The 72,089-nt window shown below is 39.3% G+C and overlaps 1 long non-coding RNA gene and 1 pseudogene across 4 annotated transcripts; one reads left to right on the top strand and one right to left on the bottom strand.

Annotated features, from left to right (window-relative positions):
* Positions 1–32,203: 32,203 nt before the first annotated feature.
* Positions 32,204–32,836, bottom strand: LOC144282513 (proteasome maturation protein pseudogene; annotated as a pseudogene).
* Positions 32,837–57,150: 24,314 nt separating this feature from the next.
* LOC144312043 (uncharacterized) lies at positions 57,151–71,834 on the top strand. 4 transcript variants are annotated; one of them, XR_013377464.1, is made up of 5 exons: positions 57,151–57,260; positions 58,051–58,254; positions 60,775–60,822; positions 69,162–69,302; positions 71,692–71,834. It is a non-coding gene; the product is annotated as an uncharacterized LOC144312043 (long non-coding RNA). The 4 variants fall into 4 exon arrangements; XR_013377466.1 differs by having other exon boundaries at positions 57,157–57,556; XR_013377467.1 differs by lacking the exon at positions 60,775–60,822.
* The last annotated feature ends 255 nt before the right edge of the window (positions 71,835–72,089 follow it).

Genomic DNA, 72,089 nt, shown 5'->3' with positions numbered 1-72,089 from the left:
CTTAGCTGGCTAAGTGGTGGTTACAGGTGCAGCCTGAGGGAGGAAGTCACAGCTTCCCTTGTTTGGCTAGTGGATGTTCTACATTTCCAATAATCTGTAACCACAACTCTTTCTTGTCATAAAAACAAATCATCACATGAAAAAGAATAAGGTTTTTTTGTTGTTGTTATTAAAATCTCTCCAAGATAAAGGTTGAGCCTAAAAAGTAAAATAAAATTGATGAGATTTAAAAGCAAATACAAAAGCCAATGAGATAAAAGGCTGAAAGTATAAAGATGAAAGATTGAGCTATAAGGCCAAATACAGTGAAAATTGAAAACGAATGAGATTACAGGTTAAAGATTAAAATTAAACACTAGTTCTGTAGGGATAAAAATTACAAATCTGCAAGACTTAAGAGGATCAAAGAATGATCCTAAAAAGGGAAGAAAGCAAAAAGAGGAAAGAGATTACAAAAAGGTGGATGCAGAGTAATATAAAGAGGAAAAAAATAAAGGCAATGTAAAGTGAAGCAGAAAGATACTAGGATCTCCAGAGTTGGACTGGAGTGGGGAGGACTAGTAGCCTCCTCTCAAAAAGAGGCCTGTCTCTTGTGGGAGTCAGGAGAGCATCAGATCAGATGGGACAGAAGCAGGGACCATGGCCCCTCCCCGATAAGCCCCAGAGAACTGGGGGGACCTGGGTGTCCTGGCTGCATGGCACCACTGGGCACAGAAGCCTTCTCAGGAGACCATCTGGAGGAGGAATTAATTATTGCAAATGAGCTTAAGTTTCAAATTATCTGGTTCCAATAATTTTCTCTCCTTTTCCCATCAAATATGGAAAAAAAATAGGAACCAAAACAATTCTTCTGTCAAGTATATAAACTACAGACATACATGTGTCAATGTAAATATGTAAAAATCATACAAAACTTCATTCAAAATTGTATTAAAATTGTATTGAAAAGTGTATATACAGGACGCCTGGGTGGCTCAGCGGTTGAGTGTCTGCCTTCGGCTCATGGCGTGATCCCAGGATCCGGCATCGAGTCCCATGTAGGGTTCCTTGTATGGAGCCTGCTTCTCCCTCTGCCTATGTCTCTGCCTCTCTCTCTCTCTCTCTCCCTCTCTGTCTCTCATGAATAAATAATATCTTTAAAAAAGAAAAGTGTATATAAAATTGCATACACATGAAAATTATATATGTATGTGGTCTTATATATGTATGAAAATTGTATTTGAAAAAAAAAAAGAAAATTGTATTTGTCCATATCCAAGTCAGATCTTCTGAGGACTGGTCAAAAATATGAACACACACACACTACACATGCATTAGCACATGGATTCACATGCACACACCCAGGACATTACATCACCCAGGACTGATCCCAACCGTAATGTGGGCGTTGACCTCACTGTCCAGGGAACTGACCATCGTCCCAGGGAAGACAACTGTCTGCAGACACAGGGCATTCAGGCTCTACCTCCCCCGAGTGGGGAGAGGCCCCAAGGCGGGAAGCTACCAGGAGGAGGCTGGGCAGTAGCTTCAACACAACTGTCATTCTCTTAGTGACTCTGCAGTTGTTCCTGCACCTTGAAAAGAGGCATGAAAGTCATCTTGTCACTAGGTGCAAATCAAGGGGCGCCTGGGTGGCTCAGTCAGTTATGCATATGCCTTTGGTTCAGGTCATGGTCCCAGGGTCCTGCGATGGAGCCCCAAGTCAAGTTACCTGCTGAGTGGGAAGTCTACTTCTTCCTCTCCCTTTGCTGCTCCCCCTGCTTGTGCTCTTTCTGTCAAATAAATAAAATCTTAAAAAAAAAAAAAACTAAGTACAAATCAATTGGAAAAGTGTTTTTTTTTTTTTAATAATAGACACAGTAGAAGAGCAAACAGAATCTGTTTTCCTGTTAATCTTCAGTGTGTCTGAGTTTCAAGGCTGATTTTGAGTCTCACGTTTTACAAACTGTACAGTCTCATACACTATAGGATCACACTTTACTGATGCTCTTTACCTTACTCATCACTAGGCATGCCCTTGGCGACGTAAGAAAGCCCTTTCAGATGAACTGCTTTTTATGAAAGCATTAAAGTAGATCTAAATCGTTAGAGTAAATGAGAGCTTATTTCGGGTCTGAGTAATGGGGTGACTGCAAATGAACCAAAAACAACATTTTTCTTTCTCTCATTCTCTCCCTTTCTTTTTCTTTTTTTTTTTTTTTTCTTCCTTGTTCAAACTATGCAAAACTCAATGCAGTGATCCTCTGGAGCTGACTTAAACTGGTTTGAAGGGACTTTGCAAGTCTTCCCAATTTCACATTCAGTGAAGACAACTTAGTACCTTGAATCAGTCATGATGGAAGAGTTACACCACAGAAATCAGCAGAGGCTAAAAATCAGGGCTCTTTCCCCCATCCTAGAGAGCTGGTTGTTAAACATATACAGGCCTCCACAGCCAATAATGAAAAGGGAGAAATGTTCTGTTAACATTGAAAGCTCTTTCTGTATTAAAATGGTGAAATATATTTGTATGGTGGCTTACAAATGAGAACTATATTTCATGTCATAAGAAAAGACTTGATAAAAAAAATATTTAGTTCTGGGGGACCGGGGTGGTTCAGCTGGTTAAGTGTTTGCCTTTGTCTCAGATCATGATCTCAAGATCCCGGGACGGAGCCCCACATCAGGCTCCCGGCTGAGTGGGGAGTCTGCTTCTCCCTCTCCCTCTGCTCCTCCACCCTGCTTGTGCTGTCTCTCTCTCTCTCCTCCTCTCTCCCTCTCAAATAAATGAATAAATAAAAATCTTTAAAAAAATATTTAGTTCTATTTGACATCTTTGTAAAAACTTTAATTGGATAATATTATTAAGGTTATATTCTATTAATTAGTAAAAGAAATTTTTCTGGTGTTTCAATTATTCTCTCTGAAAATTGCTTTGTTAAAATTTAGCAGGTCATTAACTGGTTGACCATGATTTTCATATTTACATACATGTGAGTGATCTGTGGCAGAATATAAGTAGCAAAATATCAAGTGATAGCTTAGTAACAAATCAGTAGAACATGTAAAGATGCTGGAGTTACATTTAAAGAGCAGCAAAGGCACTGAGAAGACCTGAATTAGGAGTAAAAAGACCTCATCTAAAACAAAAAAAAAATCAAAGCACAAGTCCTGCTAAAAGACATGAAGTATATATATATATACCGAAGACAGGGGTGGATGTCTGGAAGTAAGTGTTCAGTTGACTTTGGGGATATTTGGTGCTCCTTACCTTTGCTTTCACCTGCATTGGTGTTTTAAATAGTGATTCTCATTACAATTAGAAAAATGAGATTATTCTCTTCATTTTTTTAATTAAATGAATTTAATGAAAACAATTCAGGGATTATTCTCTTCATAATTAAGCAAGAGATGGTGTATCTTTGCATAATACATGATGTAAATTCTCTGCTTTTACATTAAAAGGCAGATAAGCCATTAAACATTTTTGGTTTTTAACTGCATATGTTTAGGTAACCGGCTATATCTACCCAAGTGTCTTAGTATTAGCTTCAGTATTATTTCAAATAGGAAAATTTAGTCCTGGTAGGACAAGTTCTGTGTCATAGAGAGAAAATGAAAACCAGGAGCTTAAAGTCTTATCACATTTACCAAGCACAAGGATGTTCAAGTGGTTTTGCAAGAACACTTGTCCCCTGGTCAGCTGGGATGGATGTGGTTAATTTTACCAGCTTGGATAGTGTGCCTCTCTAGTCCTCACCTTCCAAATTAGGCCCTCTGAAAACTATACCTCTCAAAAAGACACCTTCCAGGGTGGAGGTAGCCTGGTCTTAGGGCCAGGAAAGCAGAACAGCTGCAATCTTTATAAACAAGGAAACGGAGGGAAGACTCTCCAAATGTGGCTTAATTTTTTTGACAAAGATACAAAATAATTGAATTGTGAGAATGGCACTTTAAAAGTTTCATAATAAAACTTTAATATTAAAATTTTCTAATTAGTTATGTTTGCATTACCTTGATTTTAATATAACATTAAAAAGTTTGAGGCAACTTTTTATACCTTGTTCATTGTACATGGTTGTTAGAAACTAATCTTTTCAAACAATTTCAGATAACATATCAAAATGTTCATTATATAATATTAAGTGAAAAAGGCAAACTATATTACTAAGTAAAGTGTGACTGTAATTATATGAAGCATGAGCTTAATGTATTATTATATATAAATCAATAAAAAACTATATCAAATATTTCAAAATAAGCTAACATTAGAGTGTGGAATTTTAATGGTTTTTCTTCTGTCTTCTAAGTTTTCTAAAATGAGCATGTGTTATAAGAAAAAAAGTGATTAAAATAAGTTCATATTGTACTCAGTATAAATGCTAACATGTTAGAGAATATACCATTGGACCAAATGTATAATGCAGATCGAAGAGTCAGAATGGGACCTTGTGTCACATTAGTAAATGTCCAGAAATAGACAAAGATAAAGATCTGCCTGGAAAGACCAGGAGAAACAGAGACCCCACAGTACTGTGCTTCCTCTTGGTCTGCACAGGCCTTCAAGAAAAAAATGAGGAATCATTTACTGTGACCGACATTTATGTTGTGCTTTAGTGCTTAGAAATCTCTTTGAGGGGATCCCTGGGTGGCGCAGCGGTTTGGCGCCTGCCTTTGGCCCAGGGCGCGATCCTGGAGTCCCGGAATCGAGTCCCACGTCGGGCTCCCAGTGCATGGAGCCTGCTTCTCTCTCTCTCTCTCTCTGTGACTATCATAAATAAATAAAAAATTTAAAAAAATTAAAATTAAAAAAATTTAAAAAAAAAAAGAAAGAAATCTCTTTGATTTTAACCGCAGTTAATTTAATTCTCAAGAACTTAGTGAGTTTGCTAGGAGTGTCCTCATTGTACAAATGAATGAGCCAGAGTTAAAGCTCTTTCTAACATGCAGCATGGCCAAGACAGTTCCAAGACTCCACAAACTTCACAGAAATGATTTAACAAAAAGATGATTATTTTATGCATTGTCCAGACTGAGAACAGGTTCAAAGGATGTGGGTCTTTTCTGCTTGTTTTGATATGGGTGCTGAGTTTAGGTTAAAAAAAAAAAAAATATATATATATATATACACACACACACACATTTATATATTACCTGTACTTTTCTTCTTTGCAAAAGTGATACAAAGTTATCCAGTGCCAATCCATTTTTGATAATGCAAATAGCACACTATAAGCTCTAGAACATTGTGCATCATGGTTAAAAATCTAAGTTTAAGTGAGAAGCCTGGATATTGCTAGGCTTTTTCTGTTTTTTTATTTTTTTATAATTGCATAAAGGTCCTGGTATGTTAATGGGAAACAGGAAGCCATTACAATAAAAAGAAAGTGAAGAAATCGGGAACCAACTGATCCCATGTTTTTAGTTTTCTCAATCTGCTGGAGTCTTCATTTAAAAGTTTAGTGGAAAAATTAATTTCTCTTTCACAAGTTCCACTCACATTTTGTTGCTAATAAAACCAAGGATGTAAATACTATTAAGTACAAAACAGCCTGCTGCATAATTGTTTCAAAGCAATTACAGATTATATCGAGCCATTCGTGGAGCAGAAACAGTTTTTTCCAAGACACCAGCTCCCTGTACCTTGAAATTTTATTAGTCTAAGAATTTCATGCACCATATGTTAGAATATGAGACTAGCTGCAATTGAACAAACAACTTTCTGATATATAAGTGAATGATAACCTGATTTTAAATGTGTTTATCTAATGAGATAGTAACTGTAATTTACAACACATATAAAAACCCCCACTGTTACTCCTGGTGCACCTTTTGGCTAAAAAGGGTGATGTAGGGAGATATGCTAATGACGATCGTCTTGGTTTTTACCAAGTCAGTAATAAAATTTGCATTTGATATTGTGCACAGTAAACTGGGTTATTAGCCTTGAAAATGAGTCTCATAAAATTTAAATATAGGCTTAAATCATATTAACTGTCCTGTAGGTTTTCTGAGAGGCTTTAAAGCATTGTGTTGCCTCAGTAGTGTAGGGAATGCAGATGTTTGTGTGCCTTTGAGGGGGCCCCCAAAAGGATACAAATGAGAGCTTGAGAGACCCACTAGAAAAGCATCCACTGTTCTGCTTCCAGCTTTGAGAACCTGTTCCAGGTCAAGCACCTGTAGATCAATGAGGCTGAGGAAGGAGGGTCTTTCCAGAAAAGCCTTCTAAAGAGTTTCTTTTAGGCAAGCTGGCCATTCAATCCCTCCCCAAGGACTGCTCGGGCTGTCAATCCAGGACTTTGAAACTCCCGTGGCTTCACAAAGCAGGAAGGTTGACAGCTGTGAAGTGCCGTTTGTTGTTCCCAAGAGACTCTGAAATTGCAGACGAAATGCTGAAGGACCTAGTGGTTTCAATTTCTCCAGTAACTTCCCATTGCAGTGACCTGCTTCTCAGTCCACACTAAATCATAACTATTTACTATTATAAGGAAGAAATACATTTGAGGGTGCAGATGCTTCATTGGTGATCGGGTGGTTGAACTGGGCGTCCTGACCTGTCACCCTGGGCATACAGGGCTAATTGGGCCAACAGGGCCCATCAGCAACCCAGGGACAGTCCTTCACCTCACCCAAGCCTCAGCCCTGCCCATCCTGACTCCTCCTACCCAGCAGAGGTGAGAGGAGTCCCTTACATATATCACTCACCAGGCCAAGTCCGCTCCCAGGAGACATGGGTGGCCTTACACTTCCAACTCCAAGATTTTCATCAGGATACTGCCAACTATCTGAATTTTCTTCCCAAATTCACCATATGTGAATGTATCTCCATTTTCCTTAATCACCATCCACAATCTGAGTTCCTCAGATGTCAATCCCCTCCTGCATAAATCCCCTTCTCTTCTCCTGAACCAACTTCCTTTTCCACTCTTCTGGCCCCAAATCTTCCATTCTCCCTCGGGAGTCACAGGTTCATATTCATCATCAAGTTCTTGACTGGAAAGCTTGTTTCTCCTGTTACCCTCTCACAGAGAAGATGCACATTTCTCTCCATTTAATATGCTGCAGGGATGATGAGAAGTTGTCCATCTTTCTTACTCAGCACTGCCCATCAATCCATGAATCTTCCATCTTGATGGGAAAATCCTTGCTCAAAGGAGCTATTTAGACTACTCTTTCTTACCCAGCCTTTTTGCTAACATCTACTCTTCCTCTCCTTTTCATTAAAGACCTTATTTAGCACCTGGTTCATGCCTTTCTTCTCCACTGCTTTGTTTATGAAGAAGACTCACCCCAAACCTTAACCTCTTAGTATTTTGTCCTTCTAAGCTGTAGTGACTCACACCCTCCATTCACAAACTTCACACTCAACCTTCCTATGGGCACAACATAGACCTTGCACTCTCTCCCAGAGTTTCTCAATCTTTGAATTAGGAATGCCGAAAGTCCACTCTGACCACATCCTTCTAACCTAGTTCCTGGTTTCCACCTCATTAGGACCCCTAGTCATCTACCCCTTCTCATTTCTCCCATCTAACTGCACTTACCGTCTTCACTTTTTTCTTAACAGTCTTTAGTGCCCTATCCTAATCACCTTGAGTGAAATTTCTTTGCCTAGGGCCATTAGTAAACTGCATGTGGCTGACTCCTCACGTATTCCTAACTTACCTACTTAGCAGCATGTGTCTCTGCTTGACCTTCCCCCTTCTCCATATCCCTCTGTCATGGTGCCTGCAGTACCTACTGACTCTAGCTGGTCAGTCTTAGATTTGGGGTTCCACTTTCCCTTCTTTCCCCTGGGTGTTGGTGTTCCCCAAGACTTGGTCCCAGGACATCTCATCTTTTCTGACTCCCTACACTGCCCAAGTGTTCTCACTAACTCCCATAAGCTTTGAGCCAAATCTATATGCTGATATCTTTCAAATATCCCCTCAATTACAATTTTCCAACTTGGGTAAGTTACTTCCCTCTTTGTGCCTCAGTTCTCTCATCTATAAAATGAGGATAGTAGTAATTCCTACTTCTAGGTTTGTTGTGATGAAAAAATGAGTTAACTCAAGTAAGCAATTAAGAACAGTGCTTGCTACTTGATAAACCCTTAGTAAATATTTCTTACCATTGTAATGATTATTATCACTATTATAGGGCAGCTTTTCTTGAATGCTTCATAAAAACCTTAAACCTAGTACACTGAAAAAAAATGGAAATTATCACTATTTGGCTTTTCCCTCTAAGCTTTGCCCTACTTGCTCTCCTAGCTCTGTGAGCATTGATATCATTTACTCAAACCAGAAGGAATTCAATTTCCTTTCCTCTTTAGCCTATATGTCTGATGAGTCACCAAATATTATGAATTATACTTCATTTCAGATCAATTCTCTATCTCCTAAACTAACTGCTAGTTCCCTAAATCAAGTCTTTATCATGCCTGGATCCTGGCAATAGTCTCCTGATCTCTTGACCTGTCCAAGACATTGTCCACACGGCCCATTCCCTGAGTGATCTTCCAAAGTCCCTCTCTCTCATAAGTCCTCTAATGGTCCCCCATTGCCCTCAAGATAGAGTTTAAACTCTTTAGCTTTGTTTATAAAACAATGTGTGCCTACCTTATCCTCCCATATCCACTATAAGCCCAGAATCTCAAAACTCCTTTCACTTTGTACTAGAGGATCAAGAAATATGACCCAAAGACCAAAAACAAACAAATCAACAAAAGGCAAGATTATTAGCCCTTTAGCAAGAACAGTTGCTTAAAGAGTTTAGGACATTGCCTCTTGGCCCACAAACCCAAAATATTAACCATCTGGTCCTTAACAATGCTTGCTCTATGCTCTATTAACTAAATTTCTCTCAATTCTTTGACTATCTATGCTTTAGGACCTTTGTATATACTCCTTTCTCTACCCTCCTTCCCCAGACCTACCTCATTCATGCTTCAAATATTAGTTCACAGCCAGACTTCCAGATTCTATAAATCAAGATTAAGTACCCAGATCCCTAGTTAACTTTATTCCTAAGTATTTTACTTCTTTTTGGTGCTCTTGTAAATGGCATTTGTTTTCCTAATTTCTTTTTCAGAAAGTTTTTTTTAGTATATAGATACACAACTGATTTTTGTATGTTGATTTTCTATCCTAAAACTTTACTTAATCTGTTTATCAGTTCTAGTAGATTTCTTATGGAGTCTTTAGGGTTTTCTACATATAAGGTCATGTCCTCTGCAAACAGGAGCCATTTGATTTATTTCTTTTCTAGTTGGATACCTTTTATTTCTTTTTTTCATGCCAAATTGTTCTGTCTAGGAATTTCAGTGGTATGTTAAATAGGAGTGGTGAGAGTAGGCATCCTTGCCTTGTTCCTGATCGTAAACAAAAAGTTTTCAGATTTTTTAGCACTTTATGTTGTCAGCTGTGAGCTTGTCACATATGGTTTTTATTATGTTAATAAAAATAAAATAAAAATAAAAAGTTATTTTCTCCTATTCCTATTTTGTTAAGTTATTATAATGAAAGGGTGTTGCATTTTATCAAAAATGTTTTTCTGCAGTATGAAAAACAGTACAGCATTGCCTCCAAGAATTGAAAGTAGAACTACCACATGATCCAATAATTTCACCTCTGGGTATTTATCTAAAAAAAAAAAAAAAAGAAAATCAAGATTTTGAAGAGATATTAGCACTTCTACATTCACTGTAGCACTTTTCACAATAGCCAACCTATGGAAACAATCTAAATATCCATCAACAGATGAATAGGTTAGAAAAAAATTAAAAACATGACATATGCAAAATGGAAGAAACCTGAGGATATTGTGCTAAGGGAAATAAACCTGGCATAGAGAGACAAGTGTTACATAACTCTATTTACATGACATGCTTAAAAGCCAAATTCATAGAATCAAAGAGTGGAAGGGTGGTTGTCTGGGGCTTAAGGGAGAGGGATATGGGGAGTTACTAATCAACATACATAAAGCTTCAGTTAAGCAAGATGAATAAGTTCTAGAAATCTGCTGTACCTGTTCTAAATGCTCACCATTAAGGTTTTCCTTTCCCAGGACTTATTACATATAAGAGCTCTTTGTTCATTCCACAGTTCCCAGAGTAGCACAAGGCACAAACAGGTGTTTAGTTAGCCTTTGCTCATTGAATCAATGTAAATAATCGGCTCATAACTTCATCATAATGAAGAACACACTGCTGTAATAGTGTATTTGTCTTCTGCCCCAGAGAATTAATTCCTTGATTGTGTGCTTTATCTCTACAACCCTGGCATCTAATACAGTCGTGGCGCACACTAAATACTAACAAATATTGAAAACCACCAGTTACATGTCTTTAATAACAACAGAGGCACTGCTCAGATAATATTGAATGCTGTGGAATGAAAAGAACTTACCATGGTTGTGCTCATTGAAGTGGATTAGAATTTGCAAGTCATGTCTTCCAGCAGTTCCTTTCTCTTAGCCTTTCTTTCTGCAATTCCAAAGACTACCAGCAGGTGTCAGTGGAGACTTTTCAGATCACTGTAGGTCCCGGTGTGATTGAGAGATCACACCAGACAAGTTATTTTCAACTTTGTTGACAAAATCATAGCCATTTACAGGGCAGTATAAATATTGACCAAATACTAGTTAACTTCGTTTAAATATTATCTGTACTTAAAGCATCTTAGAATAATATAAAGAAAAAGAATAGTTGCACAAAGATTTATGACCTGTCCTCTATAATCAGTTCTTATCAATCAACATGTCCTTTATCTCTGGTTATTTTTCCCAACTATAAGAGACATCTGGTTTTTAGATCCTCTGAGCAGTTCTCTTTCCTAATTCTGTCAAATAACTTTTAGGTCTTTCCTCCTATATGTCAGAATAGAAAAGAAGCAAGATTATGACTGCAGTTTTTCTCCCTTTTATGCATAAATCTAATCAAAACTGTGTAACAGATTCTCCCATTCAGGCTACAGTCTCTATAAGATTGGGATGGAGAAGACAGGAGAAAAAAGAACTCAGGAAGCCTCCCAGGGGACCATAGCAAATGTGTTATTAGAGACTCCTACAATCCCTAAGGACAGCATAGTGTCTCCTTAATCTGAACTCCCTAAGTTTATTCTAAGAAGGAATTGTCTTGTTTAAAATTATTGGCTCTTCTTACTGGGAGTTAATTTTTTGTGGGCCTCTGCCCTGCATAACCAGCAGTCAACTGTAATGAATAAAAGACTGAAGTCAGCCCCTATCAGATATCAACTTTGCATACCTACACCAAGCAAGTACTGCCACTAGCCCCTGTTTGTGTGCTGTGTGCTGTGCGTGTGTGTGTGTGTGTGTGTGTGTGTGTGTGTGTGTATGTAGAGTGGGGGTAGAAAGAAGCAGTTATTCATTTTTGGTGGGTATTTTTTTTTAAGATTTTATTTATTTATTCATCAGAGACACAGAAACATAGGCAGAGGAGAAGCAAGCTCCCTTTGGGGAGCCCAATACAGGACTCGATCCCAGGACCCTGAGATCAGGTCCTGAGCTGAAGGCAGACATTCAACCACTAAGCCACTCAGGCATCCCTCATTTTTTAATTAATACAACATGAAGTATCCTAATTTTATTTTTTTTAAAAGAACAAAAATATGAGTGAAAAACATCAAAATTGTTCATAAGGTATCTTTCTGAGCTTTTGAAACAATGATTGTATATTACTTAATCAGGGAAAATTTTATTTCTATAAGGTAGAAAGAGGAGAATGCTTTCTAAAATTATAACCTAGAGGAAGTTTGCCCAGATGACTCAGTCGGTTAAGCATCTGCCTTTGGTTCAGGTCATGATCTCGGGGTCCTGGGGAGGAGCCCCATGTCCCAACTTAGCTTCTTCCTCTCTCCAGACTCATGTTCTCACTCTTTCGCTAGCTCTCTCTCTCTCAAATAAATAAATAAAATCTTTTTTAAAAATAAAAATAAAATTGTAACCTGGGAATCTGTTTCTATTCTTTCATCAAATTATCCCTACCAGAAAAAAAATGTAAAAATTATTAGGAGAAATCAAATAAAGACTGCAATTGGTCTTAGATAGCAAATGGTCTTACCCCCATCTTCTGCATCAGGGGACTCTACACAGTGGCAGCCAACATATACGAGCATTTATCATGTGCAATTTCCCCAGACACCTTAGTATTGGAGGTGTGCTGGGTGCAGTTTTCCACTCAGTGTAGCATTTTACTTAAGGGTATTTTAAAGAGTCCAATATGTATGTAACAGAAAGCAAACATTTTGTGTCAACATCTTCCTTGGCAGCTGCTCTGAAAAAGGCATTGCTACATATATTTATTTGGTTCTGATCTGACACTAATCGAGTACTATAAACATCAGTGCACTGAGAGGCTTCATTTAGTTAGGCTGCTTGCCAGACCGAGGGTAAAAAATCCATACCAAATACGCCCGTGATTGCCATCTTAAAAACTAGGAAAGCTGTTAAATGCTTTGTCCTGAAGTTACTGGAAGGTCCTTGGCTCCTGTGCCACACCTTTATACACACATTTTTTTTTTCCATTCCCAGAACACACTCTGAGAAAATTGCTCCCTTTGGCACTGATTCTAGTTTCATTAACATATGCTAGGATAGAAGCCTGAGCTTTTGGAGTTTGTGGAATCTTTGCTGGTCAACATAAAAGGAAAGCTCATCTTCATCCACAATTTTTCCCTACTCTTAAAAAAAAAAAAAAAACAACCAACACAATAAAGGAGTTTTCAAAAGGCTATATATCAAAAAATCATAGTCCATTGCTCAATGAAAATGTCCTAACTACCAAATACAGCCATGGTTCCCATTTCAATGTTTTACTTATAGACTGATGACAGTTTGAAGATTTTCAAGCCAAAGCAATGAGTGGTTTTTTTCTACTTCTCTTGCTTCTGTCCTTATTGTATGACCTTTTATTTGGGAACATTGATTGCTTTCTGCCATTTGCTTAATGATTTTGACTTCATCCCTTTGGGCATCAGATTGGAGTCATAAAGGAACAAAAAGTCACATTGTCCTGTTTCTAGTGATATAAACAAAATTGCATGAAAACGAAGGCCAAAAATAAGTATTCAAAAATGCAAATGTATTTTCGGATGCATAATGAATTTCAGAAAAGCTGCTATGTTGCTTTCAATTTGTGTGGACATTAAATTTTGACTCTATAGGAAAAGAGTAGAAATTGAGGTTGACAACATCACACAACTGCTTTATGGTCTTAAATAGCCTCAGTACTTACAGGCTGAGTATCCTTGTTCCCAAAAACAGGCATTAATTAGCATAGGGTGTGTGGCAAATAGAAGGGATCCTTTGACAAAAGAATTAAATTTGGGTATAGAAGAGCCAAACCCCTTAATCATTACAAGACAGTTTCTCCAACTATCAATCTTATTCATCACATGACTCACAGGAGATTTTCTGTTGTTTATTCTGCCAATAATTTGGTGAGTGAAAATTTATTTAAACTATCACCATGTCCAAAGCTTTGGTGCCTGTTACCATATGGATTTGCTTGTTGTCATGTCCTGCTTCTTTTCTCTGAACTTCTAACCTTAAAGTAAAAGAGAGAGGGTGTGTAAAACGTTTCTTTACACATTCCAAATTGCGGTTATTATATGTGCAATGAAAATCACTCATAATGATAAATGATATTTTTGCATGACACCTTGGTCAAAGACATTGTTCCCCTATTTCCCACCATCCTGCCAAGGGCAGTAGGTCTTAGTATATGACATACAAAATACTATTGTCCTTGCCAGGAGTGTGGGGAACGAGAGATCAATTTCTTTGCCCAATTTGCCCATGGGATATTACAGTATTCCTTTTTGTTTTCTTAAACCTTACCCACACTTTTGCTCATTGCCCCTTTACTAAATGCCTTTCAAAATATTTTATTTGGGTGTGCTTCCTCTTTCCTGCCAGATTCCATTTGATGCAGCTAATGTAGAAGTCAATGTAAAGTTTTGCATTGATATACAAAACTATCATAAATCAGAAGCAGAAAAACTGCTCTGTAATAGAGTCCAATTCCACTTTTTCTGTATGTGGACAACTGTCAAGCCCTAATCCTCCCTCTTCCTCTCTTGACCCTTGACTAGACAAGCTGATGAGCAAGCCTGGGTGCTCTCTCCTTTGGCCCCAGGAAGTTCAAATTACACAAGCCCTGGCTGAGACCAAGAACCCTCACCCAGCCTCACCCCCTAACCACAGTAGGAGCCAAGTCAGTGTCACTTTCACTGCCCTCTTAAGCCATTTCTGGACCTGCTTGGAGGCATGCCCTCCCCAGAAAGCCTTACTATGTGAGTCATAAACCTTTGCAGACCCCCTTGGTACATGTGTGTCATTATCAATCTTGACATCTGAACCAAATTTGGATGTGTATGGGGGTCCATTCTGTTTCCATGGTGATTACAATAATCATCGACTATCACTGAATCCTCATTCAACTTACACAAATACCTCCAACACAAATTCAGCAATAGACAATTAGCTAATGGAAGGAGCAAGAATGAGAGCTGCTAGTCACCTGCCACTCTGGTCACAGAGCTCAAGCCCTGGACCTGCAGGAGGAAAGCAGTGCCTTTCCTCTCTTGATCTGGCTCCCTCTTGAATGTTTCTTGATATAAGTCTTGGTGGGCAATCTAAGAGATTTTTTAAAGGAAACTTCAGCAGTATGAGATTTTCTCATCATAAATCAACTATATAACTATTCTACCCCACCCCCAAAAAAAGAAAGATCAGAATCTCCACTTAGGTTCACTCCTTTAGGATTTACTAAGTGTTTAGTTGTTTTAATTAAGCCTATTATTATAAATAATTAAAATGCATTCAGGCTAGCTTAAGTAAAAGGAGGAGATGTCTGGGAAAATAGGGTGATAAGTCAGGAACCTGGGACTGGAAGTGCATCTGAGCCTCATGAGGAATTCTCCTCTCATTTCTCTCATATCTGAGTCTATGTGAATTACTAAATTATGCAGCAGTCTGACAAATTCTTCAAGCTGGTTTCTGCCTCCATCTTTTCCAACAGGCTGATCCCTCTGCCTGAAGCACTTTCCTAATCAGAGTACCTGCTGAGTTAAGTCCTCTTCATCCTTCACAACTCAATTTAGATGCCACTTTCTCTGGTCTACCTTTCTGCACCTGGACTTTCTCACAGCTTCCCCCACACTGTGTGGTGATCATCTGAGGAACTCTTGACACTCTGTGAAAAACTATTTGAAAACGAGCACCATAACTGAGAGTTAGCAGATAAGAAGCAGAGCCCGAGTAGATTTGATTTTCAAATATATAACAAGTTATTTTTAAATACAATTATGTCCCATACAATATTTTTATGTGTCAAGTCTGGTAACCATCCCATGATTTCAGTACCTAACAGAGCCAGCACATAATGAGCACTCAGTAAATATTTACCAAATAAAGTAGATCTAGTGAGTCACATGCTAATACAGAAGGAATAAAATTCAAGCAGAGGATAAATATTATACCCGTAAAAGAACAGAGCACACACTATTCATATACTATATCTACTCAGAACACATCTGAGAGTTTCTAATTGAGTATCTATTTTACAAATGAACAAATTTTACAAACAATCTAAAATCAATTATGGAGTCAATTATGTAGATTTTCAAAGACAAAACCTAATCACTTAATGATAATGAGGGAAATCTTATCCAGAGAGAGCATGTGATGACCCAGAAAGTCGCATATTCCCTCCTCAAAAGAGATTGAATAAATGCACCCTTAAGAGAAGTCATAATCAGAAAAAGAGAAGTATTAATTCTGCACTTTTAGTTTCTACAATTTTCAAGACTTCATGCTGAGTCCTAGGTAGATAGCAATGAACCTAAAATTGGTGGAGTTTGGAACTGTGCTAAAATATGTGCATGTGCCAGTGTCTGAGTGGCTTAGTCGGTCAAGTGTCCCACTCTTGATTTCAGCTCAGGTCATGATCTCAGGGTCATGAGATGGAGCCCCATGTCAGGCTCTGTGCTCAATGAGGAGTCTGCTTGAGATTCTCTCTCTCTCTCTCCCCCTCTCCCCTTCCGTCTGCTCACACACACATGCTCTCTTCCTCTCTCTCTCAAAATAAATAAATAAAATCCTTTTTTAAATGTGCATTACCACTTGATCTAATTCTCTCAACACCCTATAGATTAGCAGCCAAAGTTGAGGTTTCAATGAATGGCATTGAATTCAATACATAGCAATATAACCATGAGCACATTGTTGGAAGCATCAAAGCAGATTAGCTGATCCTAGGACCTGTGCTCATAACAGCCAAATTATATGTCCTATCTGAATTCTTAACTTTTGAGGACATACGAAATCAAACATAAATGAATGTTCATTCAAATTTTTTTTTATTCAAACGTCAGTAAGAAAACACTATTAGGGCCATACTGTCGAATACAATTTCACACGTTGAATGTAAATACTTTCTGCATGATTAATGAGAAAATGTATTTGGCTGGGAGAAATGGCTATTTGAATAGCCTGTTGAAGGTCTTCAGTTTGGTACAAAAATATATGAGACACAGAAAAATGATGTTGCTTCAGGAAAGGTGTTGTCAAACTCCTTCTGGATCTCATGCCTTGGTTATTCCAATTAAAATGGTTATTCTGAGACAAGACCAAGTCTCAGCCTACCTCGTCCATGCAACTACCTTCCCAACACCACAAGATTCATACTGCACACCAAGGGTTCTATTCTCCTGAACACTATTTTCTCAAGAACTGGGTCTCTCCATGAGGTTAGTCCAGGTGCAACACGTGGCTACTTGATCTGCCATTCATTCACCTGCTTTCTTCTGTATTTCTTAGACCTGGTTTTTTCTCACAAGGAGCAGGGAAACCAGTTATCATTGGCTTAGCACTTGCAGTAAAAAACAATCCTGTATCAAACATTGCTCCAAGTCCTTACCAGGGGTCAGAGCCAGGGCTTCCCTCAATCCCACCACAAACTGGAGAGTAGAGGTGAACAGCAATTCTAAATGGAGAAATCTGGTGGAATGAAATCTGTAGAAGCAGGAAAATAATGCTTACTCAGTAAACAAATTTTATGCTTTTTTTTTTTTTTTTACTTTAATAATCAGGTTGGGTAAGCATTCTGTGTTCTCTCAGAAGAGAAATTAAAAAAATTGTTTTTAACTTTTTTTTTGTTTTTGTTTTTAACTTTTTATTACAAATGTTATATGTAGCTGCTTTTATGATGGATTAGTAGATCTCAAGTTTCCTGGGAGCAGGCTGAACAGGCTCAGAGTCCCAAGATCCATTCCCACAGAAGCTCATGAAGTAGAATAATTCTAGCAAAAGAGAAATATGAGCCAGTAAATATTATATTATAGTTTGAATTTTAAACCCCTTTCCCTGTTATTAGGAGCCTGACCTTCCAGTGTGGACCTTCCATGGGCCCTGAGCTTCCTCCCCAACTCACCCACCCAGCCACTTGTCCAGTGTGGGTTCTCTTTTTTGAACAGCTCCAGGGGAAGGAGTCAACAAAAGTGACGGATTTCCATGCTTAGTTTTGTTCTAAGTAACTTGGTAGCTTTCCAGGTAAGGGAGAGACAGTGATAAAGAGGGTGTACTTTTCCTACATTCCTCAGGTATAGTCTACAAGACATTGAGGAGAATGGCAGCCTGGAGCAGCAGAGGTTATCAGAAACCTGACAGGAATCTCTTCTGGTCACTTGCAAGGTTAAGATGTGCCTCACAGAACCTCAGTTTTCCTCATACAGGGATTGATTCTGGTAACACCTGCTATGGTCTGCATGTTTGTGTCCCCCAAAGCCATCTGTTGAATTCTGAATTCCCAAAGTGATGGCATTCGGAGGTGGGGTCTTTGGGAGGTGATTAGGTCTTTAGGGTAGGACCCTCATGATTAGGATTAATACCTTTACATAAGAGACTTCAGAGGGCTAGTTTGCCCTTTCCCTCACATGAGGATACAGCTAGACATCCATGACCCAGAAGAAGACCCTCATCCAACCATGTTGGCACCCTGATCTCAGACTTCCAGCCTCCAGAACTGTGACCAATATATTTCTACTGTTCATAAGCCACTCGATCTGTAGTATTTTGTTACAGTAGCCTGAACAAACTAAGACAACTCCTAACAAGATCATCATAAGAAATTTAGAAAATGTATTTAATGCCAGAGCAGACTCTCACCAAGAATTGCTGCTATTCCTGATTAATCCAGACCCTCCACTCCTTGGACCTCATGAGAGCTCCTCTAAGGCAAGTAGGATCCCAATCCTAATGTCTTGAGATCTCCTTGCATGGTACCTGGTCTCGTACCAAATCCCAGGAGACCTCCTGCAAGTAAAAAAACAAAAAACAAAACAAAACAAAACACCATCATAGTGGCCAGAAGTTGGACATTCACTCCTTTACTTAGCAACAACAACAACACCTTTAAAAAAAAAAAAAAACAGTGCTGAGAGTGCTTACAGAGAACATAGTCTTAGACTCAAAGACGGTTCATAAGCAACCAACCAGGAAGCCATGTTGAACATAGGGTCAGAGTAGAGATTTTATATCAAATTAAAACCTGGATCAGATTCCAAGCTTTGCCAGTCAGTAATCATGCAACCTTGAGCAAGTTGTTCTTTCCAAGTTTGTTTCCTCTTTCACTAAATGAGAAGAGTGGTAGTTATTATATGAGTTGTTGTGAGGATTAAATAAGACGCTTTATTTAAAATTATTTCCAGGGGCACCTGGGTGGCTCAGTGATGGAGCATCTGCCTTCTGCTCAGGTCGTGATCCCAGTGTCCTGGGATCGAGTCCTATATCAGCACGGGGAGCCTGCTTCTCCTTCTGCCTATGTCTCTGCCTCTCTCTCTGTGTCTCTCACGAATAAATAAATAAAATCTTTTAAAAAATTAAATAAAATGATTTCCATAGTGACAGATACCAATATCTAATGGAGGAGAACCATTACATGTCTTCTAGGTCCCCTCTGTTCCAGTTGTAGTCCCTTTCTTTCCAGTGTTGTCATTTACACACAAGGTTTTAGCTGTATCTTGATTGTGGATAATTCTAGTGTGTATCCACAGTTCCCTGGAAGTTGCAAAAACATCTCAAACTTCATGTGCCAAACATTGAATTTAGGATGCATTCACATCCAAACCTTCAGAACTGGCTTCCCCCAAATCCCAATCTCATTGAGTGACATTACCAAGAGAGAAGTCTCATCACGTGTCTCCCCAACTTGTCCCACTCCAAATTTCAAACCATCATTGGTCTTAACAGTCTTACCTCTTAAGCTTCTCTTAAATTGTTATATTTCTCTTTATCCCCACTGATACCACTGCCTGGATTACAGAAGAGCCGCCTTACTGGATTCCCTTCAAATCTGGCTCCAATTTATCCTCCACAAGGCAGGACATGAGTCTTTTCAAAATAAAATAGCTTCATGATAGCACCATCACTTCAATTTGTCAACCCCACTTAAACCACCACCTGGCTTTCCATGACTTTTTAATATAAAGAGAACACCCCTTAACAAGGTTTATAGCATTTTGTATAGTCAGCCCCCTGCCAACTGCTCTGTCTTCATCCCACTCCCACCCCCTACCAGGTCCAATCTGTTCCTCTGTTCTAGCCACACTGGTCTTCTTTCATGACCAGATACGTACTATGCTCATTCTGCCACAGGACCTTTGCTTATTCCATTTCCCATTGTCTGGATGTTCTCTGTTCCCTTCTTTCCTACTTGGTTCTAATTCTTCCTCCAGATCTCAGTAGAGCATTCTTTCCTCAGAGAAGTGTTGCTTCCTGTGATCTATTAAACCATTCCAATTATCACAAGCAACATTTTAAATGTATTTGATTCTTTGATTAACATTTTTCTCTTTGATTATGTGGTCATCTCCTTGAGGGCAGAGCCAATGTTTTGCTGCATCTCTAGTAAGTAGCATAAGCCTGGCAACGTGAGTGGGCTCAGTAACTGTTTAGCGAATGGAACCATGTGACAGAATGACTAAAAACCTGGTCTATGAGATCAGGAAGATCTAGGTTCAAAACTGTCCCCGTACACTGGTGCACTGGACCTGATTTATACTGGCTTATGTGAACCAATTATTACATTTTCAGGAACTTGGAAGCCAGTTGCTAAACATGGACTCAATTACAAAATATATTCTATAAACTTGTTAGTAAATGCATTGTGTTAAGAACAAAGGCAACATGGGGCACCTGGGTGGCCCAGTCACTTAAGCATCCAACTATTGATCTCAGTTCAGGTCTTGATCTTAGGGTTGTGAGTTTAAGCCCCACATTGGGCTTCATGCTGGATGTGGAGCTTTCTTTAAAATAAAATTAAAAAAAAAAAAAAAAAAAACAGGTAGCCTGGGTGGCTCAGCAGTTTAGCGCCACCTTCAGCCCAGGGCCTGATCCTGGAGACCCAGGATCCAGTCCCATGTCAGGCTCCCTGCATGGAGCCTGCTTCTCCCTCTGCCTGTGTCTCTGCCTCTCTCTCTCTCTCTCTTTCTCTCTCTGTGTCTCTCATGAACAAATAAATAAAATAAAATAAAAATAAAATAAAATAAAATAAACCACAAAGGCAATATAAACTCAAAAGTTATCACTTCCCAGTTATAGTACTATTATCTGTGCTATTGAGGTTGTTTACATCTTGTACTGCTGGGACAGAAATACTGTATCGTGGTATTTATTGTGCATGTCTTTTCAACTCCACACTCTGAGTCAGTGGCTTGGAATCAGCCATGGAGGAAGTATTTACACTGTGGAAATAAGCAAACATTATGAACTGGGCGTTGATTTATATTGCCTATTAGTTGCTAGACTTCTAAAAATGTGATAAAGAAAACATTAATAGTGGAGATCATACCCAAAAGCATGCCATGTCTGTAGCCAATACATTATGTATAGCACAAAAAATTAAGAACACATACTGTCAGTATTCAAAAAATATCATCCACTTCAACAAAAAGATGGATGATGGGACTAATGTAACAAGTGAAGTTCCTACACTTGTCTATGATGTTTCACTTTTGTCTGGGTTTTTACTATAAACAAATATTAATCAACTGTCATGACGGAACTATACTCTGTTTTGGTTATAAAAAGTTTACTGGGATATCATGGCCTCCCTCTCATATTAGCTGTAGGTCCTTGAGAAATTCACTTAATCCCCGTCATGGTACTGTGTGTGGAATAAACATAATAATAACATACATGGAGCACTTAGCTCAGTATCTTCCACACAGTGAGCACTTTATATGTATACCTTATCTCCTCCTGCTTCCAGCACCCTGGTTGGTCCAGTACTAGTACTACCATTAATTCTTTTCAATAATCTTTACTTAATTTTTGGAGCAGATTATACATGTTCATGGTAAAAACTCAAAAAACAAAAAGTGGTATGGGGGATCCCTGGGTGGCGCAGCGGTTTGGCGCCTGCCTTTGGCCCAGGGCGCGATCCTGGAGACCCGGGATCGAATCCCACATCGGGCTCCCGGTGCATGGAGCCTGCTTCTCCCTCTGCCTTTGTTTCTGGCTCTCTCTGTCTCTCAGTCTTTCATGAATAAATAAATAAATAAAATTAAAAAAAAAAAAAAAGTGGTATGGAATGAAAAATAAATCTCCCCACCAAATTGTCCTCATACATCCAGTTCCCTACCTGAGAGGAAAACACTGTTAGATTTTCTCATTTTCCAGAGACAATCTATCAATCTATTAATTTGCAAAACATATGTGCATATATGCATCATATGTTTCAGGGCTTTGCAGAATAATGCAGATTTAGTCTTCTAATGAATAGATGAACATAATCTATATTACCAGTCCCCTATTGATGGACATTTAGGTATTTCTTTCTTTTTTTTTAAAGATTTATTTATTTATTTGACAGAGAGAGAGCATTAGCAGGAGGAGGGTCAGAGGGAGAGAGAAAATCTCAAGTAGACTCTGTGCTGAGTATGGAGCCCCAATCAGGGCTCAATCTCATGACCCTAAGATCATGACCTGAGCTGAAACCAAGAGTCAGATGTTTAACCGACTAAGCCACCCAGGCATCCCCATTTAGGCTATTTCTAGCCTTTTGTTGTAACAATACTGCAATAAGTAACTGTGCATGTATAATTTTGTACACTTCTTCATTTTTGGTGCTTTGTTTAAAAATATATTTTTGAGGGGATTCATTCAGTGTGATGGTTGCTCATAATCATAGCTAGCTCAGCAAATGCACTAAAATACTTACGTTTACTACATGACCAGTAGCAACATTTTATTTAAAGATGTCAAATACTGGGGCACCTGGCTGGCTCAGTAGAAAGAGCATGCAGCTCTTGGTCTCAGGTTGTGAGTTAGAGCCCCACATAAGGTGTAGAGATACTTAAAAATAAAATCTTTAAAAAATAAAATTTAAAAAAATTAAAAAATAAAGATGTTAATTATTAACTATATATGTGGGGGAGGGAATGGAGTGTTGATTACATTTGAAAAGAGCATTAATAACCTGGAAAAAATTTTTCTTTCCTCGCATGAAATAAGAACAGTTATGCTACATGACAAAAAAATTTAAGAAACAAAAATAAGGAACTTGAAACAATTCTGTGTTTTGACCATGTATGTGACAGAACTTCTAGTCTCTGAATAAAAACATCCCTAAAGCAATATTGCAATATGTAATTCTTACAATGGTAACAGCATAGCAATTATTTCATAAAGAATGTTTGCACTTTATTTTCCTTTCTTTTTTCTTTTTTTTTTTTTTAAAGATTTTATTTATTTATTTGACAGCAAGAGTGAGAGAGAGCATGAGAGAGCACAAGCAGGGGGAGGGGCAGAGGCAGAGGGAGAAGCAGGCTCCCTGCTCAGCAGGGCCTCAGTCCTAGGACCCAGAGATCACGACATGAGCCACCTGAGCCAAAAGCAGATGCCTAACTGACTGAGTGACCCAGGTCCCCCATTTTCCTTTCTTCCAGTGACTAATTTTCTCAATTGCTCTTACACATCTGTACAACATTCCATAGAAAACAATCTCACTTCTTCACACAAGGAATTTACTGTAACATTTATGTAGAAAATTTAGACCACCATAATCTATGGAAAGGCCCTTGTTGATAGATTGGGACAACCTTCCAGGTGCCCTCTTTTTTAAATTCTTGAAAAGAAAAGCAATGTCCTTGGTGGTTGCAGGCAATCACTTCTGCAAGGGTTATAAGAGGTTTTCTTGAAATAAGTTATCTTTAAAACTGAGATTGCCAAGTTTTGTTGTTGTTGTTGTTTGTTGTTTGTTTTGTTTAGGTTTTCTCAAGGGTGTTAAGCTGCCTCGGGTGTCAAAAGGGGGTGTCAACACCCCCTTTGTAAGGTTGCCACAGGTTGCCAGGTGAGAATACCCACTTCTGGCCAATGCAGCATCTTCTAGTTGGCAAAGCACTTCCTGAGAAAGGTGCTTCATTGGGTCTCAACAAGCCAAGAGGTAGGCAGGATAAGTGGATGAGTGTCATCACCCCTTCTTACTCCTGGGAAGCATGAGCCCCGGGGAATGTTCATGATTAGCCCAACCCTGCACACTAAGTAGCAGAACACCAGCTTTTCATTCTACAAATTACAAACAAGCCTTGAAATTTACTGTTTGCATCTTTCATTCTATCTCTGCTTTTTTTTTTAATTAGTGTTGAAAACTCTATCCAGTAAAGTTGAATATAAACTCAAAATACTTTACATTCTAAAAGAGGAAACAATCACATACTCAAAGACAGAAAATTGAAATTTCGTGCAAAAACAGATGGGGTACAAGAGAGGGACAAATACAATGTCGGAGGCTTTAATGGAATCACGGAAGGCCTTGAGAAAAAAGTGGCATTAGAGAGCCAGTGAAGTTTTTAATGGAACAGAAAAATGTTCTCAGAGGTTGAATTTGTGTCAGTAGATTGCTTGGAAGGCACTAGGCAGGCTAGGAGAATGGTCTAACTTAGCAGCAGCAAGAGTTTCAAGCTGAAAAAAAAAAAAAAGATGAAAAATATCTTTGGCTAAGATAGACTGGGCTAGCTTCTTTAAAGGTACTGAATGCCAAACTCAGGAAGATAGAGTCAGTTCCCTGAGCAGTGGGGAGCCTTCGAAGGTTTCCGAGTAGCTAGCCTGTGCTCCCTCAATGCAGAGGACCAGTCAGCTGGACAGTCCATGAACACACATAAGCGTTTCCTGCCTATAGTTGAACACCGAGCTAGCAGTTGTAATTATGAACTCCATTATTTCTGATCATTATACCCTCTATCATTTGGTCAAAAAATGTAACAGAAGATTTTCAATGAACAAAATTTTGGCACAATAGGAGGTTTTGGCAGGAAGGTGGTGGTGATCAGTTTGGCAGTAATACCAAGGATAGAAAAAGAGGAAACAGGAAACAGGAAATTATGGGTTTATGGGATTAAAAACCCTTTGAAGTGAAGCAAGAGAAAATAAAATTTAGGGAGGTAGCTGTAGAGCTAGAGAAGCTGTAGGGCTAGATAGGGGAGGTGCTGCAAAGCAGACCAGTAAGAACCAGTAAGAATGGATAAGAGTTGGGAACATCAGATGACTCAGAGGATGGTGGGTCTAGAAAGATTCGTTTGGTAATTGATCCAACAAATGTTACTGAGCAACAACCAGGTGCCAGGTGCTGTGCTAGACTCTGTAGAGTCAGGCTTGTGGTTTCCCGTCCTGCCTCACCCATCCCCCAGCTTTCAGCCTCTGTACACCACCCTGCCCACATGACGCTGGCAGGAGACACCATTGGCTACATGTTGACAAATGCATGGGCCACCTGCAGGTTTTTCACTTAAATTCTGGAGAACACTTGACGTTGTTGGCTATTACTTGTCTCTTAAAATTCTCTGTGCCTTTGCCTCTAGGAAACTCTTTCTTCTGATCTTCCTGGGGTCACTCTTGCTGTTCTGTCTGATTCTCTCTGGTGATCTCTTCATTCGCCCCTTACTCCATCACCATGAGTATTCACTGTGGCGGCCAAGAAAAATTAAGGCCATTCCACCTCAAGTTTAGCATTAGCACAAGTACAGCCATCTTAGACCCCTGGGAATAAGGGCTGAACTTTACGGGAAAAACTGCAGAATGTCCTAGGCAGGGAATCCCATATCGGAAAGACAATAAAGTTCAGAATGCCCTCTGCAGAGAATCCCATATCAGATCTTAAGAAACTCTCCCACCCTCTCCCCCATATTGGAATGGAAAAAATTACCCCACCCCTTCTGAAAATCCCCTAGACCAGCCCATAAAAAACCCAGCTGTAACCCACTTCGGGGTCCAAGCCCCTGCTCTGCTGTGTGGAGTATACTTGGACCCAAGCTCGAGCTTGCTAATAAACGCTCATGCGCTTGCATCGGTGTCGGCTCCTTGGTGGCTTCTCCCATACATAATCTTGGGCACAACATTCACCAGAGCTGTCTTTGGCCCACAGTGCACCTCAGGCCACACACAAGGCACACCCTGTTTGCAATGGCTTTGATCACCCCCATTCCAGGGAATTCCCAGGCCAGGCCACCCTGCTTACATGATAGTCATTTTTCTGAACAGATTCACACACACGTCATTCAGGCTCAGTGCTGGCCAAAGGGAACTAAATGCCTTTCCCTTAATATTTGCCCTGCCTCCTGTAGTCTGGAAATGCTAGCACCATCCACCCAGCGACTCAAGTCAGGAACACAGGGGTTGCCTTAGCCTCTTCCTTCCTTCTCTCCCCACTGTCCTGTCGCCAAAGCCTGGCAAGTGCACTACTGTATAGTGGTTTTCTTCTCCTCTTCTCCTGCAGCCAAACTTTTCAAAACTTCTGGACACTGCAATGACTCATTCCCTAACTATAGCCTTGCTCCCTCATCACCCTCCACATTGCTACCACTTTGTTTCCCTACTTAAAATTCTTCCATGACTCCATAGCATAAGGGGAAATTCAAATCCATTGATTTATTGCATGTGCCTCTTCCTGATTGGCCTTTGTAACCTCTCTTTATGTCTACTCTAATTCTGCTTCCCCTCCCTCACAGGCTTTCGTATCTGCCACCAAACCGCGGTGCTCTCAGATCCTGGCACAGGTAAAATCTTTTCATACATGCTATTTCATCTGTTTGAAATGTTCATCTCTCCTTTTTTTAAAAAAAATAATTTACCTCAAGTTGTTCAGGACTTAACCCAAATCTCACCTTCTTCAGGAACTCTTCCCTGACCCACAGTCTGATTATGCAATCATCTCCTGTGTTCCTCTGATGCTGGATGTGGCACATGTCAGACAACTCTAATTGCTAATGTACTTATGTTTTTTGTCAATTTTTGAGGAAACATGATTTATCAAACCCATATTTTCTCAAGTGTGCTTATATCCACCCTTGGGCTGACCTGTCTTGAGGTGGAAACCTACTTGTGCTTTTTATATGCATGGATGTGTGTGTGGGGGGGGGGCAGGAGTAGGAGAAAGAAGAGAGGAAAAGGTGGGGGGGAAGAAAAGAAAGGTGAGATTGGGGAGAAGAAGAAGAAGAAGAAGAAGAAGAAGAAGAAGAAGAAGAAGAAGAAGAAGAAAAAGAAAAAGAAGAAAGTGATTTTTTTTTTTTTACTAAGATTGAAAGACTGACATACAAATCACTGTGGATGTAGATAAGCTGGTTGGTGTCACTTGGAGCCACAAGTTGGGAGAGTTTTACTCTGGTACCCTGTTTTCTCTGTAAAATTCGAAATGGAGTTGTCTTTTGAGTGGAGGAATGGTAGGAAAATGATAAAAACTTGTACAGCTCTGATGAGGAACAGGAAAAGGTATCAACCTGGGACATGCAGAAGGACTTCTGGGCAGCATCAATGCCTGGCTGAGATTGCAGACTCTGAGTTTACAGGGGCTCCCCCACTAAGATTTTCCATTTGTGTTGGGTCCCTACTGCGACCAAACCCCCCTTCTTCTTTATTGTTCTGGGAAACTCTGTGGCACATTGCCAAATCCAGACTGAATGAAGGTCAGCCAGGAAACTGTACCCCCTTTACCTTTTGGGGCAGGGGCACTCATAAACCTCTGCAGCCTTCAGGGCCTGGTTTGCCCGGTTCCATGCAGGGCACTCCCAAAAGACAGCACAGCCTTATCTTGCTAAGTGACTCTGAGAGCACACATCCCAGAGACAAGTCACAGCTCAGGACACTTCACTTGCTACAGGGCCAGAACCATTACCTGCCTGACTTTGAGCCTCCTCCAAATGACTGTGACACCTAATTCTAAAATGTATGTTGATACAAGAATAGAGATAATCCAGTCTAAAATAATCATCAATTCACTAAAATTGGCCATTAAAAACTGTAAGCAGCCTGGCCCATGTGTTCCCCATCTCTCTAAGAGCAGTCAGTACTGGAGCATTTGGCGGTCAGCCCCAAATCCCTTTATGAGAGCTGCGTAAGGTCACAGAAAGCCATATACAAAAGGATCCCAAAGAAACTGAAACTGGTATTTCCTCCATCCTCGGGATCAGGAGCTGGGAAGAAATGGCTCTCAGTTTTACTGGCTTGCCTCATTGAGGGGATAGTCACCTCTCTCAAATTGCATCTAATAGTTTCCCACTAAAATATTCATCAACCTCTTCTCGAGGGCATTGATTCCTCAACTATGCCTGAGATTCAAACGATTTGTAAAAAGTGCTGCTGGATGAAGTACTGTCCAGAGTGCAATCGTTTATAGTCAGGAGTCAAGGCTGCTTTCCATAATTTAGACGACAGAATCGGAAACTGATTCCTCAGAGCTCTAAAACTGACCTTTGCCTTGGAAATGTGGGTAGAAACCTGCCAGTTTTCCTACGGATACAAACTGATTCAAAAGGGCAAATTAAAAAAAAAAAAAAGGCAAAAGAAGGTGATGAAAATGCTTATAGAAAAAGACCAAGTACAACAACGGAATGATATAAAGGCTGTTCTTAAAGGAGAAGTTGAATATGGAGCATTTCAGTTCCCATTCTCTCTCTCGCTCTCTCTCTTTCTCTCTCTCTCTCTTTCTCCTAATGTGGGGTGAATTGGCTCTACAGATGTTTATTCTCTAAAACACTGAAGCCCAAAAGCTGCCTCTCCCAGCATGTTCACCATGGACTCAGTCCTTGGCCCCAAGCAGCATTTACAGCATCCCCAGTTTTACTGCAAATCCAGTTTGGAGCCGCCAGTAGGGGGTTAATCTGAGTTCTAGCCGGCACAATACTAGCGGCATCCGCAGACAGGCCTACAGTTGCTGCATAGGCACATTTGGCCCACGTTTCCAAAGAGGCAGTAGCTGTGACTGCAGAGAGCACACTGCCTGCCACTGCTGGACCATTAGTATGGAAATGAGGCATGTGTGTGACAGGTGGCCTTACAACCAACACAATTAACTTTCTCCATTAGCTGACGCTCTGACAAAACAGATGCAGCATCAATAAGCAACCCCCCTCCCCTCCAGAAAAGGAACGACACATTGCAAACCCCTTATTTATAAGGAGGAGCAGTATAATTTCTTCTATACACACAAAGTGGGTGGCACTGGAATTTGCTTTTGTCTTATTGCTGCAGTTGTTTATTTTTTTACATTTGCCTCGCATTAATATTGCAATGCTCCCACGGGTTAATTAGGGCTCCTGAAGTTAAAAAAAAAAAATCATCACAGAAGAAGAGAGTTAAAGTTGGTAAAACCAAACTGGAATTCTTTGCTGTGGAAAAGAAATGCACACCGATGATGATCTGACCTAGCTGTGGAGGAAATGGGGCAGGTTCAGAGATCTGCCATAGGGCCTTCCCACAGCAACAAAATCTAGAACCTGGACTCTCGCTTTTAAGAACGTTGTAGCTCAATAGGACATATTCACAATAAAGTGGAATACAATAATCTGGGAAATTAAAGTCACCTTCAGAAATTTGCTCTGTGTTTTTCACTAAGGACAAGGAGAAATCCAAGATTCTGGATTCTGAAGTCATGACAATAACTCCGCAGTGGACTGTATTTTTCTAATTGAGTTTACAACTTTCATCTTAACAGCTCACCTTATGCTTGTCTGGTGCTTTGGAATTCCTTCAGATCCAGAACTTCATTGCAGCAGAGCAATGCAGCTTTAACACAATAACTTTGCTATCATTGCTAAAATTAGAAATGTGGATATTTAACACATGTGGGCCATTGTTTAAGGGAGAAATCCCCCACAAACACAAAATTAGTCTGTTCCAGGCTTAAATTTCCTGTCATAAAATTCTTTTAGAATCTGAAATAGTTATTATACCCTCTGCTGTTCCTGATTTTACATGTGCTAAGCCGATCATCTAGAAAAAGTCTTCTTTCCCCACCTCAATGGAAATTCACTAATGTTTTTGCTGTGTGGCCTGAAGCTTCTTTGTAGAAGCTTGAATATGAGCAATTTAACAAATTTGTCTTCTAGTGAAGGAGGAGCTCAGTCCTGTTGACTTGTTCAGATGTTTGAGAGGTGGACCTTCCCTTCTGTTGTGAGGTGCCCTGGGCTACTGGAAGGAGAGGCACTAGTAGCTAGAGGCGAAGTAGTGGGAACCAGACCCAGGCTCTTATCCTTATTGTACCCTCTTCAAGACTCAGTGTCATCACTTGTAAATGGAAGTAAAATTGTACCTTTTAAGATGGTTAAAAGGAGACATTCAATGAGATCACATGTGTAAAACTGATTTGCTCCTTTTGTGTTAAATACTAGATTGTTTTGGAGGAGGGTGGCAGAGTCTCAGATACCAGATGTTACAGAGAGTCAGCACTTTCCATCATTTACTCTTCCAGAACCAGCTCGAATTCCCCTCACTTTCTCTGAAACTGTAGGCATTCCTTCAGGATTAAAGTGTCTACAACAAAATGTGTAATTGAGTCTTTCAAGAAGAAAAACATCCTATGAACACCCAATAAACCACCCTGGAACATTTAAATCATTGGGTTCCAATCCTTGCTGCACAAAAGTCACTTGGGGGCTTGTTAAAATATCCCTATCTGAGCCCCCACAAGCTGGTGAAATCGTGATCTCAGGGAGGGGTATCAGTCAGCAGTTCCTCCCTCTTTCCTACACTCAGCCCAAAGGCAACCAGTTCCTACTCTTTTTTCCCCAAATCTTTTATCTTTATCCCCTCAGCCCTACCCACTGGATGGTTTTCTTGACCTCAGGCATTCTCATAATAATCATCCTCATTGGGGTACCTGGGTGGTTCAGTGGTTGAGCATCTGCTTTTGGCTCAGGGCATGATCCCAGGGTCCTGGGATCAAGTCCCACAGCACATTCCCCTCAGAGAGCCTGCCTCCCTCTGCCTTGTCTCTGCCTCTCCCTCTGTGTCTCTCACGAATGGATGGATAAAAACCTTTTTAAAAAAATCATCATCCTCATTACCCCAAGATAAATATTCCTAAAAGATATCTTTGATCTTGTTACAACCCTGCTAACAAATGGCAGGGCTCTCTGTGCCTAACAACTATGGTTCTAAACTGGAGATCCAAAATTATAATGGAAAATCACAATAATACATTAGAAATTGTACATTGATCAGAGATCATGTGGTATGGGTTAATACAGAGTTTAATGTCCTTCTTTTGTGCTCCCTCCCTGACTTTGGAAAACAAATCCATCCTTCGGAGCTTATTTCTACCACAATACCTACCAGGGCAGCATTGTGTTTGGCTGGAATAGAGTGACCAGCCACTCCATTTATCCCTGGGCTCAGGGGTTCTCCAGGACATGGAACTTCCAGTACTAAGAGAGAAAAGTCTCCAGCATGAGTTAGTTACTCCAGGCTGGAATGATATCAATCTAGTGCAGTAACTTTTGAGTTATGAGCTCCCTCTCACAGAAAGCATACAAGCATCTACTCAATGATCAAATGTCACTATTTTTTTTAAAGATTTTATTTATTTATTCATGAGACACACACAGAGAGAGAGAGAGAGAGAGAGAGAGAGAGAGAGGCAGAGACACAGGCAGAGAGAGAAGCAGGCTCCATGCAGGGAACCCGATGTGGGACTCGATCCCAAGTCTCCAGGATCCCACCCTGGGCCAAAGGCAGGCGCTAAACGGCTGAGCCACCCAGGGATCCCCAAATGTCACTATTACAGCAAACTCCTATACTAGTAATTAAAGGTCAGCCTGGAAGACTTCTAAAATGTGTTTCCACTCCAGTCTTCTAGGTATTAAAAAGGTCTACAATTGGAATTGAGGACTTATTCTGGAATCCCTATTTAAATGATGGCATGGAGCAAAAGCTGTTATGATTTTTTTTCAGCATTGTTCCCCAGGACTTCCACAGTTCCTTATCTATGACAACAATCTCCTTATCTGAGCCCCCAGTGGTTTGCTAGGAGGGATCCATGTAGCAATGGTATTTTCCTGATGTACTATAGTCTGTATAAGGTGATGGAATCAAGAACTACCACTGGTACCAAGGGAAATAGGGTCCTTTGGCTTATGGGCAGACTTCCACAAGCTACTGAGGTTCACAATAAAGTAATAGGAGTTTATTGCTCTAGACAAATATCTGCAAGTTAATGACAAAGATCACTCAAGGCAATACTGAATTCTCCAAATAAGGCCCCCCAGTGTTATGGTATGTGATAATCAGAGAGGGCTCAGATTAGGAAACATGATGGGATATTGCAGGAAAGAGTATTTTTCCTCTTTCTTCATAAATCTTGGTCAGAATATCCATTTCTGATTTAGGCTGAAGATCTTCTTTACTTTAGTTCCCAAGGTTGCAGGAAGAAAACAGTTTTATTTTTAATTTTGTAGTTTTTGAGTATATAATACCTCAACAAATTTCACATTGCAAAAATGCAAAAAAAAAAGAAAAAGAAAAAAGTAACCTCGAAAACATTCTGCTAAGTAAAAGGAGCCAGATGCAAAGGGCACAGAGTATATGATTCATCAATATAAAATATCCAGAATAGATAAATCCATAGAGACAGAAGGAAGATGTGGTTGGCAGGAGCTGAGGGAGGGGTTGTGGGGAGAAGTTGGTTGATGGATAAGGGGCTTTACTTCGGAGAGATGGACAGGTCTTGGAGCTGGATAGAAGTAGGAGTTACATCACATTGTGAACACACAAATGCCATTGAATTGCACACTTTAAAATGGTTAGTTCTATATTATGTGACTTTCACCTCAATAAAGTACTATTTTTACATTAAGAGAGTAAATGTGTTCCCCTTTCCCTATTTATCAATCACCCAGTTCTCTCCAGAGGTAATCAATGCACCCAATTTCCTGTGTTTTTTTTTCTCATGTGTCAGTACTTTTAATGTTGTATACATCAAATTATAGTAAAAAGACAACTATAAACAACATGCAGCCCCTCTATTTTCATGAACAGCACAACAGATTACAGTAAACCGAGTTTATATTCCACCAAGTGTGGTTCTCCCATTAGTTCACTTTGCGACGGGTCATTAAGAATATCTTCAAATCCAATACTCTCATCATTACCCCTTAAAATATCCAATGAAAGGTTTGAGCTTGGAAGAAATGCACTGCCTTGAATTCCATTTGTAATTTAGTGGAGCGAACAGACCCTGGATGTTTCTTAGTGTAGAAAAATTCATTTTATCTTGGTTGAGCTGGAAATTTTTTTCTGATAATTCAGGAGGATGACTGGGCAAAAGTTCATTTTTCACACAAGGGAGACCTTTTCAAAGAAGATCATGCTGTTCTAAAGGTCCACTTGCTGAAAGTTCAGTAACTGGAATACTGTCCTTCATCTGAGATCCAAGTCCTCTGGCATTCATCCTCACTTGCTCTGTGAACAGCCGCTCGGCCCTATTACTGTCAGCCGACCCCGCCGCTCACGTCCGTTTCCGGGGTTCCAATTTCCTGTGTTTTCTTTCAGAAATACTGTATGCATGTTCGAAAAGATTCATATATATCTTTTCTGTCCTTCTTTTTACACAAATGATAACATTCAATGTATATTATTCTGTATTCAGTGATTTTACTTGTTTACTTAAAAACAAACCTTGGAAATCACGCATGTCAATATTTAATAATGTCAATAAATTAATTTAGCGGCTGCATAGTATTCCTGTGTGTGTGTGTGTGTGTGTATAAAATAATTTATAATCAATATCCTACTGATAGACTTTTGGATTATTTTTTAACTTCTGCTACGAGAAACAGCAAAACAATGAGGAATTTTGTGCATATGCCAATCTGCACCTAAGTGAGTATATCTGTAGGATAAATTCTTAAAACAAAAGCACTGGGTTGAAAGGTATGTGCACTTGTAATCTTGATGGGTAAAATCAAATTCCCTGGCTTAAAGATTGTACCATTTATTTTCCCACCAGTAATGTGTAAGAATGCGTGTTTTCCCGCAATCACTGACGAACAGATCTTTTTTTTTTTTTTTGCCAGAAATTTACTGTAGCAATATAAAAGGTAGTACATTCTTTAGTTTTTACAAATCTAGGCTTAGTTTAGTTTTGCTATGCTTTGTCTTGCTGTGCTATGCTATGTTAGTAAACATACCCCAAACTGGACTTTTCCTCTCTTTTCTCAAATTTACTCTCTAAACATTTATTGCTTTGAATGGTTTGGCCAATCTTCCTGAATAATAAATTCAGAACAGTTTTTGAATGACTTTGTTTTCTGGAAAGAAAATCTTTAAGTAAGTGTCAATAAAAATGATTACAGATGTGTTAGGTTTCAGTCTAGCAACAAACAGAGCAAACACTTGATAAAACCTTTCAGACCAACACCCAAACATAATCCAATAAATAGATATCAAGCATTTTCTACATGGAATAAGGAATTATGGAAGGAATTATGGAATTATGTCAAGTCTATGATGATACAATAAGGAACGAAATAAGGACAGACATATGAAGCAACATGGCAAATACTCTAAAAGGAAAAAGTGCCTTAAGAGGAAACATGATCTATATGTTCATGAGAGGGAAAGATACCTGAAGGGAAGCACCAGGAGTGTCATGGTGAGTGTTCCAATGGGTGTAGATGGGACTAACCGAATGAATGAGTGAGTGAATGAATGAATAACATCCTAAGAAAACATTTTAGCACATTTTTCTTGGTTTTATTTGTAGCAATGTATTTCATATTTTTTTGTTTTTGATATTCTAGGGTTTTTTAAAGATTATTTATTTATTTACTTGAAAAAGATAGAGAGCAAAGAGAGAGAGAGCTCTGCACATGAGTTGGGGGCAGGGCAGAGGGAAAGAGATACACAGACTCTTCATGAGCAGGTAGCCCTGGCACAACACAAGGCTTGATCCCAGGTCTCTGAGATCATGACCTGAGCTGAAAGCTGATGGTTAACTGACTGAGCCACCCAGGTGCCCCAACATTCTAGCTTTTATCTATACTTTTAAACATTAGTTACATGTATTTGCTTCCTTCTCCTAACTGAGGGATTCTCAGCATGTGGGTATTAATGAACCAACTCTGAGCCTAGAGAAACTGATCTATTCCTGAGAGAATAGCTTTCCTTTTATTAGCCCATGATTGGTACCCTAATTGCAACCTTATGGTCTGCTGTGAAATAAGAACAGTTCCATAGAGCATAGCATGGAGGGCCACATCTTAAAACAGCCCTTAAAATTATTTCACTATTTTTTTTAAATAAAATATGTTGTATAGACATGCAATATATCTCTTTGTATTTTTCATGGAAACATTTCATGTTTTCAGAAAATGTTCTTTTTTTTTTTTTTTTTTTTCTCGATTCTTTTTTTTTTTTATTGGTGTTCAATTTACTAACATACAGAATAACACCCAGTGCCCGTCACCCATTCACTCCCACCCCCCGCCCTCCTCCCCTTCTACCACCCCTAGTTCGTTTCCCCGAGTTAGCAGTCTTTACGTTCTGTCTCCCTTTCCGATATTTCCCACACATTTCTTCTCCCTTCCCTTATTTTCCCTTTCACTATTATTTATATTCCCCAAATGAATGAGAACATATAATGTTTGTCCTTCTCCGACTGACTTATTTCACTCAGCATAATACCCTCCAGTTCCATCCACGTTGAAGCAAATGGTGGGTATTTGTCATTTCTAATAGCTGAGTAATATTCCATTGTATACATAAACCACATCTTCTTTATCCATTCATCTTTCGTTGGACACCGAGGCTCCTTCCACAGTTTGGCTATCGTGGCCATTGCTGCTAGAAACATCGGGGTGCAGGTGTCCCGGCGTTTCATTGCATTTGTATCTTTGGGGTAAATCCCCAACAGTGCAATTGCTGGGTCGTAGGGCAGGTCTATTTTTAACTCTTTGAGGAACCTCCACACAGTTTTCCAGAGTGGCTGCACCAGTTCACATTCCCACCAACAGTGTAAGAGGGTTCCCTTTTCTCCGCATCCTCTCCAACATTTGTTGTTTCCTGCCTTGTTAATTTTCCCCATTCTCACTGGTGTGAGGTGGTATCTCATTGTAGTTTTGATTTGTATTTCCCTGATGGCAAGTGATGCAGAGCATTTTTTCATATGCATGTTGGCCATGTCTATGTCTTCCTCTGTGAGATTTCTCTTCATGTCTTTTGCCCATTTCATGATTGGATTGTTTGTTTCTTTCCTGTTGAGTTTCATAAGTTCTTTATAGATCTTGGAAACTAGCCCTTTATCTGATATGTCATTTGCAAATATCTTCTCCCATTCTGTAGGTTGTCTTTGAGTTTTGTTGACTGTATCTTTTGCTGTGCAAAAGCTTCTTATCTTGATGAAGTCCCAATAGTTCATTTTTGCTTTTGTTTCTTTTGCCTTCGTGGATGTATCTTGCAAGAAGTTACTATGGCCGAGTTCCAAAAGGGTGTTGCCTGTGTTCTTCTCTAGGATTTTGATGGAATCTTGTCTCACATTTAGATCTTTCATCCATTTTGAGTTTATCTTTGTGTATGGTGAAAGAGAGTGGTCTAGTTTCATTCTTCTGCATGTGGATGTCCAATTTTCCCAGCACCATTTATTGAAGAGACTGTCTTTCTTCCAATGGATAGTCTTTCCTCCTTTATCGAATATTAGTTGCCCATAAAGTTCAGGGTCCACTTCTGGATTCTCTATTCTGTTCCACTGATCTATGTGTCTGTTTTTGTGCCAGTACCACACTGTCTTGATGACCACAGCTTTGTAGTACAGCCTGAAATCTGGCATTGTGATGCCCCCAGATATGGTTTTCTTTTTTAAAATTCCCCTGGCTATTCGGGGTCTTTTCTGATTCCACACAAATCTTAAAATAATTTGTTCTAACTCTCTGAAGAAAGTCCATGGTATTTTGAGAGGGATTGCATTAAACGTGTAAATTGCCCTGGGTAACATTGACATTTTCACAATATTAATTCTGCCAATCCATGAGCATGGAATATTTTTCCATCTCTTTGTGTCTTCCTCAATTTCTTTCAGAAGTGTTCTATAGTTTTGAGGGTATAGATCCTTTACATCTTTGGTGAGGTTTATTCCTAGGTATCTTATGCTTTTGGGTGCAATTGTAAATGGGATTGACTCCTTAATTTCTCTTTCTTCAGTCTCATTGTTAGTGTATAGAAATGCCACTGACTTCTGGGCATTGATTTTGTATCCTGCCACGCTACCGAATTGCTGTATGAGTTCTAGCAATCTTGGGGTGGAGACTTTTGGGTTTTCTATGTAGAGTATCATGTCATCGGCGAAGAGGGAGAGTTTGACTTCTTCTTTGCCAATTTGAATGCCTTTAATGTCTTTTTGTTGTCTGATTGCTGAGGCTAGGACTTCCAGTACTATGTTGAATAGCAGTGGTGAGAGTGGACATCCCTGTCTTGTTCCTGATCTTAGGGGAAAGGCTCCCAGTGCTTCCCCATTGAGAATGATATTTGCTGTGGGCTTTTCATAGATGGCTTTTAAGATGTCGAGGAATGTTCCCTCTATCCCTACACTCTGAAGAGTTTTGATCAGGAATGGATGCTGTATTTTGTCAAATGCTTTTCTGCATCCAATGAGAGGATCATATGGTTCTTGGTTTTTCTCTTGCTGATATGATGAATCACATTGATTGTTTTACGGGTGTTGAACCAGCCTTGTGTCCCAGGGATAAATCCTACTTGGTCATGGTGAATAATTTTCTTAATGTACTGTTGGATCCTATTGGCCAGTATCTTGTTGAGAATTTTTGCATCCATGTTCATCAGGGATATTGGTCTGTAATTCTCCTTTTTGGCGGGGTCTTTGTCTGGCTTTGGAATTAAGGTGATGCTGGCTTCATAGAACGAATTTGGAAGTACTCCATCTCTTTCTATCTTTCCAAACAGCTTTAGGAGAATAGGTATGATTTCTTCTTTAAACGTTTGATAAAATTCTCCTGGGAAGCCATCTGGCCCTGGACTCTTGTGTCTTGGGAGGTTTTTGATGACTGCTTCAATTTCCTCCCTGGTTATTGGCCTGTTCAGGTTTTCTATTTCTTCCTGTTCCAGTTTTGGTAGTTTGTGGCTTTCCAGGAATGCGTCCATTTCTTCTAGATTGCCTAATTTATTGGCGTATAGCTGTTCATAATATGTTTTTAAAATCGTTTGTATTTCCTTGGTGTTGGTAGTGATCTCTCCTTTCTCATTCATGATTTTATTAATTTGAGTCTTCTCTCTCTTCTTTTTAATAAGGCTGGCTAATGGTTTATCTATCTTATTAATTCTTTCAAAGAACCAACTCCTGGTTCTGTTGATCTGTTCCACAGTTCTTCTGGTCTCGATTTCGTTGAGTTCTGCTCGAATCTTTATTAACTCCCTTCTTCTCTTGGGTGTAGGATCTATTTGCTGTTTTTTCTCTAGCTCCTTTATGTGTAAGGTTAGCTTTTGTATTTGAGTTCTTTCCAGTTTTTGAATGGATGCTTGTATTGCGATGTATTTCCCCCTTAGGACTGCTTTTGCTGCATCCCAAAGATTTTGAACGGTTGTATCTTCATTCTCATTAGTTTCCATGAATCTTTTTAATTCTTCCTTAATTTCCTGGTTGACCCTTTTATCTTTTAGCAGGATGGTCCTTAACCTCCATGTGTTTGAGGTCCTTCCAAACTTCTTGTTGTGATTTAGTTCTAATTTCAAGGCATTATGGTCCGAGAATATGCAGGGGACAATCCCAATCTTTTGGTATCGGTTCAGACCCGATTTGTGACCCAATATGTGGTCTATTCTGGAGAAAGTTCCATGTGCGCTTGAGAAGAATGTGTATTCAGTTGAGTTTGGATGTAAAGTTCTGTAGATATCTGTGAAATCCATCTGGTCCAGTGTATCATTTAAAGCTCTCGTTTCTTTGGAGATGTTTTGCTTAGAAGACCTATCGAGTATAGAAAGAGCTAGATTGAAGTCACCAAGTATAAGTGTATTATTATCTAAGTATTTCTTCACTTTGGTTAATAATTGATTTATATATTTGGCAGCTCCCACATTCGGAGCATATATATTGAGGATTGTTAAGTCCTCTTGTTGAATAGATCCTTTAAGTATGATATAGTGTCCCTCTTCATCTCTCACTACAGTCTTTGGGGTAAATTTTAGTTTATCTGATATAAGGATGGCTACCCCTGCTTTCTTTTGAGGACCATTCGAATGGTAAATGGTTCTCCAACCTTTTATTTTCAGGCTGTAGGTGTCCTTCTGTCTAAAATGAGTCTCTTGTAGACAGCAAATAGATGGGTCCTGCTTTTTTATCCAGTCTGAAACCCTGCGCCTTTTGATGGGGTCATTAAGCCCGTTCACATTCAGAGTTACTATTGAGAGATATGAGTTTAGTGTCATCATGATATCTATTCAGTCTTTGTTTTTGTGGACTGTTCCACTGAACTTCTTCTTAAAGGGGAATTTTAAGAGGCCCCCTTAAAATTTCTTGCAGAGCTGGTTTGGAGGTCACATATTCTTTTAGTTGCTGCCTGTCTTGGAAGCTCTTTATCTCTCCTTCCATTTTGAATGAGAGCCTTGCTGGATAAAGTATTCTTGGTTGCATGTTCTTCTCATTTAGGACCCTGAATATATCCTGCCAGCCCTTTCTGGCCTGCCAGGTCTCTGTGGAGAGGTCTGCTGTTACCCTAATACTCCTCCCCATAAAAGTCAGGGATTTCTTGTCTCTTGCTGCTTTAAGGATCTTCTCTTTATCTTTGGAATTTGCAAGCTTCACAATTAAATGTCGAGGTGTTGAACGGTTTTTATTGATTTTAGGGGGGGATCTCTCTATTTCCTGGATCTGAATGCCTGTTTCCCTTCCCAGATTAGGAAAGTTTTCAGCTAGAATTTGTTCAAATACATATTCTGGCCCTCTGTCCCTTTCGGCGCCCTCGGGAACCCCAATTAAACGTAGGTTTTTCTTCCTCAGGCTGTCGTTTATTTCCCTTAATCTATCTTCATGGTCTTTTAATTGTTTGTCTCTTTTTTCCTCAGTTTCCCTCTTTGCTATCAACTTGTCTTCTAGGTCACTCACTCGTTCTTCCACCTCGTTAACCCTCGTCGTTAGGACTTCTAGTTTGGATTGCATCTCATTCAATTGATTTTTAATTTCTGCCTGATTAGCTCTAAATTCTGCAGTCATGAAGTCTCTTGAGTCCTTTATACTTTTTTCTAGAGCCACCAGTAGCTGTATAATAGTGCTTCTGAATTGGCTTTCTGACATTGAATTGTAATCCAGATTTTGTAACTCTGTGGGAGAGAGGACTGTTTCTGATTCTTTCTTTTGAGGTGAGGTTTTCCTTCTAGTCATTTTGCTCAGTGCAGAGTGGCCAAAAGCAAGTTGTATTGGGAAAAAGAGAAAAAGAGAGGAGAGAAAGAAGGAAAGAAAAGAGAAAGAGAAAAAAAAGGGAAGAAAAAGAAAAAAAAACGAAAAAGAGAAAGAAAAAGAAAGGAGAAAAAAGGGGGGTGGGGGAAGGAAACAAATCAAAAAGCAAAACAAAACAAAAACAAAAACAAACAAACAAAAAAAGAACCACCGGGGAGTATCTTCTGATTCTGTGTTCTTTAAGTCCCTTGGCTTCTCCTGGAAGTTGTCAGTCTAGCTGGTGTTCTGGGGGAGGGGCCTGTTGTGCTGATTTTCAGGTGTTAGCAGTTGGGGGAGCTGCTGTGCCCCTGCCTGATGCAGGGCTCCGTGGGGGTTGTTTACCCCGTGAGGCCGCAGGAGGAACAGCCCCAGTGGCGGGGCAGCTCTGGAAACCTGGATTCAGCTCCCGCAGGAACTCCGTCTGCAGGGCCTGGAGGCTCCGAGGCGGGGCCGCTGATCTGCTCAGCTGGGGCAGGAGCGTCCTTGCTGTCCTGGGCCCTCCCCGGCCTCTGCCTGTCCCGGGGGAGGCCGGATCCTGGGCTGTGTCCGGGCGCCCTGTGCTCCGGGGTCTGCGCTGTTGGATTCGCGCTCCCGGGCCGCGCAACCCCCTCCGCGGAGCAGCCGCCCAAGCCCCTCCGAGCTGCTCCCGGGGCCGCGCAGCCCCCTCCGCACGGAGCCTCTTCCTCTGCCCGAGCCCCTCTGAGCTGCTCCGGGTCCCGCCGTGCGCGCTGCAGCCCTTAGGGAGCTCGGCGCACTCTCCTGGGCGCGCAGTTGCTGTTACTGTCCCCGGGAGCCCAAGGGCATCCTCGCCCTCCTGGGTCCTGCTCCAACTCCCCGCGAGCCCCTTTCCGCCCGGGAAGGTCGGTGCAGCTCCTGCTCCTCCGGGACGGGGCTCTCCTGTCCTGGGGACACTCGCCCCGGCCTCAGCCCGGCTCCTCGCGGGGCCCCTCCCCCTTGGAAGCCTTTGTTCCTTTATTTCTTTTTCCCCGTCTTCCTACCTTGATAGATGCGCGAACTCTTCTCACTGTAGCATTCCAGCTGGTCTCTCTTTAAATCTCAGGCCGAATTCATAGATTTTCAGGATAATTTGAAGGTTTTCTAGGTAGTTTGGTGGAGACAGGTGATTTGGAGACCCTACTCTTCCGCCATCTTGCTCCTCCTCCCCAGAAAATGTTCTAATAAGCCTAGTAAGTTACTTATTGTTCAAACTTTTGAGTGTTCTAGAAATGAGCACAAAAATCAATGTTACTGGTGTTCTATATAGTGGCAATATATAGTGGCAATGTTACTGGTGTTCTATATAAATTAATTTGAAATACAAATTCATGGCAAAAATTCAGTTAAAAATAAATATGATTCTGGTTGGATAAAGTCGAATTTATTTGTTGTTAAAGCATAATGCCAGTGTGCTAGGACCTATGGCTGAAAAAAGTAATTCAAAATCACTCATTTAGGAAGATACCTGTTATTCCTAACTTCAAGAAAAACCCACTGGAACTAAAGACTTAATCTCTAAAGTCATCAAGCAATGCCTTGTATATGCAGCAAAATTGAGGTAAGATGATTTTACATTTAAAATCGACAGATTATTCAAACCTCTTAACAGAGAAATGGCTTTTATGAGCCTCAGAAGTAGAAGCCAGATAGAAAGAAAATGCAGGAGAGCCCCAGTGGCTCAGTGGTTTAGCGTCGCCTTCAGCCCAGTGCGTGATCCTGGAGACCCGGGATGGAGTCCCACATCCGGCTCCCTGCACGGAGCCTGCTTCTCCCTCTGCCTGTGTCTCTGCCTCTCTCTCTCTCTCTGTGTCTCTCATGAATAAATAAGTAAAAACTAAAAAAAAAAAAAAAAAGAAAATTACTCAAACAGTAGTATTTTTTTGTTCAGTTTAATGAAAAGATAAACCATTTGATTTGATCAAAACTTTTTAAGAAACCATTATTAACTAGATTAATTCTATCTGCCTCCAGAATACGTGCAAGATTATATTTAAAATGTTCATTTCCTTAGACGCACAGGTGCTGTGGCTAGGGCAGTGATCATGGAGATTCCAGGTTGTCACTTCCGTCAACGTGGTGCCCCTTCTGCCCAACAACAGGGAAACCAGTACCTTTGTGGTCCTCCTCTGCCTTCTTTTACATGAAAGAATCAGATCTTTCTCTCTAAGAGTGAGCACCTTCCTTAGTTCAAATTGCTAAAACAAATACCATAGACTGAGTGTCTTATAAGCAGCAGAAAACTATTTCTTATGGTTTTGGAGGCTGGGAATTCCAAGATTAAAGTGCTGGCAGATTCAGTGTCTGGTAGACGGCCAGTTTCTCACTGTGTCTCTATGCAGTGAAAGAGTGAGTGATCTCTCTGGTGTCTTTTTTTTATATGACTAGTAATGCCAGTCATGAGCTCCACACCTCATAACCTACTTACTTCCCAAAGATTTCACCTCTAAATACCATCTCACTGAGAATTAGGTTTCAAAATATGAACTTGGGGTGAGGGTATACAAACATTCAGACTGTAGCATCTAGATATGTCATATAAGTAGACTCATGCAGTATTTGTCCATTCATGACTGGCCTATTTTCCATAGCATGATGTCCTCATGATCCATCCACATTGTAGGATGTGTCAGAATGTCCTCCCTTTTCAAGGCTGAATAAGATTTTAGTGTATGTGTTTATTTAGTTGGTTTGTCCATTCGTCCATCAATGGACACTTGGATTGCTTCCACCTTTTTCTTATAGCAAATGCTGCATTGAACATGAGTGTGATGAATCTGCTCTTATCACAGGCTTGGTCATTGTCTTGGGACATATTTTTGTTCTGTCCTTTGGCTGCAATAAATTCATGGGCTCCCCTACTTTGATAGGATTAGTTGGGTCAGGAATCGAGATGAACCAAATCCATCTCTCCTCCTTATGTCCCCATTCCTAACTCTCAAATGTGCGAGCAGCATAGAACGGCAGCTCTAAATGCAGTCAGCAACTTCTGGGATTCAGGACAAGTTTTTCAGGAGCCCCCATTCCCTTCTCTTTGGCCTCTGTCTTTGCACCACAAGGGGGCTTCCCTTTTCTTCCTATACTGTGGGAACACCATGTTGAAACCTTTGAAAAGAAGCTGCTCTTCTGGGAGAACTATTCATTTTCATATTACTATACACATTGCCCAAGTCTGCAAAATGTTTTGCATTTCAGCAGCATTGTCTTCTTAGACTTCAGGACAAATCGAAGGAGGGATTCCTTTCAGTGGGTTGGTTGGCATAATCAGCTCTACTAGTCTAACATGCATGACTCAATTACACAAGAGTTAGCTAATGAGCAATAGAGAAGAAGTTACAGGTGAAAGCAAATGTGCCTAAATGAATCAAGTGTTGCTTTTCAGATGCCCACCGTTCAACAAAGACCTGGCAAGACATTTTCTTCACTGGGTATGAATCATCCAGATAAAAGGGGAAAACTAGGGCCACCTACGTTCAGAGCTTGTACAGTATGACCTCAAGGTCCAACATCTACCAGGAGCTTCCTAGCAAAAGGCCAAGCTCCCAAGAATAAAAGGGCTTACACATCAGCATTAAATAATTCTCTTAGAGATGCAAATTTCTAATTAGTTACTGTGGCAACTGTAGAAGCCTAGAAGTAAGCCCCTCACACAATGAACCTGAGAGTTTACTTTTTTGATTTACTATAGGTCCCAAAAGACGCAGGGAGGAAGAAAATAAATATTGCTTTAACTGTGACAAGACAATAAAGTGCAACAAATAAAGAGATTTCATCCTTTTGTTCATATTTCTGCAGGTTGAAGAGGAACATTATATGTGACACAGTCCTGCTGCAAAAAGAACCAATTTCTTAAAGGCTTCAGAAAATCATAACTGCTGACTGTTATAAACATGACCCAGACATAAACACACTATTTCTTAACCTACGTTGACATTTTTACTTCTTTAAAGTGAATTTGGTCTAAGATTTCAAAACAGTGTGTTTTGGTGGAGTGACTTTACTGTTTGTTTATTTTGAATGTTGCTTTTTTTGTTCTTTTAAAATGATGTATAGTTCTCCAAACCTTGTATTTAGTATGGGGAAAACAAAACCTTTATGTTTTGTGGAGATTTTCTCTCCAAAATCTACTTATTGGAGAATGATCTATTCCCAACTTTGAATAATACGTGAAAAAAAAATAGGATAAAAGGGCTACAAGAAAGTTTGTGGCATCAAGAATAGAATATTAATTTTAAGGAGACATGAAATGACAAGAAAATTTTTTTCCAATTGAGTTTTTTTTTTAATTTTTAGGGCTAATTATTTAAATTAAAGTTTAGGAGACAAAAGCAAAACTGTGTTCCCCCTTATCTTTCAGAGGCAGGGCAAAGAATGATTCTTGTCAACAAACTGGGCAGTATTTTCTCTGTGAAATATATTACATTTATCTATCTTCTTTCCTAAGTGTGGCAGGTCAAATTTAGAGTGCTAATACATGCTCAGTGTAATTCAGATCAAACCCTGGAATCTTATGACTACACTTTGTTTAGATTGTGAACTCCTATATTATGTAAATAAATAACAGCTGAAAACTAAATGCATTGGAACAAAGCTAGATATGGCTACTATTTGAAATAAAGGAAAAATCACCTTGCATGCTTTTTCTAAAATTTCTTTCACACTCACTACCCCCTCCTCTCTTCCCTCCACAGAAACGTCTCTCCCCTGCAGCTCTTCCCAAGTTCAGACACACTCTAGCCTTCTTTCTCATCGAATTGCAGTTACTCAGTGTCTCAATCTCTACTCTACTCTACTCTGTGGGAGAGTATATAACTTAACATACATTTTCCTATTCAGGGGAAGGGAATTAGCTTAAGGAGTCCTCAGGTTGGATACTTAGTTTTTAATGGGAGTTTCCATAGACACAATAACTTAATCCAAAGAAGTCACTTTGTTTTATGTAGAACTGGAGCAATCACACTTTTTGGTTCATACCATACTCTCATTGACCCATGCAAGGTTCTCTTTTATTTGTAGATGTATTTGTATTTAATAATGTAATAAATATCATAAATTTACTACCCAAATTGGGGAACCTCTATTGCCCGTGTAGTTCTTCATTTATCCTTCTATCTTCCTCAAGTCATGATAACCCCAAGTGATTTTAATAATCATACCACATTTTGGGATGCCTGGGTGGCTTAGTCAGTTAAGCATCCCACTCTTGGTCTCAGCTCAGGTCATGATCTCAGGATCCTGAGGTAGAGCCCAGCATGCGTTTGAGCTCAGTTGACTTCTGCTTGAGATTCCCTCCCTCCCTTTCAGCCCCTCCCCCCACACTCGTGCACATGCTCTCTCTTTCAAATAAACAAATCTTAAAAAAATCATACCACATTTCTATCATCATCATCATCACCACCATCAGCATCATTACCATCATCTCCATTCCCATTTTCATAATCATATCATGCCTCTATGTATTTTTAAAAGTGTACTTTTTAACTTTAACACACTGTGTATCATCTCAGGGGAAATGTACCTTTTCATTCAATGTTATGTTCCTTCAATTAATCCATTGTCCTGCAATGCTGTAATTCAGTCATTTGACTTATATATTATTTTTTTTCCGATGCAAACACATGACTTATATATTATTATATTGTATAAATATGCCACAGTTAATTTGTATAATCTCTTTGATTTGACTTATGAATACTAAGAACATTTTCTACATATTTTCAGGTATCATGACAGCTTACTAGAAGAGAAAATGCTAAGTCAAAGGATATGTGAATTTCAACTTTGTAAAATAATGGCAAATAGCTTTCAAATAACCTATTGATTTATGTTCTGATCAGAGAAATTTAAGAGATTAATATCCTACATTGTCCACCATTAAATATTATTAGGTTATATTTTTGCAGGAAGCAACTTTAATATGAGGAAATTTAACATGAGTTAACTATATTCCGAAAATGGGATTTATTGCCTCTAAATTCAAAGATTTACATCAAGTAAGTACAATTCTCTTTCTTAGTGGTAGGAGATCTGAGGTACAATAGCTAATCTTTTATCTTAGAGGAATTGTCCTAGCATGTCTAAGGCCCCTGGACTACTAAACATACTATGTGTCAGGTCCCTGAATCTTCATAAGATTTATCTTCTATTTTGTAGCACTTTACTAATATATCCATGGCATTAGCCACTTTCTTCTTAACTAGTCCAATTTTATCTCATTAGTATAATATACCAGCATGATATTATGTAGACTATGAAGAATTAGGGTCCCTGAAGACAAAGTCATAACAGCAAGCAGGAGAATTAACATAGTGCTGGGGAAAGAGTGAACATATACTACTGACATTGCCAAGAAAAAGCCAACTTGTTTTTGTCTTCCCTACTGATAGAATAAACAATTATGCATTCAGAAGATCAATAAGCTGTGTTGATCTACTGCTGTAAATCATTACATTTGAAATGGCAGCTCAGCTGCAATTGGGGCTACCACACAAAGTGATCCACTGTTATTTGCTATGATCTATTTGAGTTTTGAAGGGGATGAGGTGATTGCAAATTCTTTGATCGAGCTACATCATTCCATTCTAATCATATTGCCTCCTTTTCTGAATGTAATCTCCTTCTACTTTCTCTTATGATTGGATTTAGGGGCTATCCAAATAATCTAGGATAATATTCCTATGTCAACATATTTAACTTAATCACATCTGCTAATAGTCCATTTTCTTTTCTTTTTTTCCCTCCATTTTCTTATAACACAACAGGTACACATTCCAGGGATCAGGACCAAATAGGATTAGCTCACGCCTTTAAAAAAAAAATTGAAAAGTTTCAATTTTTCAATTGAAATTGAAAAATTGAAACTTGAGTTATGGGTTAATGACTTCATGTTAATAAATTTTCATGCTCTAGCCTTATATGGTGTCCTCCCCCATCTTCTTGGTCCAACACCCTCAGGACCCTTTCTCACTTGTAATCCCCCAGTGCTTACAGGTATTAATAGCCAAATCTTGTGATTCTTTTGATATATAAGTTATTTTCTTTTTGAATAAGTACTGACCTACTCTATGCAGGCTGTGTGGAGACCTGGCCCTGGTTATGGCCCTGAGGGCAATGAGTGGTGTGGCAGGTGAAGATCTTGAGAAGATTAAGCATTATTTTATGGGTGCCTATAAGGTATCAAGTCTATTGCTTTGCACCTAAGCAAGAGGCAGTTTTGAAGTTACAAAGGAAACTGGGGATTTATTATTCTCAGGCTTGTCCAATTAAATGTCCCTATTCAAGATTTCAAGGTCCCATTCTTTTCTTATAAAGACTCCAACTTTGACAGAGGAAATCTGCCAAGGCTGCCCATTTGTCTTCTCTACAGATGTCCCACACTTACAATGATATCCTTGGCTTCATTTTCACCACAGCTGTCTCTGTCACCACAGAAAATGAGAGTCTTCTTAAATGCTTTTGTAGAAGTCCCCTGGATCTCATGTCAAGCTTTGAGTTGACAGTAGCTGCTCTGAGCCCATCATTTCCTTTTTCCAAGACTTTTGTTAACAAAAGTCGGCTCATTCCACAATTCATATAATTAGCATTAGCCCATGTAATCAAATTCTAAAGCCACTGCATATCTCAACCCATCACCTTCCATCCTTACTTCATCCTAATTAATTCTAGAGGAAAGCTTTAATTATTGCCAGGTGTTGTCACCACCCAACAAGTGGTCCTTACTGATGTCAGCCTGATAAACAATCCAGCTAAATATCTCACTCTGAGCATGTTTTCTAGGGTCACTCCTGATACCAAGTCTTTTACCTTGGGTTCCTCCAGACATATGAGGTTGAAGAAAGATGTCTGTGTCATAACTTTATTAGAGAATTCAGTCACAGGGAAACAGAATACAAGGCTGCACTATTGAGTTGTCCATTGCTAAATGGGACTAACTATTCCATCTCATGGGATCATCCTTTGAGGAGCAATATAACCTACATTTGGACAGTCTGCCCTGGGGGAAAAAAGGGGTAGTTAACTTTATGGCTTTCATCTCCCATTACTTAAAGAATGCCTCATGGGTGGTACATGCATGAGCACCAAGCAAGGTATTTGGGTGACTCACAATTTGGACCAGGAGAGGACCCCTGGGCTGGGAAGCAAAAGGTACATGAGATCAGACATGAGGTGAGGCACTGTTAGGTTCCACAAGTATAAAGCCAGAGCCCACATGTATGTAGGACTGCTATAGCAACAGGAACAACAGGCAAATTAGAATTGGAGAATCCAAAGTGGTGCTTAAAGTGATTGGTAAACTGGTCAATATTAAGTGCTATATAAATTGATGTTCATTATTATGAATATTTGAGGCTGAGGATACAGCAGTGAGGCAGACAGCCAAAAATTCTGCCCCTCAGGCTGATATTTTAGTAGGGAAGATGGTTATAAACCAGATAAATAAGGAAATGTTTACTCTACAGGATTGTCCTAAGTGTAAAGGAGGGAAAAAAAATCAGAGAAGAATACAAAACATCAGGAATGAAAGTGTCTTAGTCCATTTGTACTGCTATCACAGAATACCATAGACTAGGGGGCATATAAATAACAGAAATTTATTTCTCACAGGTCTGAAGGCTGGAATGCCCAAGATGAAGGTGCTAGCAGATCTGGTAACTGGTGAGAACCCCTTCCTAGTTCTTAGACAGCTGGCTTTGCACTGAGTCTTCACATGGTAGAAGGGATAAGGGAGCTCTTTGGAGTCTCTTTTATAAGGGCACCAATTCAGGTCATGAGGGTTCCAGCCTTATGACCTAGCCTCTTCCCTGAGGTCCTACCTCCAAATTCCATCACATTGTGAATTAAGTTTCAACATATGAATTTGGGGAGACACAAACATTCCGTCAATAGCAATGTTGAAATGATAGACTGGATGACCACAGTAGGTCTTATTGACATGATGAGTTTTGAATAAAGATCTGAAGAAAGATGACACTAAATTCATTTCTTTCAATAGTTACTCTGAATGTGAATGGGCCAAATGATCACATCAAAAGACACAGGGTTTCAGACTGGATAAAAAAGCAAGACCAATCCATTGCTATCGTAAAGAGACTCATTTTATTTTTTGTTTATTTTTTTAAATGTTTCTTTTTTTAAAAAAATGATTTTATTTATTTATTCAGGAGAAACGGAGAGAGAGAGAGAGAGAGAGGTAGAGACACAGGCAGTGGGAGAAGCAGGCTCCGAGCAGGGAGTCCGATGTGAGACTTGATCCCAGGTCTCCAGGATCATGCTCTGGGATGAAGGTGGCACTAAACCGCTGAGCCTCCCAGGCTGCCCAAGAGACTCATTTTAGACCTAAGGACACCTCCAACCTGAAAATGAAAGGTTGGAGAACCATTTACCATTCAAATGGTCCTCAAAAGAAAGCTAGGGTAGCAATCCTCATATCAGATAAATTAAAGTTTATCTCAAAGACTGTAGTAAGAGATGAAGAGGGACACTATATCATACATAAAGGGTCTATCCAACAAGAAGACCTAACAATCATGAATTTTTATGCCCCTAATGTGGGAGTTGCCAAGTACATCAATCAATTAATAACCAAAATGAAGAGATATTTAGATAATAATACAGTAATAGTAGGAGAATTCCACACAGCACTTTCTGCAAATGACAGATTTTCTAAGCACAACATTACCACAGAAACAAGGGCTTTAAATGATACACTGGACCAGATGGATTTCACAGATATATACAGAACTTCCCACCTGAATGCAACTGAACACACATTCTTCTCAAGTGCACATGGAACTTTCTGAAGAATAGACCACATAGTGGGTCACAAATCAGGTCTCAACCAATACCAAAAGATTGGGATTGTCCCCTGCATATTTTCAGACCATAATGCTTTGAAACTAGAACTCAATCACAAGAAGAAATTTGGAAGAAACTTAAACACGTGGAGATTAAAGAGCATCCTACTAAAAGATGAACAGGTCAACCAAGAAATTAGAGAAGCATTAAAAAGATTCATGGAAACTAATGAAAATGAAGATACAACTGTTCAAAATCTTTGGGATACAACAAAAGCAGTCCTAAGAGGGAAATACATCGCAATAGGAAATACATCACAATACCAGCATCCCTCAAAAAAATGGAAAAGACTCAAATACACAAGCTAACCTCATACCTAAAGGAACTAGAGAAAGAACAGCAAATAAAATCTACACCTAGAAAATAAAACCTATCCAGAAGAAGAGAGATAATAAAGATTCAAGCAGAACTCAATGAAATAGAGACCAGAAGATGTGTGGAACAGATCAACAAAACCAGGAGTTGGTTCTTTGAAAGAATTAATAAGAAAAATAAACCATTAGCCAGCCTTATTATAAAGAAGAGAGAAAAGACTCAAATTAATAAAATCATGAATGAAAGAGGAGAGATCACAACCAATACCAACGAAATACAAATGATTTTAAAAACATGTTATGAGCAGCTATACACCAATAAATTAGGCAATCTAGAAGAAATAGATGCATTTCTGGAAAACCACAAATTACCCAAACTGTGAACAGGAAGAAATAGAAAACCTGAACACGCCAATAACCAGGGAGGAAATTGAAGCAGTCATCAAAAACCACCCAAGACACAAAAGTCCAGGGCCAGATGGCTTCCCAAGGGAATTCTATCAAACGTTTAAAGAAGAAATAATACCTATTCTACTAACACTGTTCTGAAGGATAAAAAGGGACAGAATATGTCCAAACTTGTTTTATGAGGCCAGCATCACCTAAATTCCAAAGTCAGACAACCCCACCAAAAAGGAGAATTATAGGACCAGGGGATCCCTGGGTGGCTCACCAGTTTAGCGCCTGCCTTTGGACCAGGGTGTGCTCCTAGAGTCCCTGGATCAGTCCCGCATCAGGCTCCTGCATGGAGCCTGCTTCTCCCTCTGCCTATGTCTTTGCCTCTCTCAATCTCTCTCTCTCTCTCTCTCTCTCTCTCTCTCTCTCTCTCTCTCATTCTCGAATAAATAAATAAAATCTTAAAAAAAAAAAGAATTATAGACCAGTATCCCTGATGAACACAGATGCAAAAATTTTCAACAAGATACTAGCCAATAGGATCCAACAGTACAGTAAGATTATTCACCATGACCAAGTGGGATTTATCCCTGGGATGCAAGGCTGGTTCAACACTCACAAAACAATCAATGGGACAGATCATATCAACAAGAGAAAAAACAAGAACCATATGATCCTCTCATTAGATGCAGAGAAAGCATTTGACAAAATACAGCATCCATTCCTGATCAAAACTCTTCAGAGTGTAGGGATAGAGGGAACATTCCTTAGCATCTTAAAAGCCATCTACGAAAAGCCCACAGCAAATATAATTCTCAATGGGGAAACACTGGGAGCCTTTCCCCCAAGATCAGGAACAAGACAGGGATGTCCACTCTCACCACTGCTATTCAACATAGTACTGGAAGTCCTAGCCTCAGTAATCAGACAACAAAAAGACATTAAAGGATTTGAATTGGCAAAGAAGAAGTCAAACTCTCCCTCTTCGCCGATGACATGATACTGCACATAGAAAACTCAAAAGACTCCACCCCAAGATTGCTAGAACTCATACAGCAATTCGGGAGTGTGGCAGGATACAAAATCAATGCCCAGAAGTCAGTGGCATTTCTATACACTAACAATGAGACTGAAGGAAGAGAAATTAAGGAGTCAATCCCATTTACAATTGCACCCAAAAGCATAAGATACCTAGGAATAAACCTAACCAAAGAGGTAAAGGATCTATACTTTAAAAACTACAGAACACTTCTGAAAGAAATTGAGGAAGACACAAAGAGATGGAAAAATATTCCATGCTCATGGATTGGAAGAATTAACATTGTGAAAATGTCTATGCTACCCAGGGCAATTTACACATTTAATGCCATCCCTATCAAAATACCATGGACTTTCTTCAGAGAGTTGGAACAAATCATCTTAAGCTGATTTCTGTGGAATCAGAAAAGACCCCGAATAGCCAGCCAGGGGAGTACTGAAAAAGAACACCAGAGCTGGGGGCATCACAATGTCAGATTTCAGGTTGTATAAAGATCACTATAAAGCTGTGATCTTCAAGACAGTGTGGTACTGGCACAGAAACAGACACAGACACATAGATCAATGGAACAGAAGAGAGAATCCAGAAATGGACCCTCAACTCTATGGTCAACTAATATTCGACAAAGTAGGAAAGACTATCCACTGGAAGAAAGACAGTGCCTTCAGTAAGTGGTGCTGGGAAAATTGGACATCCACGTGCAGAAGAATGAAACTGGACCATTCTCTTACACCATACACAAAGATAAACTCAAAATGGATGAAAGATCTAAAGTGAGACAAGATTCCATCAAAATCCTAGAGGAAAACACGGGCAACACCTTTTTGACCTTGGCCACAGTAACTTCTTGCAAGACATATCTATGAAGGCAAGAGAAACAAAAGCAAAAATGAACTATTGGGACTTCATCAAGATAAGAAGCTTCTGCACAGCAAAAGAAATAGTCAACAAAACTCAAAGACAACCTACAGAATGGGAGAAGATATTTGCAAATGACTTATCAGATAAAGGGCTAGTTTCCAAGATCTATAAAGAACTTATTAAGCTCAACAACAAAGAAACAAACAATCCAATCATGAAATGGGCAAAAGACATGAAGAGAAATCTCACAGAGGAAGACATAGACATGGCCAACAAGCACATGAGAAAATGCTCCGCACCACTTGCCATCAGGGAAATACAAATCAAAACCACAATGAGATACCACCTCACACCAGTGAGAATGGGGAAAATTAACAAGGCAGGAAACAACAAATGTTGGAGAGGATGTGGAGAAAGGGTAACCCCTCTTGCTCTGTTGGTGGGAATGTGAACTGGTGCAGCCACTCTGGAAAACTGTGTGGAGGTTCCTCAAAGAGTTAAAAATAGATCTGCCCTAAAACCCAGCAATTGCACTGCTGGGGATTTACCCCAAAGATACAGATGCAGTGAAAAACCAAGATACCTGCACCCCGATGTTTCTAGCAGCAATGTCCACAATAGCCAAACTGTGGAAGGAGCCTCGGTGTCCATCAAGAGATGAATGGATAAAGAAGATGTTGTCTGTATATACAATGGAATATTACTCAGCCATCAGAAAGGACGAATACCCATCATTTGTTTCGACGTGGATGGAACTGGAGGGTATTATGCTGAGTGAAATAAGTCAATCGGAGAAGGACAAACATTATATGGTTTCACTTATACAGGGAATATAAAAAATAGTGAAAGGGATTATAGGGGAAAAGAGAGAAAATGAGTGGGAAAAATCAGAGAGGGAAACAGGACATGAGAGACTCCTAACTTTGGGAAACGAAGAAGGGGTAGTGGAAGGGGAGGTGGGCCGGGAAATGAGGTGACTGGGTGAGGGGCACTGAGGGGGGCACTTGACAGGGTGAGTACTGGGTGTTATACTAAATGCTGTTAAACTCCAATAAAAAAATATACAAAAATTTTAAAAAAAGATCTGAAGAAAGCTTGAAAACCAACAATGCAGATATCTGGGAGAAAAGCACTATCAAGCAGAGAGAACTGCAAGATTAAAGGCCCTGTGGCAAAACTGCACCTGGTACAATCTAGGAACAGCAAGGAGGCCAATGTGTAAATGAGGACAAGCATAGTAGATGCCTTCAGAGATGTCATGTGACAGAGCAGAACTACATTGTGTTGTAGAGAAACCGTTTTTAATATGAATCTATTAATTAATCAATTAATTCAGTTGGATTAGGGGAACCACTAAAAGATTTTATAAATCTCCTTAATTAAAAGATAGTCTACATAAAGAGAAACACACAGGTAATGGTATATGTTTTGGATGGGGAAAGCTCCTTACTTACACTACCAAAATCACTGTGACTAGTGTGTTGAGATTGCATAATCCAGGAGAGAAATGGTGGCTTGCTCCAGAGTAGTGAGTAGAGAGTGACACAAAGTGGTCACATTCTGGCTGATATTGGAGTGGAGCTTATGTGACTTGCTAATGAATTGAATATACGTCCCATAAGGAACTTAGAAATCAATAATGACTCCAAGTTTATAGGCTAAGTAACTAAAGGAATAAAGTTTCTATCATTTGAGGAAATAGCCATTTCTCTTAATTGAGAAATGCATACCTGAAAAAGGATTGAGCAGATTTGATGTTGAATTTAAAAAGTGTGTTTGGTGCAGAGTGCTTAGGTGGCTCAGCTGGTTTTCAGTGTCTGACTCCTGGTTTGGGCTCAGGCTCAGGTCATGATCTCAGGGTCCTGGGATCATGCCCCACATGGAGCTCCACACTCAGCATTCAATCTCTCTCTATATATAAAATAAATAAATAAATATAAAAACAATTATACTTGGTGCATATTAAATTAGCAATGTCTATTATACATCCAGGGGGACATGTCAAATGGGCAGTTGGATGTGCAGCTCTATAGTTAAAAGGCCATGAAACAAGCTAAGCTCACTGAGGGCATGATAGTCTCATAGACTACAGGAGTAGTCCCAGGAATGAGGCCAGGGTGCTCCAAATTTCAGATGGAGTGATGGTAAACAGGAACCAGGAGAATGCTCTGAGGAGTAAACAGTAAGGTGGGAGAAAAACCAAGAGAGTGTGGTGTCCTAGAAGCCCCATGCAGAAGGTTCAATGAAGGGAGGGTGATGAGCTTGGTCAAAGGCTGCTTATAAGGCCAGATAAGGTAAAATTAAGGATGTACCATTGGATCTATCCATGTAAATGTAGTTTTAGTGAAGTTCTAATAGCTTGACTGGAGTGTGTTCAAGAGAGATATCAATGTAAGAGGATAGAAAGTATACAGGTCACTCAAGTATTTTTGCTATCCAAAGAAACAAACAAACAAAAAATCTGGCACTAAACAAAGGATGGGGTGTGAATCAAGAGAAAATTCTTTTTTTTAAAGAAAGGAGAAATAATAACATGTTTGCATGTTCATAGAGTGATTCAGAAGAGGGGAAAACACAGGTTAAGGGAGAGGGCAGAGGACCAAAGAGCAATTTCCTACGTAGGCAAGATGAGATGGGGGCCATGTCCCTGTAGGGGGGGTTTTCTGAGGTAGGAGCAGAGAGGGTTTACTCTTAATAACAAGAGGTAGGAGCAGAGAGGGTTTACTCTTAATAACAAGAGGGATAACAATTGTGGGCCCAGAGGCAAGTGAATGGGTAGATTTTATGGTGGGAGCTTGTGGAACTTCCTTTCTGAATGCTATACTTTATGTCAGTGACATAAGCCAGGAGTGAGGAAGAGAAGAAAATGATGGGGATCTGAGAGTAGTAGAGAAAGAATGTTAATAGTGGTCAAGAAAATCTGAGTAGTGAATCACCTCAAAAAGCAAAGAACTGCTGGGACACCTGAAAGGCTCGTCTGAGGTAAGTCATCAGTAGCTCAAAGAAAGGTCTGGCCGTGTGAAGGGGTGCTTTGTCCAGGTAGGCGGAGCTGGGCTGGGCTGGGCTGGTGCCTGGTGATATCATAGAGTAGATGATACAGTTTAGTCATTGTAGAATGTTTCTGATGTTTATTTTCAACTTCTTCCCACTGAAGGCAAGGTGAAAACTTTAAATCCAAATGGTTAACCAAATTCTATAAACTTTAGTTGGTTAGAATTTCTCTCCTATTCTCATTTCTCACTTTCTCCTGACTTCTACTTATGTGAAGTACCTGAAGTCATCAAATTCATGGAGCTAGAACGTAGAATAGTGGTTGCTGGGGGCTGCGGGAAGAGGGGAATGGGGAGTTGGTGTTTCATGGGCACACAGTTTCAATTGGGGAAGATGCAAAAGAAAAACAACTGTATTAGAAGATCTAGTGTTTGTCTCGATAGAAAACTATAGCAGAAAAGAACAGTGGAACTTCAAAGTCATAGGAAATGTTCAAGAAAAAAAAAATAGTAGTGAGTCAATCATGATGAGGTCAGCCAAAATGCAGGTTCCTTTCCAGAAATGGAGATAGAGGCAGTGTCTTCATAAATCTCATCTCCTGGCTCAGACCAGACAGTTTGATTAATCTCAGGAGAGGGGGCAATGCAATTCTCTCCTCCTGGTCATGCTAATGGCTCCACCACAGCTGTAGAAAAGTGATTAAGAATAAAATGCCATTTCCAGGGCACCTGGGTAGCTCAGTCAGTTAAGCATCCAACTCTTGGTTTTGGCTCAAGTCATGATCTCAGGGTCCTTAAATTGAGTTCCGCTTTGGGCTTCTTGCTGAGTGTGGACCTGCTTAAGATTCTCTTTCTCCCTCTCCTTCAGCCCTTCCCCTGCCTCTAAAAAAAAAAAAAAAAAAAAAAAAAAGGAATAAAATGCTATTTCCAATCAACATTCCTAAGTAATCTTTACTTAGAGAACAGTAAAAACTAAACCAATCCAGTAAAACTGTGTGTGGAAACAAAAGAGGGGAACAGACCATCTGTAAAATAGTAATGTTCATTGTTCAAGGCGTGTTCAGCTTGTAAGAGCGTGTTGCCAGGAAAATAAACTGAACAAACAAACCTGGACAGCCTTCTCTCTCTTTTCAATGTACTGCTGCTATTACCTTATAAATGCCACAGGGCTGCCTGCCCATCCCCTTCTTTTAGTGCCCTCTCCCATAGCAAAGTCCTTCTTTTTCTCTAAGTTGGATGACCTTATTGGTGTGGCCACGACAATGGAGGTTCATTTTACCACTATGAAAAGGTTTAATGATTAAAAGGCCACATCATAGCACTCAATCACAAAACTCTTTTGCTTCCATGAAGCCCCTTTGATTCAAAATGTTCTTTTGACAGGATCAAGAGTGGTTCTCATTCTACTGGGCTGCAGGAACATCTGCTTTTTTAAATCTACTTTCCCCTCAGTGAACATAGTTAATGTGTAATCACTGAAACACCCTTTCTTGTAGGGGCATACTCCCACACCTGGTCTCCCATCAACCTTGCTCTGGCTCGAATAAAGCAGGGCTGCCTTTAGATCCTGTACCTTCATTCAGAGTAATAAAACCAGCCACAGGCTTATCTATCCAGCTTCATCTTAATCCTTCTCTCTCTCTCTCTTCTCCTTCTTCCATGTCCTTGGAGAAAAGGAATGACACAAAAGGAAGGGAGTGGGAGGAAAAAAGTCCACACAACCACCACTGGTCCCTTCTCTTTCACATAATTGAAGCTCACTGAGAGGGGTACACCAAACACAAATATATCAAAGCTGGATGGAGACAGAACTGAAAGAGCCCAGATTCAGGAAATCTAGAAAATAGCCACAAAGGAAAAAAAAGACTCCAGCATCCATATGACTTAAAAAGATTGAGCAGGGTGGAATTTAAGGCTGATATGGGCAGATTCCTAGTATAGACCAGTAGCTGGGGTTATGTTACTATTCTATTGCTGTATTCTCATTGTGATATCAATGTTCTATTGTGAGTCGACATGTCCCCAACATCCCTCCTAGCAGCTTGGTCCTGCATAATTATTTTTTCTGAATTTACTCTGACCAGAGCAGGAGTTCCAACAGTAACTGGTAAACTCCAGAGGTTAGATGATAAAATCATTTTAGAGCCTCTTGATATACCCTGTAGAGACTCAACAGCAGGCAGAATTAGAAAAAAGGTGAATACCTGGAATGCATTTAGTTAGCACTTTCTTCAACTAAGTGAGAAGGTTTGTTGTCGCAGCTCTTGAGTACCATGTTTCTTTTAAACAAGCTCGAAATCAGAACATTCACAATTCTTTCAAAGCATTCACAGGGATCTCCTAAAACGTTCTTCAATAACAATCTTTGAAAGTTAGACAATTTTCCAGGCTAAATCCTGTAACTGTTTTGTGACAGGTCAGTCAAATGAAGCCTTTTTCATTTGGAAAATACTGGGGGAACCACTAGGCAAAAGAATTCACCTGTTACTTCTAGAACACTAGTAATTAAAAAGATCTGGCAACTGTGATCATTAAGAGCTATCTTTTTTACTCTATTGACCTGGACAGAGAGAATCTCAATAAGCATTAGATGCTGGGAATTTTAAATGTTGTGGGAAGAACTATAATGTCTTATAGTCCATTCAATATTCAACATATTTTCCTGAGTTTAAATATTTTTATTTTGAAGTAGTGAACCCATAATCAAGAAATAATAGTAAATGAGCCAATGTATCTATTTGATTATTCAGTAGTGCCTAAGGACTACTCATGCTTTCATTTCTATAACTGGACTGAGACCACTCATTTGAGTGCCATTTAATATTCCAAAGCCTGAGAAGCTTCCAGAAATCCCTATTCAAAGTGGCAGCTGGGAATCCCTTCAATTCTACCATCTTTTTTCCTCAACAGTCTTAAATGGCTTTATCCTATCAGCAAATGCCTGCACTTGAAACTGAAAATCTAATGAAAATCAGCAACCTCCCTATACCCATAACTAAATATGGTGGTGATGTTGTCTGTCCTCTCTACCAGCTGTGAAAACATCAGTGAACAACTTTCTTTGAATTTCTGCTGTTTCAACTATGAAGATTAATAGCACTCATAAAGGATACGGTAATATTATACATATGCAAAATATTGTTTTGTTTATTCTTTAAGTAAAGAAAAGCTTTGAAGTATACTCTAGAAAAATCGAGTGATGTTTGCTATTGGTTCAGAATATTTTTTCACACCAGGGTTCAGCAGGGGTTTTAAGGGTCAGAATTTAAGGATCAGTTCTCTCCTTGACTTGTGAATAGTTTAGGCTAAATTTCATTTGTGACAAGATGGGTGCTTTTTATTGTCTGCTCTAAGTACCCTGCCTTAATCCTGTGGGCTACAGTTTCCTCATCTGAAACTGAGTTGATGAAAAGCTGTTGACATCTCTCATAATGGATTCACTATGTATTTGTTTTCACTACGTATTTTTAAAGATCTATTTATTTTAGAGAGACAGGTACAAGCAGGAGGAGGGGTAGACAGAGGAGGGAGAGAAACTCAAACAGACTCCCTGCTGATCATGGAGCCTGACTTGGGGCTCAATCTTATGATCCTGAGATCATGACTTGAGCCAAGAGTTGGGCGCTTAACCAACTGCACCACCCAGGCACCCCTAGATTCTCTATGTTTTAAGTGTACTTAGATGGCTACAATGGCACATGTTGACATTAAAATCTAAATAAATTTATATTATAGTTTAAACAATATTAGTATCTCCTAATTCTGTACATATATTTCACATACCCAGTGCCACAGAAGTTGCTGCCAACAGCCTATTTATGGTTTTCAAACTATAAATGAATTGCTACAGAGTTTACATTAAACAAATGCTTGAACAACATCACAAATAAATTGTACTAATATGGTAAAAAGCAAATGGATTTAAAGATAAAGAACCTCTCTTTGTCACTTTAAAGCATTGTGATCAAGTTTTGGAAAATGAGTAGCCGGCAGAATTTACTGGATCTGCTTTGGAATAATTGATGATAGTCATTCTGCTAGTAATGAGATTTATTAAACTCAAAATGTTTTGAGGTTTCACTCCATTGTCTCAATCAAAGCCACTATCTGTGATAAAATGAAAAAAACATTCAATAATTTAATATGATAATATACTTGATTGGGAGATACTATCTCTACAAGTTACCTGTCAAACCATTATATATTTATTTACTCTTTTAATTAATATAGTTTAATATTATTTAGGCCAGATATCAGTCTTGGGTTTTTTTAAAGATTTTTTTTGAGAGAGAGAGCGATAAAGCATTAGCAGGAGAGAGGCAGAGGGAGAGGAAGAGGGAAAATCAGACTTCTGGCTAAGCAGGGAGCTCAGTGGGGCTCAATTGCAGGACCCCAGGATCATGACCTGAGCTGGAGGCAGACATCTAACTCACTGAGCTACCCAGGCACCCCAAAGTCTTATTTTTTTAAAGTTTTATTTATTTATTTATTTTTAGTGGGTACATGCCCACATAGGATGAGGGGTAGAGAGAGAGAGAGAGAATCTCAAGCAGACTCCAGGTCCAGTGTGGATTCCAAGGTGGTGGGGCTTGCTCTCACAACCCTGAGCTCATGGCCTGAGCCAAAAGCAAGAGTTAAACACTCAACAGAGTGAGCCACACAGGTGCCTTGGTATCAGTCTTATTTAAACCAGTCTTTAAAAGAGAGAGAGAAATGGAAGATTAACAATCCCAGACCTCAAGCTCTTATAAACCCATACATAACTGGTTCTCCCTTATTGCCTGGGGGGTAGAATTGGTACTGAAATCTGCTAGAATCACTCAGTATCTTTCTTATCTGCCGAACTGGAACCCCTCATCACTAAGCAGAGGGTAGCCTACTTTCTGAGTTACACAAATAAAGAAAGAAAGAAATGTTTCAACTGAAACTTCTTACCCTCGATGCACATATGGGTCAGGAGAGGATATGTTTGTAGAGGGGATTAATCCCCTGCTCATCCCTCTACATCTGGGAACACTGAGCTCTCCACCCCCACCTCCACCATGGGATTGAGTGGTGGCTAGGATTAGCTGACCTTCCAGAGCTATCATTTTCCCAGAATAATTCCTGGCAACAAATGACCAAAGCACGAAAGTGCTATTTAGATATAATGTCTATAAGTTCCATATCCCTTAAAGATTTCTTCTCAGACAGAAAAATAAGAAAAGCATGCAATAGAGTGGAGGGGCATAGAGATGTTGCTCTAAGAAAGTAAAAAGGTCAGGACAACACAGCTCTTCCTGCAAAACTAATAATAGAACAACTTCATCCTTATATAAACTTGTATAGTTATTGACTTCTGGGTTTTTCTAGATGTAACTTGTCTCCTGGACTATATTCCCTGGAATTAATGAAATACAATTGATAATGTTCCAATGTTCCATCTAGAAAATTGAGGGAAGGGAGAATTATGCTTGCTTTTTATCTTTCTCCTGAAAAGCAAAAATGTCAGAAACAGAAACTGTTTTCAGGTGCTCGATTAATGTTAAGTGTTTCTCCTGCGCCTCTATCTGGTGAGCACTAGGAAAAGAGTGAGCACAGAATATTTGCTTTTAATCATTTATATATTTATCTCTATTGCCCCCACACTTTTAGGTTATAACACCTCAGAAGGTCAAGGACTATGTCTGTTTACCTTGCCTGGTAATGTATTTAACACAGTGTTCCCATACAATGAATGCCTGGTAAATATTTGCATGCCACCACAATGGCGACCCTGATGAACATGGCCAGACTTTATTTTGTTCCATTTAGTCTTGTGTTGAGTAGGTAGTGTCTAAGCAGGCCCCAGTTTAAACCTCAAGCTTACAAGTTTCACCTATGATAAGCTAGTTACTTGCTTTTCAGCCCTGCCCCCTGAAAAACGTGGTGGGTTGGACTCCAACACATAAAAGCCAAAGAGAGTCAATCATTAGCAAGTGTGAATAACAGCCAAATAACACTACCAGATTGTGTTTTTCTAAAGTGCCAAATTGAATTGTTCATTAGCATTCTCAGAAATACCTAAATAATACCAACAAGGGGTGTTAAACCATTTCAGATTATTGATGAGTTTTGCTTGGGGGATAAAAAAACAACAAAGCTTCTTGGGTGAGGACCAGTTCTTTCCCATTCTTACAAGGATAACCAAAAGAAAATTAAGAAAGGAAGCAATGGGATGAACTGCCCCAAGAGCTATTTTCCTGTCTACATGTAAGGAGTGTGGATAAGAGAAATCAAATGCCCATTGGCTTTTAATTCCATTTCATTCATTAAATGTCATATTTTTTCTTCTGTTAACCCCATTTTTCTACCATTTTGCATGGGCAATGATGGCCTGCATTTTCTGCTTTAGATGATTTGTAATGTTAAAAAATTCAAATGAGTAAATATTAAAGATTGTATCGGCTTTTTTTCAGTGACTCATGAATTGGGCTGCATTCTATAGAGCAGATAAAAAGAGGCATAGAAAAGCTGTACAAAAAGACTTTTACAGGCAGAAAAGAGTGAGGGGACAAGTGAGTCATACTAACAAAAAGTGGATTAGTTGTGGCAAGGGTATTTTTCTTTAGGAGAGCAAGAGTCTATCACGTATCAGGTTAGTATTACCTCATTAATACTAACCAGGTGATTCCTGGTTTAAGATTCCATTTCTTGGAGAAGACAAACTGTAATTAAGGTAAATCTAGGTTTGGTGATGTGGGGCTTAGCATAAGTGACTCTATTTGGGGACTTTTCTTCTTTTTACCTATTCTCCCCTTTTTGATCACACTCTGAGTCTTGAGAGATGTGATCAAAATTTAAGGTATTAATGTTACTCCAGGCTACCCCTTTGAAGTTCTCTAGTTTCTGCTAATCAGGTGTTACATCTTTTTGCTGAATCTTTCTATGGTATTCACGGGTCACAACTTCAAGTTCAAATTCTTTAAGTCCTTCATTCTCTTCATTCTCTTTCTGATATTCTGGTCTTAAGATGATCATTTGCTTGATGGCTGTCACATGTGAACTTACTATTTAAAGGTTTTGAGAGAACTCAGCACAGCAAAAAGACTACTATGATTATCATAAGCAGAAAAATTCCCAATGTCTGAAATGTACTTCAGAGCCACGGCTTCCAAGACCCAAGCCAATCAGAATCAAATAAATCAAAGAAAGACCTCATTGTAAGGTCACTTTCTTAAGACAAGTGATCTTTTGAATTTCTTTTTTTTTTTTTTTAATTTTTATTTATTTATGATAGTCACAGAGAGAGAGAGAGAGAGAGGCAGAGACACAGGCAGAGGGAGAAGCAGGCTCCATGCACAGGAAGCCTGACGTGGGATTTGATCCCGGATCTCCAGGACCGCGCCCTGGGCCAAAGGCAGGCGCTAAACCGCTGTGCCACCCAGGGATCCCAGAATTTCGACTTCCCCAGAAATGTCAATCCAAGTGCAGCAAGTGGTATTGGCCATAGGACAAACACATCCTTGCTCTCCTAAAAAGATAATCAAGAGCTATCTTATTCCCCAAAACAACTTGGGCCATAGCATCTAGGAATTTTTGAAGGGCAGCTATTGCTTTAGCAACAGATTCTGCAATATCTCCAAGGGTTAAGGTGAGGTTCCTGGTCATAGCCTCATTTGTACTTACTCCTAGCCAACAGAGCAGTGATCTACCAGAGGATGCTAACTTGGAGTCAAGAATACTTTCCAGTAATTCCTGTTTGAATCTATGGCTCAAGACTGGAAATGTGACAGCCAGAGAGGCCAGTAAAATTTCAGGAACTGTAGACCATTAACAGTTTAATTTTGATGACTCTTGTCTTGTGTTCCAATCTTTGTGCAGAGAATCAAGAATCCAGAATCAAGGTTCCCCAGGTTAGGGGTTGTTAGGGATAGGTAAATAGATCCCAGAGTTAGGGAGTCTGACACAATAAAGTAGGGACCTGAGTTGGACTAGATGTTAAATGGAGCTTTCTTTAGTTGTAAGCTATGCATCCAAGGTTCAACACTGTACCTTGACAGCAGTGTCAATAATTGAGAGTTATTGGTAGGGTCCTTTTCACATAAGTCTCACTTTTGCAAAATCATCAGAGTAGAACAATAACTGTCCATAAATGACAACTTACAAATGCCCATTGTTAAAGATCTGATGAGAGCTAAGTATAATGGGATTGATAAGGAAATTTGGTTATTTCAGTAACATACAATGTGTTAAGATAATAATTTTAAGATAATGTTTTAAGGTAATGACTGATAACATTATACCAGTACACATCAGACTTTAAAAATTGCATATAATTTCTAGAACACTTATAACATATACCTATACAAATACAACATAAAGAAGTGTTACTTCTTATTTGACAATGCTTACCACATAATTAACATACCAAATAAGCATAATTCATTTAATATCTCCCTTTTTATAAAGAGAAAGAACAAATTGTTTGAGATTTTTCAAGAACCCTCTAGAAAATCCCAAAGTTAACTTCAGGTCTAAAAGGTTTTATTTAGAATTTGATATATGGGGAGTTTGTAAAAAAAAATATTCACTTAACCAAAATGACTATAGAAAACATCAAAGGCAAATACAGAAGTTTACAGAGTGGTGAGAAAAAGTTAGCTCCTTTAATATTGAGAAGTTTTTTGATTTTTGTTTTTTTGGGGTTTTTTTTTGCTTATTTTGTTCTTTGTTTTAAGTAATCAAAGACTTGATAAAGATAACATGAAGCATACTAAATTATCTTGGTAAGACACAAAATCTTTGTTACTTAGGCAGATTACTTAAAAGGTAAAGAAACTTTTCATAATTTGTTATCAAAAGCATACAGAAAGCCCAAGAAAACTGTCCTTTTAATAGAAAACCAAATTCTAATTTTTTACTAATATACTTTGAAAATGAAACTTATTTTTTCAAAAAAGCTTGAAGAAATTAATTTCAATCTTTGCAGTTTATCCAAATTCCTTTTCCAAGATTCCTTTTCCATAAAACTTCTACAGTTTTGTCCTAGTTTTTCTTTTTCTCTATTTTGAACAATCATTCAACTTTCATTTTTTTTAAAGGATTTTATTGATTTATTCATGAGAGACACAAAGAGAGAGAGAGAGGCAGAGACACAGGAGAAGGAGAATCAGGCTCCATGCAGGGAGCCCGAAGTGGGACTCGATCCCGGGACTCTGAGATCATGCCCTGAACCAAAGGCAGATGCTCAACCGTTGAGCCACCCAAGCATCCCTCACTCAACTTTCCTTCTCTACCTTTCATATAGAGTTGTTTCCTTTTACCCTTATTATTTCTAAGTACTTTTAACTATATATATTGATTAAAATCCTCACTTTCTAGTGAAAAGTAAGAAATAAGCAATTGTAACCTGTCTCTTACACTAGCATTCTGCAGACTGGCGGATTTATAAATACATTTTCTCATTTCTAGAAGTACATTCTCCTTCACAGTAAATTTTTCAAAGGGGCACAAAATGTTTACTTAGAGACCCACATATCTTAAGTTTATTGTTAATAAGAAGCCAAAAATAGATAAACCTTTGTTAAGTAATGTTTTAGGATTTGATCTTATTTGGAAGTGAATTAGATGGTCAATGACTATCCATCATTTAACTTAACTTAGCAAAACTCTGAAGTTTCAAGTAACTGAAAACATTTTTAGAATCTTTTTCAAGCAAACATACCGTAAAACATAATCATTGCTGCAAAATTCACCTAAAAACTCTTACCCCACTTATATCTATTTAAGTCATGTTTCTTAGCAGTTATATTTAGACTACCTATGAAAACTCCATGAGACATTAGACAAAGTAAGCCATCATCCAAAGTTATTTTTCTTGCTAACAAATCTTTTTTTTATTTTTTTTTATTTTTATTTTTTGTTTTGCTAACAAATCTTTTAAGAAAAATAAAGAACTTACTTGACCTTTAATAAGCCTAGGTAGAATAAAAGTATTATATTTAATGTTGATAATTCTAAAGACATGCCTGTTTTAATTAAACCAACAAACTTAAGCTAGTTTTTATTTACTAAAGATTAATTTTAGATCACGTGAACTTGAAAAACATTTGGGTTAATTTCTATGTTTCTGAAAATGTTGGAATACTCAATCCATACAAGCACTTGTCTTCAAATCAACCAAACAGAGCCCTTACAAATTAAGTTTGGTAATACCATCCAGAGGTAGAAACATATCACATATATACAATATACATTTGTAGACACATATAAACATACAGACAGACATGGAAAGAGAACTTAGAGTTTCTGTTCTAAAATTTTAGCTGTGAATTAATTGTAACAATACAAACCTTTTTATTTACATAAATTGGATTCAAATTGGAAGGATCCCAGTCACAAATGGAGTACAATCCACCTTTCTGTCTAGCCACAATTTTGCACCCCAACCCAATGGTTGAAATGCCTGAATATATAAGAACCAACAACCTGCATTGCCCAGGCGCAGAAAGCCAAGCCAGATTCTCAGAATGGAAAAGGGTTCGAGTGAGAAGGCGATAGCTATCCTCAGAAGAGAAGGAACCAATAACCAATGGGCCTGAATTTGTAAAAGAAAGCAACAGTATGAAACTTTATCTTCCTCTCCTTACCAGGTACTGTAGATAAGATACCCAGACAAGTTGACTCTGGTAAGAATTCTCAACCTTAGCTAGCTTCTGACATTTTTCCCAGAATCGTATCTACAAGCTCTTAATGAGATCCAAAGTAGAGTGTAGCTCCAGTATCTACCAGAATTTGACAAGGATTTTTATTACATTTAATTTTAGTTTTCCCTTGGCTGTTTAAAGGAATGACTGGTAGTTTTACCAGAAAATCTCTCAGAGTCCCATCAACCTGGAAGGGGCACATCTGGGGGCCTCCCTTCAAAGGAAGATATGGGGGAACTTGAGTTGATAGAGAAGGATTTAAACAAAACCTTTGAGGGCAATCTTTTCCCCAGTGTTTTAGTTGATTACAAATGAGACACTTATTTCTGGGACAGCATTTTGATAATGGATCCCATTAGAGGGTGCAGTGGGGAAGGCACAGGTTGTTGTTTTGGTTTCTGGGCCTGGGGCTGTTGCAGCTATAAGGCTAAGAACTTGGAGGACTTTCATTTACAGTCTTGTTCCAAAGTCCTTTCAAAGTGCTCAGTGACAGTCATCAGTTAAATCAGACCAGTGCCATTACATACTATTTTCTGCCCTTTAACGAGTCCACTGATCTTTGGAGATAATTTATTTACAAATAAGGCAGATAGAGAGGGGATGGGGGGAGGGGACTTCATTTATTGTATGAAACCCAAAATGCCATGGAAAAAGAGCTTCCAGAGAGGCTTTAAAGTCTGCCCAGATTCATCTTTTTGTTGTTTACTTGTTTGAAAAACAGACCAGTCAGTGTGGGCAGGGAAGACTCTAGGAATAACTGCCAAAAGATTAGTTGCTGTTTGCAGTATTTTCTGGTCCATAGGGGACCACATTGAAGAGCAAAGATCTTGCTTATTATCCTCGGGGTTATGCCATTCTGCTTCCTGCGTCCATTTGGGGGCTTCACCACATCCTACCACCCTGTACACAACCAGCTCCAACTCATAGACCCTAATAAGGCTTCTAAATTCTTCAGGAAACTTTTAGGGATCCTCCTTAGGTTTAAGAAATTCTTTAACTATGGCTCTTGGTTTTGACTTTGGCCAAGATGTGAAAGCTATCTGAAGATTGCCTGCAGCCTTGGGTGATGTATTTTATTTATTTATTTATTTTAAGATTTTATTTATTTATTCATGAGAGACAGAGAGAGAGTGAGAGAGAGGCAGAGACACAGGCAGAGGGAGAAGCTGGCTCCAAGCAGGGAACCCGACGTGGGACTCAATTCTGGGTCTCCAGGATCATGCCCTGGGCTAAAGGCGGTGCTAAACCACTGAGCCACCCAGGCTTCCCGGGTGATGTATTTTAAAAGGCAATTATTTAATAGTCTCTTCAGAGCAGAAAGATAATTCAGATAGAGGATTAGTAGGACATGAATACTGAGGCAAAGGAGGATAGAGGAAAGCAAGAGGCATCACATCAGTCTTATTGTCTCTTGTTTAAGTACCTCTTGTGTCCTTAAATTTTCATTAGCCTTTTGCAATAGATCTTTCAATGAAGCTATTGGAGGCTTGTGGGTGCCAATTAAAATAGGCATCCCATTCTGTTGTTTGTTTGATTTGGGAACCCTTGCTTTCAAGTGCACTTTTTTATTTTTTTGACAGGGCCGATGAGCGTAGTAGAGGGGGAGGGAGAGAGAATCTTAAGCAGGCTTCATACCTTATGATCCTGAGATCACAACCTTAGCTGAAATCAAGAGTTGAGCACTTAACTGACTGAGCCACCCACACACCCTCAAGTGCACTTCTTAAATCAACAATTTTGCCTAACTGACCATTCCCCATAATGGCTATTGTAATTCTACGTTGTCTAAGTAAAATTTTGTCACTTTTCAAGTTCTTACTTTATTTTTATTAATTTGCCAGATATTCTTTTAATGAGAATTATAAAAGACCAGAAACATTTTTCACAAACTGCCTTTTCTCAAACAAATGTTTTTCTTTTGATTGCAAATACTGTGTAAGACAACACCTTCTTTTGCAAAACCAATAAATACAAGAACAAATTTTAAACATGTGATTTGCCCAAGGTGTTTGGAGGGAAAAAAAGCCTTATTTTTTCCCCAGTATTAAAAAAAAATCAGTATTCCCTAAACTTCCAAAGAATAAGTTCAAAGGTATGACTCAATTGGAGAAAAAGAGAGACAGAGACAGAGACCATCTTATAGCTACTTTAAATAGCTTCTGATAATACTTCTGAGGTTAACTTTCCTTTCTGGAACTCATCTTCACAAGAGTTGAATTTAAAATATTTCTAATGGACTGAATAATGGGAGAAAATAAAATACCTATTGAACACATCTGTATAAACTTTACCATAAATAATTATGCAATCAAAAAGACACTCACTTTATAAAGGTACCAAAAAAATAGTTTCCAGGACCACAGTTCTTAGACATAAAATAAGCAGATGTGCTGTGCCAGAAGATGGCTCACAATTTTTGGAACTTGAGGACCCCATTCTTTGACTAAGCATTGGGTCTCTCATAGCCGGATTAATACGTAACAGGGATGTGCCACTGGGTTGGAGATTATGTGGTGTTTTATGATGTACCTCGCCACATGGAAATTTTCTCAAGGATGGCAAGTGACCTAGTGTCATTCTAACTCATTTTGTGTCCAACTTATCCTGACACTGGAGTCTTAGAGATAAGTAGTGAGTATTCTAACAGCTTTAAGTACCCACATCCACCAACTTTGCAGCTTTTGACTTCTGAGACAGTAATTAGCAATAGCCTTTTCTTCCTATGTACATTAAAAGAATAAAAGAATGCAAAAATAACAGAAATTGGACTGTGGACCAAGAAATGCTATTGAGGACTAACCAAGAGACGGCCTTAGGAGCACACCTTTAGTAGCTCCCAATGTGGAACCAGGGTCTGAACCAACAGCTCCGGCTTGCATTCCAGAAGAAAGCGTGTGCTAGCTCCAGCTGACTCACCGTGGACTGAAAAACCAATTGGTTCAGGAACTTGACGAAATGTGAGCAGGGTGCAGGACCAAAAGGAACTTGCCCGCGGTCCTTAGACATGATAAGAAAGACAACTCAAAAGGGTTTTATGGATACCCGTGCACATGTTCCTGCTTAAATTTCACATTTTTTAATAGTGCGCATTGCACAAAATGTCCTCCCTTGGTGTATTCTAAGAGAGGCCAAGTATACTGGATTAGAGCCAAAATTAGAATCTTAATGGGCCAACCGGATGGCTCCTAGGTTTAGCGCTGCCTTCAGCCCAGGGCCTGATCCTGGAGACCCGGGATCAATCGGGCTCCCTGCAGGGAGCCTGCTTCTCCCTCTGCCTGTGTCTCTGCCTCTCTCTGTGTGTCTCTCATGAATAAATAAATAAAATCTTTTTTTATAAATCTTATTTTGTTTCAGGATGCTTTGAAACGTGTACTTATGAACATAACTCTGCTTGTGAGCTTGTACTCATTACCCTAGTAATTAGGAAGATCTTGTTTGATCTTGGAATTCAGTATTGAAGCTGGAAGACTGCTCCAACAGGAATCAACAATTAAGGTAGTAATAAGAAAATCGATATCACTTTCCTGCTTAGACATTTTTCCAAGGCTGCACTACACCCAACTAATCAGTAGTTTATATTAGAAATATTTTTAAAATAGCATTATCACATTTCTCTTAACATACAGAATAAATCTCAGCTTAGTAAAAGGTCATCCATCATCAATTAGGTTATAGGTAGAGTTCTCCACCCAAGTCCTTTTCTTCATCTGCAAACCACACAGGTTCCTGCGCATGGGAAAAAGTTGGCAAGGTGGATTTCAGAAAGTTTCTTCCCGCCCTTTAATTCTCAAAGAGTCTCCTCCATATACTAGAATTCTAGTCAAAAATTCCATGCAATGCAATCAGCTGAGTCTCAGTTATAGTCTGATACTTGACAAATAGCTTAACTTCTTCATTAATTCTCTTAATGAATTGAGATTAACCATTTTTGCCACATTTGGCATATGTTGCAAGTGTGAATTTAGTTAATCAGAAATCAATCTCATTTTTCTTGTTTTGTTTTATGGTCAGAATTTCCTGCAATGTTACAAATTTCACATAAGTTCCATGAAACAATGTTAGAACCCAGCACAGATTTACATTTGCCAAGTCAGATTTCAAATGAAAGCTACATGTACTTTATCTGAGAGTTCAGCTAGCCCCTTCTCCTTCTTGCCAAGAGCCATTCAATTCATTCTGATTGGGACATATGCTATATGACAAAGCAATTCACCCTCTTTTCAAGTTTCTAATTGTTAAAAATTTATTTTAAAATTGTCTTTCTTTGGCTTCCACCCATTGACCAAAGAAAAATTCTTCTAACATTTAATAATATAAATTATGCTCTCTGATGAATACTATTCTCCAGACTCAACCTGTTGAGTTCTCTGACACAGCTTTTAGTTCTTTCTGTATTCTTGCTAAATCCTCCTGAGCCAATGCTCCCTGTCCATGTTTTTATTAGATGTAGTGGCAAATACATGGGGATTGATGAGTTTATGTAGGAATATAGTAACATCTCCCGAATTCCAAACACCGTACACCTTTTAATATAGTCCGATTGCATTTGTTTCGGTGACCAGTGTGGGTAATTGGGGTTCTGTCCATTCAAGACCCTCTGAAGAGCTGAATAAAAGCACCTCAGAATCATCTGCCAGGGGACAGAATAAAAGTACATCTATCCACTATTTCCCCTCCCTCATTGATCCAGGGTCATGGGATGTCATTGATGGGCTGTGAACTCCCTTGCCCTTCCAGGTCTAATGCATGTACAAGACCAACTCTGGCATCAGAAGCCATGGTGCAAAAGATGAGACTTGAGAAGTGTCAAGTGCCCATGTGTGAAGCTGTTTACCAATAGCAAAGGCTTTAGGAAAACATGGGCTAAAGATGTGAGCAGGGGACAAGAGGTCTCTGACATAGGTAACTGAATCCCAAGGCCAAGTCCTATTTAACTTGTAGTCCCCTAACCCTGTAACTCCTTACAGAACCATAAGTATTTTAGAGATAGATCAGACCTTCAAGTTTGTTTTACAGATAAAGAAACTAAGTCACACATGGGGGAAATTGTTCTCCCACGGTCACAGATCTGGTCTAAATAAATGCCTCAGTGTTCTACTTTGTGGAGATCTTTGAAACTACGCATTTGAGAAATATTTCTTAGGATTTCAGGATATATGGAAGAATTCAATGGGATTTGAATGCCATCACTTTCACTGAGAACTTTCTTAGAGCTCATTTCTGACAATCTCACAAACACTTATTAGCTCCCTGAGATTCACATTTGTACTGGAATTTGTTACCAGGAGATGCAGACTATCATGGCCTTCATTCTGCTTTTCTTTATCTTATCATTAATGCTCTTAAAGTGTTTATGTTAGTTTTTTTTTTGACTATTGTACATTTTAGATCTAGACAATAATATGTTCAGAACAGGTATGTCAGAAGCAAAGGCAGCTGAGGAGAGGCCAGGAGCTGGTTGGCTCAGGAGCTACAGGCCTGGACCAGGTTATACTGCCTCTCTGACCCCCTCATTTCCCTCATCTGTAAAATGGGGATAATTACAAAACCATTCCATGGGGCTGTTAATGATGCTGCAGTGTGTTATCATTTGTTCAGTCCGTTAGAATAGTGCCTGACACATAGTAAGTTTTGTTAAAGTAACAAGACCTTTAAAAAAGGTCTCTTTCGGGGGAAGGTTTTGTTTGTTTGTGTTTTGCTCTTGGCTTCAGCTCCACAACATCTCCCAGCCTACTATTTTTATTCAAAACTATCTCAACTTTTCTTTCTGGTGTGGAAGAAGCTGGCCATTTCTGCAGTTGTTTATTTATATATATTTGGCTTCTATTACATTAAACATTCTATACTCTATTTTGGTTACTTATGGTACAAATTTCTCTTTCAGTATTACATACAGTAAGACTTGGGCAGCCCGGGTGGCTCAGCGATTTAACGTCACCTTCAGCCCAGGGTGTGATCCTGGAGACCCGGGATCAAGTCCCCCATCAGGATCCCTGCATGGAGCCTGCTTCTCCCGCTGCCTGTGTCTCTGCCTCTCTCTCTCTGTGTTTCTCATGAATAAATAAATAAAATCTTAAAAATAATAATAATAATAAATTAATTAATTAATTAAGACCATTTCCCTACCAGGTCCTGGGCTTTGAAAATATCGTCTGCCTAGAATTTTCCACATAGTTTCCAAAAGCAATTAATACTTTTTAAAAATGACAAATGAACAACAACAGAAACAGATCTAAGAAGTAGAAGAAATAAAGATGTTTCAATTGTGTGTCCTGAGACAAC

Source organism: Canis aureus, chromosome 1 (assembly GCF_053574225.1).
Source record: "Canis aureus isolate CA01 chromosome 1, VMU_Caureus_v.1.0, whole genome shotgun sequence".
NCBI lineage: Eukaryota > Metazoa > Chordata > Mammalia > Carnivora > Canidae > Canis > Canis aureus.
This window is presented reverse-complemented; position numbering and strand designations above follow the sequence as displayed.